General features: G+C 35.5%; 6 protein-coding genes and 2 long non-coding RNA genes across 9 annotated transcripts in view; 3 read left to right on the top strand and 5 right to left on the bottom strand.

The window, feature by feature from the left end:
• LOC109847352 (ubiquitin-conjugating enzyme E2 10) lies at positions 3,924-9,371 on the bottom strand. Of its 2 annotated transcripts, none has more exons than XM_020416586.1 (5): positions 9,263-9,371; positions 9,066-9,145; positions 5,910-6,037; positions 5,415-5,519; positions 3,924-4,316 (listed from the first exon to the last, which is right to left on the bottom strand). In XM_020416586.1, the coding sequence occupies exons 2-5, from the start codon at positions 9,133-9,135 to the stop codon at positions 4,173-4,175; spliced, it is 447 nt and encodes a 148-aa protein (XP_020272175.1). In that variant the 5' UTR covers positions 9,136-9,145; positions 9,263-9,371; the 3' UTR covers positions 3,924-4,172. The 2 variants fall into 2 exon arrangements, with proteins under 2 accessions (XP_020272175.1, XP_020272181.1); XM_020416592.1 differs by having other exon boundaries at positions 9,066-9,156; positions 9,263-9,340.
• LOC109831018 (sphinganine C4-monooxygenase 2-like) lies at positions 11,653-12,898 on the top strand. The gene is made up of 2 exons (XM_020398365.1): positions 11,653-11,932; positions 12,262-12,898. Exons 1-2 carry the CDS (start codon positions 11,711-11,713, stop codon positions 12,817-12,819), a joined length of 780 nt encoding a protein of 259 aa, XP_020253954.1. The 5' UTR covers positions 11,653-11,710; the 3' UTR covers positions 12,820-12,898.
• LOC109847327 (39S ribosomal protein L41-A, mitochondrial-like) lies at positions 17,943-25,371 on the bottom strand. The gene is made up of 3 exons (XM_020416567.1): positions 25,145-25,371; positions 24,988-25,052; positions 17,943-18,262 (listed from the first exon to the last, which is right to left on the bottom strand). The coding sequence occupies exons 1-3, from the start codon at positions 25,287-25,289 to the stop codon at positions 18,185-18,187; spliced, it is 288 nt and encodes a 95-aa protein (XP_020272156.1). The 5' UTR covers positions 25,290-25,371; the 3' UTR covers positions 17,943-18,184.
• Positions 18,882-20,332, top strand: LOC109847336. The gene is made up of 4 exons (XR_002248620.1): positions 18,882-18,924; positions 19,035-19,113; positions 19,273-19,329; positions 20,251-20,332. It is a non-coding gene; the product is annotated as an uncharacterized LOC109847336 (long non-coding RNA).
• LOC109847344 lies at positions 23,013-24,678 on the bottom strand. The gene is made up of 2 exons (XR_002248621.1): positions 23,725-24,678; positions 23,013-23,651 (listed from the first exon to the last, which is right to left on the bottom strand). It is a non-coding gene; the product is annotated as an uncharacterized LOC109847344 (long non-coding RNA).
• Positions 26,659-34,863, top strand: LOC109847319 (V-type proton ATPase subunit E-like). Its single transcript, XM_020416557.1, has 6 exons — positions 26,659-26,823; positions 27,210-27,310; positions 28,159-28,315; positions 28,673-28,869; positions 29,533-29,632; positions 34,542-34,863. The coding sequence occupies exons 1-6, from the start codon at positions 26,722-26,724 to the stop codon at positions 34,575-34,577; spliced, it is 693 nt and encodes a 230-aa protein (XP_020272146.1). The 5' UTR covers positions 26,659-26,721; the 3' UTR covers positions 34,578-34,863.
• LOC109847310 (BTB/POZ domain-containing protein POB1-like) lies at positions 35,681-52,140 on the bottom strand. The gene is made up of 6 exons (XM_020416549.1): positions 51,789-52,140; positions 40,068-40,163; positions 38,988-39,103; positions 38,837-38,900; positions 37,277-37,556; positions 35,681-36,814 (listed from the first exon to the last, which is right to left on the bottom strand). The coding sequence occupies exons 1-6, from the start codon at positions 51,991-51,993 to the stop codon at positions 35,956-35,958; spliced, it is 1,620 nt and encodes a 539-aa protein (XP_020272138.1). The 5' UTR covers positions 51,994-52,140; the 3' UTR covers positions 35,681-35,955.
• Positions 54,868-64,531, bottom strand: part of LOC109847303 (BTB/POZ domain-containing protein POB1-like) — a 9,796-nt gene continuing 132 nt past the window's right edge. Inside the window, 8 exon segments of the mRNA XM_020416541.1 lie at positions 54,868-55,553; positions 55,555-55,921; positions 56,358-56,637; positions 57,472-57,535; positions 57,624-57,739; positions 63,905-64,027; positions 64,279-64,327; positions 64,330-64,531. The exon segment at positions 64,330-64,531 is cut by the window's right edge and continues 132 nt beyond it. Of these exon segments, the coding sequence (XP_020272130.1) occupies positions 55,068-55,553; positions 55,555-55,921; positions 56,358-56,637; positions 57,472-57,535; positions 57,624-57,739; positions 63,905-64,027; positions 64,279-64,327; positions 64,330-64,485 (1,641 nt within the window). The 5' untranslated portion in view covers positions 64,486-64,531 and the 3' untranslated portion in view covers positions 54,868-55,067.

Below are 64,531 nucleotides of genomic sequence, written 5' to 3'. Positions count from 1 at the left end.
GGCGGCGATGAAGAGGAGGACGGCGACGAATCGGTTCGCGACACGTTGGCGTCGAAATCGACTCTCGACGCAACGTTCATCAACGCCGGCAGAGATTGCCTGGATGAACCCCCGCAAACCATTGGAAAGTAAATAATCTAAATAGAGAAAAACCCTACGAAAAAGGGGAAAGGAATCGCGCCAAAATAAATGAGGGCAATAAACAGTTTTTTTTTTTTTTGTGGGGACTAAAATAGAAGGGTTTTGATAAAAATGGGGGGGATTTGAGAGAGAGGAGGAGGCGGCTACGTGTTAGGGCTCAAAAGCCTCCACAGCGCCCACCACACTGCTCAACTCCGCTCCTCTGATTTCGGAAGAGAGAGAAGCTTTTTTTTTTTTTTTTTTGGGTTTTCTTTTTTTTTTTTTTTTTGGGTTTTCTTTCTTCTTCTAGAAAAGGAGAATTTTCTTTTCGGTCCAACTCTTTCCTGCTTATTATACTTTCTTACTATTATGGGGTAGTTGCATATTAGTCCCTTACTTCATTTACAATTGCAAATTAGTCTCTCAAATCTCTATATTTGCTCCGTAACCCCCCAAACGTATATGCCTCTTGCAATTTCATCCCTCTGGTTAAGTAATTTAATTTTTGAGAGGGGATATTCGTCAACTTAACTTAATGAGCTAATTTACACTTTTATATCCTCATTTAAAACCCACTAGCTGGTTTTTAGCGGGTTTAAATCCACGGCCTGCTTATCCTAAAAATCCAAACCCAAAGAGTTTTTTTTTTCCCAACAGTCAAGGGCACCTCCATGTCCCTTTTAGAGTGCTTTTAATGGCAATGTTCTCTCTAAATACAATACCAGCGGGGGTGGCTAGATAATTGCATATTTTGGGTCGACGTCTAACCCAACTATGATTAGAGAAAATAAGAAAAAAGCTGACAGAGGGACGAAGTTGTAATAGAGCTACAAATTTGAGGGACTGATGAGCAAATACCGAGATTTTAGGAACCGGTTTGCAATAATTAAAGATTTAAGGGGCTAATATGCAATTAACCCCACTCTTTGTTAGGGTTTTCAAACGAGTTGAAAGTTGGGAGGGTTGGACGAGGGCTGAAGCGAAGAAAGGTTGATTTGTGAGAACCGAGAAGTGGACCGTGGAATTTTTTACACGGTTGAGTCCGAACTTCTCTTGATGAGCAAGGCAGCCTTTTGCCTGGACTGTAAAACGGGTCGAATCGGGTATTCTAAATAGATTTGGGCTCCGATCCATTCATTATAAGCACAACGAATATGGACCGAATCTTTTTCGGATTATATCGTGCTCAGGTTCATTGTGATCCGTATTTTCCAGGTAGTACGTATTTGGATTGGATCGCATTAGGCAAAATTTTGTTAGGCCTACATCATTCTTTTGGAAAAAATGTTGTTCATAGGACTGAATAAATTAGGGATGGATTTAAAGTCGAACTATATTCTACCTCATTCACGCAGCGCGAAAGTGATAACCTCGGAATCTAAAAGGACGTTCTCTGAATCCACAAAGAACAATCTTCGAATCCACGAAAAACTTCGAATCCACGAAGAAAATATCGAAAGTAGAAATTTTATTGATCAAAAGTTATCCTCTAAGGCTTACAAGACTCTGGTTAAATAGAAAAAAAATACAAGACTACTACTATGACTCAAGTTTTACCAAAAATATAAATAACAAAACTCTTACTAAAAAGACTCCTTAAGATCAGGAAAGTCAATCGGTCAAATCTGAGATCAAATAGGATTCGTTTCCTAATCAAAACACTCTTAAATTATTACTAAAAATAGTAAAAACTGATAAAAACACAGATATCTCTCAAACCTTAAGAAATTTGGCGAAACGAACGGGAGCAAACCAAACCCTTCGGGTAGGTTTGGTCAGCTCCATCTCGTCGAGATAGTCGATTTTCATATATAATTCATCCAATTTCGACTTGCGGTTTGAAAATTATAACAAGTTTTTCCTAACAATTTATTTTCCTCGATCAGGCTCGCGATTGGACTTGCGACTATCCCACTTTGACACAAACATGTCCGTCGCGTGTTCTACATCAATCATATTTTAGGACATAGAAATTGGGAAATTATTTAGTCTAATTATTTTTCTTTTGAATAAATATTTAGTCTCATCCAGTCACCAGGTTCGGTTCCGTGGAAACAGGGGGCAAAAGAATTTCCGATGAATTCTTTGTCAATTAATAAGGGGCATAGCGTATCGAATCAAAACTATTCACTCATTGGTTACTTTCTGAAAAGTGAACGACCAGAAGCGCTCCAAAATATGTCCTTATAGCTCATAAAATAAACTGAATGAAAAATAGAGCATTTATTTAGATTTATTCATGGACATAAAAAAAACTATCCAATAACTGAGTTAATGGTACAATGGAAAATTTCCTAGAAAAATTGTGTCAAGGCCCTAAATTTCAAAACTCAGCGTGTCCCAGACCCTCATACTTTTTGCAATGTACTGCAACCTAGAAAATTTAAAAAAAAATGGCTCAGCCCCTCGAGCTCATGATTAGCCCATATTTGACCTAAAAATCTAATTTTGCTCCTCTTCTCCTTCCTCATCCTCTCCTCCCTCATCCATCTCCGGCAATCCTCCATATTTGAACTGGAGGATCGTCGAGGAGGAAGGAGGGTGAGGAAGGACGAGACGAGGAAGAGGGTCGCTAGTCGATCCCATGTAGAGTCGGCGACGGACTAGAGGATCGACAGGGATGGAGGAAGGAGGATGAGGAAGAGGATGAGGAAGGTGAAGGGGTACAATTGGGTTTTTAGGTCAAATATGGGCAAATCATGAGCTGGAGGGACTAGGCCACATTTTTTTTTAATTTTGAGAGCTGCAACACATTACAAAAAGGGCCGAGACACATTGAGTTTTAAAATTCGGGGCCTTGACACAAATAATGGACAAATTTTCAAAAGAGACCCATTTGTGAACTTAATCCCAAAAAACGATCATATTCAAACAAATTTACAAAAATCGACCTGGTTTCAGCCTCAGCGCTGAAACCAGGTCAGTTTTTATAAATTTTTTTCCGAAACTTCACGGGAGTTGAACTCTTGTAAAGTTTAGTAAACCTGCTAAACTTTACGGGAGTTCAACTCCCGTGAAATTTAGCAGATCTACTAAACTTCACGGGAGTTCAACTCTCGTGAAGTTTCGGAAAAAAATTTTCAAAAACCGACCTGGTTTCAGCGTTAAGACTAAAACCAGGTTGGTTTTTGTAAATTTGTTTGAATAGGGTCGTTTTTTGGGAATAAAAATCAAAATGGGCCTCTTTTGAAAATTTGTCCCACAAACAATTGAAATTTCTTAGTACAGAATAAAAAATAAAGAGGCATGAATACGACTACACGATGCAAAAGTCATTCTCTACTTGGCACATTAATTATCCAGTTGATAAAGACACAGCACCAGATAATGCGGCTGTGAGATGCCAGTTGCCAACTGAAGAAAACTGAGGAATAATAATGCTTCCGTTGCAGGAAATTTTAAATACAGAAGTAATTTGGCACGGACGTTAACAACATCATTCGGTAAAAATGTAGAAGAAAAATCATGAATAAAAATGAAGAAAACTGAGATGCGTTGCCAACATGCTAAAAATGTAGAAGAAAAATGCTTCAATTAAAGGAAATTTTGAATACGCAAGTAATTTGGCACAAATGATAAATAACCTCATGCGTTAAACATTTAACATTAAAGAGATGCTTATTCCAACATAAGAAAGATCATGAATAAAGATGCTTCTTTTACAAGGAAAATTATTTGAACATAGAATCTATTGGCATAGATGACAATAACTTACGCGGTTAATATTGGCATCTCTGTACTTTGTTCAGCAGCACAATTAGTCCATTGAAATGTTCCCAACATTCAGGATGATGATGAAGTACAGTTAGTAAAAGAGACGGGATGAAGTCAATATTCCTAACACACAGAAAACAATCAAAGCAGTAATATGTTTGTCATTCTTTTTCCTCTACAGAGCAACTTGAGGTTTCCCTTCCAAGACTTTTTTTTAAAGAGACAATAACAGATAATTTCATCCTCGAAATAGAACAAATACAGGACAACAGCAACCCATTTAACAAACAAGAGAAAGGAAGGAGAGTAGCCTCAAATCAACCCAGACCCTCATAATTCTAACCCATTGCATACTTCTGGGTCCAGCTCCTTGCAGTAGTTTCATACTTGTTCCTATCTGTCTTGTACATGTGAGCAATCTCGGGAACTAACGGGTCATCCGGGTTTGGATCCGTTAACAAAGAACATATCGAGAGAAGCACCTGGAAATTAACAGAAAAGCCCTTCTGGCCAGGTTAACAAAAAGGGACCAAAAATGCTTGAACTTGAGCAGGTTATAACGGATTATCATTGAATACACAGGTTGTTACATGGTGTTGTTGCTTTTCTCATAGAGGAAGCACATTACATCTATTTCATAGCGATGCTAGTTATCAGCTACCCAATGCAACTCTCCTCCACCATTGCATGGGACAGACAGTGAAGGATAAGTTGAAGGGAAAATTCAATAAGATGACAATAAAACCCACAAGGCTTTATGGATCTGAATGTAGGAGAAGTAAGAAAAAAGATGTGCAAAAGATGGGTGTAGTAGAATGTGAATGTTACAATGAACGACTAGATATATCCTAAGTAGATATATTATATGATATAGGGTAAGAAAGGAACACATCCTTAGGAAGTTAGAGGTTGCTCCTAATAAAGGTAAAGTTAAAGAAACGTTTGAGATGATTTGAGCATAAGCAACAAAGGGTGCGAATATAGCAAATTAGGAGAAGGCTTAAGATTACAGTTAATGAAGAAAGGAGCACAAAAGGTAACACCTAAGAGAACTACGTGAAAAAGGATAAGATAATGATTACTTTAGTGAAGAGGAATTCCCTTGACAGAACAGAGAAGACTAGTAACAGAGAAGACTAGTACCGACCCTGTTAGCCGATCCCTAAAATTTGGGACAGAATGCTTTGTTGTTGTTGAGGTATATGTCCATTTGTTGTGTCAATAAATAGATCAACCACACTATAATCTAACATCCACCAACTTTTAGAGTACTGGTAACTAGACAGATGCTATCCACCTAGCCAAAAACAAAACCTCACACGCCTTCTAACAGCTACATAAACCAGCAATGCAAAGTTAAAAAGAAAAAGGTCCTCCCCATAAATAAGGGCCATCCAAGTGATGCTAATACTAATTTGCATTGTAGAGGGTGGACGTAGAGATGGCACTGGTTTTGGCAAAATTTCTGTTAAAATCCTAGAGCTCCTATTCAAATTTAATCCACAAAGCTACTTAATCTGCAAATGCCAGCTCATTTGACAAAGGGAAGCTGGAATCAAGTGTGAAAGAAATATAGTGACCTTGGATATAGTTAATGCTGGGCTCCACTGCTCCTTCAAGATGTCAAGGCAAATGCTTCCGTTGCTGTTAATATTTGGATGGAAGACCTTTGTCCTGAATGCCACCTGCAAGTGCAAAATTATTTAGCAACCGATAACAATTAATTCCAGAATTATTTCTATTATACTACTGAAATATTCGCTCTTCCAAGTCCTATGGAGTCACCCAGGGGCTGACATGCAGCCTCTAATTCTGTGAGAAAAATATCACTTGTTATTAACACGATTAGAACATTTAAAACTTTCTTTTATGTTTCAAGCCGTAACCAGATCTAGAAGGTATCATCACTTAATTATGGTGTATGTCTCTAGCTGCAACCAGATCTAACCAACACTGATTATGCATGTAAATACATTTCCTACGACAAATATGCAAATATCCAAGCGATGCACTTGAGATTAATTTCATGCAACAAATTATACAATCAACTAGTGCTAGTATAGTCCCAGTAATACCTTCGGTGGTTTAAATGGATAATCTGGAGGGAAATGGATGGTAACTAGGAAGACACCTCCTGCATAAGGACTGTCTGGGGGGCCCATTATAGTTGCTTGCCAATGGAACATGTCTTCAGCCACGGGGCCTGCAAAGACTCACAACTAAGCAGTCATTATCAATCAATACCACAATCATCATCTCCATCTTTTTTTTTCTTTTGTGTGCGGGGTGTGTGTGTTTTCAGATAGTAGTTGATCACTTCACTCGATTTGTGCCTTATCACACATAGAGTACAATAAAACTAGACACGAAAAGATTTGACAACTCTTCAAATTTTCAACAGCTACTTTTTAGTTTCCTAGAATGATAATAACAAAAGGAAGGATAGATGGTGCAGGATTTGAACTAGGGTGAATTAAGGATGTTGATTTCCAAAAGTTTATGTTGTTTAAGTCTGGTGCCCCACTGGGTGAACCAAACAAAGAGGAAGCTAGTCACTCATATTAATTATTACCAAATTTTATAGTTATCAATCAAAATAAATAATATTTTTTTGAATAGTTTGGCATATGCTTAATTTCATTTTAGTATTGTTATTTTTAAAAAAAGGTCATAATAAATTTTCTCCAAGGACTTCTATCAACCTATCCTCAACCATTATTACGTGAAGTAGGCCTAATTGAGCAACAAGTATAATTATTGATAATGTGATCAACCTTCAGATTGTTTTCATTGTTCTTTAATATTTACTATATAGCAGCTGGAAATTCAATGAGGAAACAGTTGTCATTTATAGAGCACTGATAGATGTTGGAGAGCCTATCAATGTTGGAGTTCTGGTAGTTTCACTAATAATGTAGTCTTGGGACAAATAATGTATGTTCCGTATCAAGTTTTAGAGTAATACAAATACAGATATGCATAAAGCTATGCATAATACTGTTGGCTAACCACTTATGTTGCTGTATAGAAAATTATAAATACCCAGGTTAGTACTGACAGATTGAACTTAATAGTTCCAACCTAGTAAAAAAATTTCTCAATTGTTTGACAATAGATCAAAATAACTAAAATACCAAAAAAAGCATGGGTTATAGCTCATAATATAGTTTATTTTAGCCTCCATAGAATTATTTCACAATGGGTCAGAACAACTAAAAATGGCAAAAAAATCATGGATAATAGCTCATAAAATCTTTCATTTGCCCTGCGCGTAATTATTTGCCAATAGGCCGAAAAGACTACAAATATCTAAAAACCGTGGGTTACAGCTTAAGGAATCATGCTTTTTTTGCCTCCACGAAGTTATTTGGTGACTAGTAAAAATGACTAAAATGGTCAAAAATCATGGGTTATAACGTACGAAATCATGATATTTGCCCGTTGTGAAATTATTTGACAATGGCCCAAAATCACTAAAATTTGTGGATTATAACTCAATAAAATAAGAAATTTAACCTCCACAAAATAATTTAGCAACAGCTCATGAAATCTTTAATTACAGGCTCCGCAAAATTATTTGCCAGTTCTTAAAATGACTAAAAATTGCCAAAAACACCTAGGTTATATAGCACACAAAATCTTGAATTTTGGCCTCCGTAAAAATATATGTTAACGGGTCAAAACGACTAAAATGACAAAAAAAATTGTGGGATATAGCTCATAAAATCATGAATTTTGACCTCCTTGAAATTAACAATGTGTTAAAATAACTAAGAATGAGCAAAAATCATGCGTTATAGCTCATGAAATCGCAAATTTATTTTTCATAAAATTATTTACGAACTGGTCAAAACAACTAAAAATGGCCAAAAATCGTGGGTTATAACTCACAAAATCGTGAATTTTGGCCTCCACAAAACTATTGCCAACTGGTCCAAATGGCTAAAAGTGGCAAAAAATCACAAGTTATATAGCGCATGAAATTGCGAATTTAGGCATTCACAAAATTATTTGCCAACAGGTCAAAATAACTAAAAATGGTAAAAATTTATGGCTATAGCTCACGGAATAGTGAATTTCGGCATCAGCAAAATTATTTGTAATCAGGTCGAAACAACTAAAAGTGTCCATAAAATAGTAGGTAAGAGCTCTAAATTTCTTGATTTTTAGCCTCCACAGAATTATTTACCAAATGATTGAAACAAGTAAAAATGACCAAAAATCGTAGGTTATTGCTCACGAAATCTTAAATTTTAGTCCGCAAAATTATTTACTAACCAGTTCAAATGACAAAAAATGGCAAAAAAAAATCATGGGTTATATGCTCATGATATTGTGAATTTTGGTCTCCACAAATGTAATGGCCAATAGGTCAAAACCTGGAAAAACATTATGGGTTATCGCTCATGAAATTGCGGACGCATAATGTTGATTAGGAGTTCAATTGCACCCCTAACAATCAACAAATTACATTTAAAGCCTTCTACAATTAAGATTTTCCTATAGTTTTAAATTTGACTTTGAAATCTTAAGTAATTTGCATTTCAAATTAGTAGCCCATTTGCATTCAACCCCCATTGAAATTCGTAGCCCATTTTCATTTAGGTAAATAGATACTTATCAACCCCACCTTTAATAAAAATTTTCTAGATCCACCACTATGGTGTGCCGCTCATTAACAAAGCCCAATAACAATTTCAAACACTAAATAGCAAAGCCTATTAAGCCAGGTAACAATGAGTTCTTAACTCTAATAAAGCAATCCATGAGTTCTTAACTTTCAATAAAGCAATCCATGATTTTAGTCAAGGTCGATGCAATCTGGAGCCCACTATTTGCATACGTCATCTAGTTCAAGCACAACCTAAGGGATTGTTCATAATTGCCCACTGTCATCATTGACATACTTTGGTTATTTATTACTTTGTTAATTTTTACATATAAACAAAAGTCAAAAGAAATGGTCAAATCAGAAGAAAACATCAAGTAACGCATGCGTGTACTTTTTCCTCCCACCGCGCGGATCTGCAGCGAGTGAGAAGTTATACAAGCGCAAAAATCCAAAAAAAAAATTTTTTTTTGAAGGATTTCTCAATTCACACGATAAAAACCTATAATCGATACAATCAAAAGCAGAATTTTCCTAGATCTACAATCAAAATTTACAGAAAATACTGCAAAAATCAAAATAAAAACCGAACATAAACGAAACGGATCGGATCTGATGATACCTGCGCTGCAGGAAGTTGGCGGATCTTTCTGCAGATCCTTCAACTCCTTCAAGATCCGCTTCGACGCCATCGCCCAAAACCTAATCCCCCTCTCAAAAATTCAACAAAAGCAAAAACAAAAAAAATCAAATCGAACTCCAAAATGAAACCAAATCTAGAGATCGAAAGCGAAATAAAAAGCAGAGGTTGAGGATTACCTCGAAATCGAAGGATCCTCTCTGTAACGCACCAAGATTGAGAAAAAAAAGAAAGTGGAGAGATAGAGAGGACGAGTTTAATATCTCTCTTTTTTTTTAATTTACTTTTATGAATAAAATAATGTTTCGGGAAAAGTAATCGTAAAGGGAGCGTGAGAAAAGCGTGAGTGGACGGGGGACGGCAAAATGAACGGTGGAAATCACAGTAGTGGCGAGCCAAGTTGTTAAATCGACGGATGAGATCCGATCTGATCCTTAACATAATATAGTTTTCTGGGGCGAAATTTGCGAAATAAACCTATTTTGTTAAATACTTAGCAAAACAGATCGTTTTGCTAAATATTTTGAATGGTCTGTTTTGTAAAATATCGATTTTGTAAAACAGATCACTCGGAACATACGAGACTCGTATGATTTAGTAAAATATGTCTATTTTGTAAATTTTTCCTTTTCTGACTTACGGGGCGGGAACGATTGGACGTGAGAAATTAGGAATTTCTTCTTTGGACCTGGATTTAAAGCCCACGGTTTATCACCTTCTCAAGAAAAAGTTCGTGTGAAGCCCACTTGTTGATGTGTAGGTGGAAGTGGGTCTACTTCTGGGGAATATTCTCAAATTATTAAGAGGGTTTTCTGACAATCAGTGTTCTAGTCTAGTTTTGATTGCCCTTGTGTTTGTGTAAAATAACGATTGAGTTGGCCCCGTTCATTTCAAGTTAAAATTTGGGGTATAAAATAGGTTTTTTTACAAACCACCCTATAGGGACCAAATGTAACCTAGTTTAGGATAAAAATCGGGTCAGAATTGATCATGATCTAGTTTTAAGTATTTTGCTTTAAAAGTATCCAGTTATTCCAATCATATCCCTCTATTCCAGTTCCAACCATTAAGATGAAGCCACATAGAATTTGCACTATCACAGTACTAGTTTTAACAATATTGGTTTTGAGATCAGTCCCTCAAGTCATTGGACTCTCTATTAAGAGAAGTAGTTTCCAAATTTGTCCCTCAAAACACTAAAATTGCTATTAGACCCCTAAATTCTTAGAAATAGTCAATTACAATCGATACGCAAGGTTTTAAAGGGTCCAATAGAAACTTCAATAGTTTAATTAAGGAACTAATTTCAAAATATTAAAGATTTAAAAGGCTAGTATCGAAAATCCTGATAGTTAATGCACGTATACCTTTGGAATTGAATTCTAGTGAATTCTCTGGTGCTAACTCTATACTGGGGCAAAAAAACTATATATGTATATATGAATTTCGCAGAATTACTGGTACACATGCTAGTATTAGTTCCATGTTTAGAAGTGTTTAGCTTTCAAATTAAGGCTGTAGCTTTTAGATTACATGTTTTATTGGATAAATAAGTAGCTGCAATATACCAACTTATTTAGTGAGTTAGAGAGAAAGTAGATCAAGTTATTATCGTTAACGTTCAACTTGTATCCCCATTAAAAAGTATCAGTTCCATGATGACGAGCCAAATTGCTCATCCTATATACAACGGCAAGCTTTGTTGGGAGTAATACCTTCACAATCAACTTCACTCTAATATTAATTGTTGGGAATATTAGTCGACTCTAATAAGATTTGCTACTAAATTACTTTAGTATGTTAATCAATTAATTTAAATATATATACTCATAAATTAGCGTAGGGCCCAGAGAGAAACAATTCCACAATGCAAAGCGAGGGAACATAGGAATCCTAGAATAATTACTATCTAAAAGATTCTGAATGTCATCCGGATGATCGCGAAGAATACGAGGTCATCTTTCTTTTGTTACCATGTGAATTGGATGAGTTTCCTTTAGATGCATAAGAGGTCTTTGGTCAACATTATTACGAGATCACTCTCCTAAACCTTATTTGATGGGAATTTATATAAGAAAAATGCCTCACGTACGGCCCCGAAAATGGGACAAATAGAGGACGACAGGTGAGGTGTCCCCTTCTGATTGCATAACAAACTGGTCATGACTAGCTTATTACGTAATATAAGGGGAGACACCTCAAATGTCCCTCCTATCTGTCACATTTTCGGGTCCCGTAGAAGCACCCTTCATATAATTAACCTAATTAATATTAAACAAGTATCCAAAGAAAGTTTCAAGGAACTTGACTGCATCAACGCTCTCATTGTCATATAATTAATACCCGGCATTATGTTTTTATTTTATTATTATTAATGGATCGACGACCTTATAAAATACTCTCGCTTGCCAGCTAACAAGTCAGAAGAGTCAAAGCACAATTTTTTCCCTTTTACACGCTACTTTCCATATTTTAGATTTGCATGATTCATGAATGAATGTACATGACCCATCTTCTATATAAACACTCAAGAGCCCTGGCTTTCTCTCATTCCCCTCTCTGATCTCTCATATATACACAGAAATATATACATACCATTATACCAAAACATTTCGATCGTTCACAGGATGAGCTTTATGCGATCAGATGAGTTCTTGGCGATGATTGTGCCGATCGTAATTTATTGGGTTTATTCAGGATTCTATGAGATTTTGGGAAATTTGGATAAGTATAGACTGCATTCAAGAAGAGATGAAGAGACCAAGAACTTGGTTTCGAAGCGTGAGGTTGTCAAAGGAGTGCTCCTCCAACAAGCTATCCAGGCTACGATAGCTCTAATTTTATTTAAGGTACGTTAACAAATACATTAATTTTAGAAATAATTAGAACCTTAGCTAGCTAGCCCAATTTATTATAATGACAATTGGAAATTCTTTTTACGCAAGCATACGCATGTACGTTGATCTATCCGGAAAAACCAATATGTTACAAATATGTATAATATTCAAGCACAAAAGGTATAATAACATATATAATATATATATCCTAAGATATTTTGGTATACAAGTGATGCTACAAATACAGATAATCACACAAAAAAGATATATATATATATATAACAATCTAGTATATCCTAAAAATTCGTCCCTGACAATATTTCCATCTCTTAATTATTCAGGCAACCGCAGACGACAGTGTTCCTCCCCACAACCCAAGCTCAAGCGCAACTACTTTCACAGTGAACATCGCGGCGCAGTTTTTCGTCGCGATGCTGGTCTTCGATACCTGGCAGTACTTCATCCACCGATACATGCACCTCAACAAGTACTTGTACCGGAGGTTCCACTCGTGGCACCATCGCCTCTCCGCTCCCTACGCTTACGGCGCTCAGTACAACCACCCGGTCGACGGGATCCTCACCGAAACCCTGGCCGGGGCCCTGGCCTTCTTCGTCTCGGGCATGTCGGCGAGAACTTCGGTATTTTTCTTCTCCTTCGCGACTGTCAAAGGGATCGACGACCACTGTGGGATCCTGCTGCCCTGGAATCCTTTCCACTTGGTGTTTGGTAACAACACCGCTTACCACGAAATCCATCATCAGTTGAAGGGGAGCAGGTGCAATTTTGCTCAGCCTTTTTTCGTGATGTGGGATAAGATTTTAGGGACTTATGCTGGGTATGAGATTGAGAGAAGAGAGGGTGGTGGGTTTGAAGCGAAGATTGCAAAAGAGCTGTAATTATGATCGTCGACTTTGTAGTATATATATGCTTCCTCTCTGGAGTTTCTAAGAGAAATTAATTAACGTGTACCATATATATAGTAGTAGATCAATAAGCGTAAGTACGTCACGTGAGGTGAGATTTATTAAATGCCTCGTACTTCTAGTTAGTTGTTATTTTACTTTTTTTGTTACACCGATGAGAATGTGAAATTTGCAGACAACACATCATTTAATGATGTGGATGGATCAACGCAGAAGAAAAAACATATACATTATATATAAGAGAAACTCCCTCTTTCTTTAGTGCGTGTAAGGAAAGATAAATATCTCATACTTTTGAATCGGTACCGTTTGGCAAAGGGTTTGGTGAGGGGTTAAGGAGACTTAACCCCCTTCTTAACCCGCCAATTAAACAAAAAAAAATCTATACAAGAGTTCAAGTGATCAGTTAACCCTCCATAATTAATTTGCCAAAAATAAAAAATATAGAAGGGTTAAGCTAACCCCTCTAGAGGGATTAAAATGAGTTAACCCCTCAAAATAAAGGGTTTACTAATACTTCTATTTAGAAGGATTAAGAGTTAAATGTAGGCTGTCTAAAAATCACAACAGATAGCCAATCCCCATCAAACACCGATGATGGAAGTTACAATCTGACGACTTCCAAAATGTTACAATTTGAAGATTTTTACGTAGAACGATGAATGTTACAATCTGACGACCTTCGTAACAACTGATGAAAGCTCTAATCAACAGCATTCACAATCAACATCAGGAGTTTACAATCTGACGAATCTCATATTTTCAAGGAGCCAAGACGAAGATTACTGAACAATGGTCTTTGCAACGCTCTACAGAAGAAGCTATAAGTCATTAGCTCCTTCTAAAACGCGGAATTCACCCTCGCGTTTCAGTTCTTGAAACGCAAACGACCCCGGCTTTTTCAACCCTCAGCAAACAAAACGCGGGCCGCCCTCGCGTTTTTCAACATTCAGCGGGTGCCCAACTCCGCATCTCCAGTCTAAAACGCGGAGTTAGGGTCCTGAACGCCAACTAGGACGTTTGACTCATTCAAACACGAGTCGAATGGTTTCAGAACCATTTCCCCCACGTTTTGAGGGATTCTCGCCCACGTTGGAGCGGATTTAGGGGGTGGTTATACCCATTAATCTCCAATAAATAGGAGAAAACTCAACTGAGTTCGGGCTCGTTTTTTGGCTCTCGGATCGATCCTCTTTTCAGCAGCAAAGAAGAGATCAAAGGCTGGCTTTTGAGGAGATCAGCTGGAGAGAAATACTTGGCAACAAGGAGATCTTGAGGCATCCTGGAGCAACATCAAATTCACTTGGCTATTAACCGATTTTCGGTTCAAATCAACTCTTTTTCAAGAGTTTAAACTCGCTCTGAGTTATCAACTCGTTCAGAATTTCAAACTTGCCACGCAAGTTCATCACAACGTCAAATCTTGAGGAGAAGATATTGTTCCAGTGAATCAAGACGTTCGGATCGTCAACGGAGAGCAAATTCGATGCGAGCATTCGAGGGAGGCACTTCATCGCCACCGTAAAGAACCCAAAACTAAACAAAGGAGAGAATACAGATCAATTCTCCTCTCTTTTGTAATCAGGAAATTCAATTGTAATTAAGATCAGGAGAATACAAATCAAATTTCTTTCATTTTATTTACTATAAAATTTCCACCAAACATTAACTCTTCTAATTATAAAGAAAATAGTCAAAATCCTTGTTATTCCCAAACACTAAAAATGATCACAATGGCTAAAATAAAACTTATATAATGAGTTAATAATTTAGTCTTTCAGATTATCAAGTTGGTTAACTATGTTAATTCTTTTTTTTTAATCCATCTTCCTTAACCATTTAACAAACGGGGCCGCAAGGAATGAGAATTGGTAAAACCTTTTTTTACCAGCAAGTATTAAAATTGTTGCATAGGGATTTTTTATCTTCAAAAATCTTGAATCCATACTTACCTAAGTGCTTATACGTACCGAGATATGCCAGAAAAATAACAAATAACATTTAACTGACAGAATTGACTAATGCAAGGAGCGGATATTAATTTGGAGGAATTCGATCGATAGATCTAAAACCTTGGTACAACAAAAGAAAGCCCTAGACTAAGTCATGCAATCAATCAATACGTAGCGAGTAAACATCAACATCATTGATCCATTTGGAATGCGCTACGACTTTCGTCACCATGATCCAATATTGTCACTGGATGCTGGTGTACTTTAAATATTGCATTATTTTTGACCCACGTTGAACAAAACATCAAATTAGGTACCGCATATTAATAGTGTAAACATGGAAGGTAGTTGGTCTGCGAATTCCGCAAGCATTTATGTGATCCATGTGTGAACCGATCACATCTTCAACTCTAGTCAACGCGTCTCGATCGTGTTAACCTGTCTATCATGTAAATTGTAATTTGTAGCTTGGTTGAATTGTAATTTTATGTTGCAGCTGCAACTTACGTACAAAGAAGAGGCAACGGGTCCTATGGACCATTAATGACGTTGCTAATAGAACATAGTCAACGACTTAAAAGTCGCATAAGTCTATTGAGAAAGCTATGCAAGATCGAGCGAACACCGACGACGTCGTTGGCATATCTTGTTGACTTTATGAGTATTGCTTTACGAATAAAATAACTTCAAGTGGTAACTCAAGACAACAGATAAGGGTTGACTCAGTCGACGGCTAGCTAATTTTACGCATCGCCTGTACGTAGCTCATCTAAGTCAATTAACCGGCGATACTTAATTTCATACTCGCGTGGCCGGCATGGTTAACTCTCGTTCCTCACCTCAGCTTCGGAGTTTTGGTAATTAAGGTCGGAAGAGACCTTCCGCTAATTCTTGTATGGATACGTACGTGGAGTAACGTTATCGGCATATCTTGGGTGGCCAAAGAATGTTGCAGCTAGCGCATCGGCAGCTTAATACTTGTCAGGAATGGGGATGACTAATTCTCGTATCTGCAGACTATAATGGAGTCCAGAGGACGGCAAGCAAATTAATAATGTCAACTGCCACCGCGGAACTAACAGTTAGCCCATCAATTCTCAGTTATATATTGCTGTAGCTGCTGCGGAAAAATCTAGCTACGACCAAATCTAACTAAACAACAGCATAATTGCGTGCCAGGCAAGTACACACTAGAGCGGACCCAGCACCCGCAAGCTGAAGAAATTCATGCTGGTCGGTTCTCTGTTTGTGTGACCATAAATAAATCTTGTTAATGACTGGTCCGCTAGAATATGAAAAACGACTGTTTTTATCGCACCTGCCCTCATTTCCCTCTTGGCTGATGCGAGGCATTAAAGACCGAGCGAAGGGAGTTCGTGTTTCGTGCAGGGCCGTCTAGTTCGCTGGAGTGTGAGTGCGGTACAAGTGTCAGATGCATGCAACTACTGTTCGTCGTAACTACTCATACATGCAATTGTTCTTGCAGTTGGTTCTGGTTTAGAAAAATTTAATATATTAAGTGTTGTGCAAAATACCCCAATTGTTGGTGAAAAATCGTATCGAGGAACCAAATCAATTGCCGATCAACGAGGACCAAAAGCAACCAAAATCAATGCACAAACAAAACACCAATTTTAACGTGGTTCGGTAATTGCCTACGTCCACGGGGCAAAAAGGGGATGGGGTTTACACTAATAGAGAAGAATAGTACAACTTGAGATTACAAATCACTCGAAAGAACAAACTAATCTCACAAACAAAGCTCTTAATCTCTCCAAATAAACCCTAAACAAATAGCTCAGAAAATACATCTTTTCTGTGCTCCAAATATCCTAAACTCTTGCTTTAAGAAACCCTAGAACGTATATTGGTATTTATACAAACACCAAAACCAAATAAGAACAGGAAACCAAAAAAGGCCCATACCCGCTACGCCGTCGACCGCCAAAAGCTCACGGTCGACCGCGATCAAACGACAGAGAGTCAAAAACCATTACAGGGTATCGCGGTCGACCGTGGTGGTCGACCGCGCTAAGTCCTGAACCAAATCTCAAGTTTGTGCACGTATGCGGTCGACCGACCTTGTGCCGCAGTCGACCGCCAAACTCCAAAACTTGTTCTTCTTCGAAATTCTTCGCGGACCGACCTTGTGCCGCAGTCGACCGCCAAACTCCAAAACTTGTTCTTCTTCGAAATTCTTCGCGGTTTCTTCATTAAGCTGCAGTTGTAGGTGTTTGTTCGGGGTATCACAAGCAATATGCTTACATAAAAATTAAATTTAAAATTTAAAAAAAAACTCTAAAAAGGTCGGCAGGTGGTTGCAAATAATGCACATGTTTTTGTCCATTGGCTCGATGACATGAGAATGTAGCTCCGTGCGGGTCTTACTATATTAATGAGAACTCAAGATAATAAAGTCAGTTGATTGGGCTTCGGTCATAATCAAGGTATGTAGGTGTGATGTAGAATAAAAATTGATCGCCTAATAAGTTCTCTCATGCATGAACCACAAAAATACCAGTCTTATTCACATCTCAGACCACCGGCCAAGTTGTGAAAGAAGGCATCCCCCCCCCCCCCCCCCCCCCCCAAAAAAAAAAAAAAAAAAGAAAAAGAAAAAGAAAAAGGAAAAGGGATTTTTGCTGGCCTTTCTCCTCCTGATTGAGGAAACAGAGGAAAGACAAAAAATGCAAACATTGATTGGGCGAGGCAACCAGAATGCCTTCAATTTACAGCCCTTTGCTCTCTCTGCAATCTCAAATTACATGGGTTATAATATAAATCTTAAACGCCATGGATGAATCAAATTAATTGGCGAGGCAGCCCTGGACAACAGGGTTCTCTGATCAGTCTTTGTTTTTGCTTTTAAATTTAATTATGAGTTAATTATCTCTAAGACCTGGTAAATGTTAGCAGTAGTTTTGGGAAGATAAAAGGAGCTCCCAAGAGCACAGATTTGTGTGAAGTGCCTCCTCATTTTCTAGTTTATCTTAAGGAATGTGTTCGGCATTCTTCAGTTTCTCCAGCTACAGTTTCTCCTGCAAACCACTACAACAGTATTTTAGACCGCGATCGATGTGGAGGAAATGAATGCTTTTCCGTACTAAAGCCTTTGGCTTTAACAATGGTAACTCAGCTTTCATATTAAAAAGAAGGGTGGGAATGCATTGATAAATTCGGAGAAGAATTTTCACCAAACAAGAGGTGACATTGCCACTTCCATTAATTATGCAATTATCAACCATTGACTGAAATAGATGGCCAGATTAAGCACTCAGAAAAGAGAGCTTTTGCAGGTTGCTATTATCTGCAAAATAGAAATTAAATAGATACACCTGAATGACGTCTCCTCACTTAAGTGTAAGCAAAGTTAAACCAAATAGCATTCATTTTTTTGCATCAGCTGACTCAGCGGAGGAGGTGGCAGCTGCATCCCTGGCACATTGAGATACATATGGCTTAAGCTGCATTAAGATAACTCTAAAAGTTAGGAGCGAGTAGAATGCACCAGCTTTATTTACACGGTCAAAAACAATTATGGGTAGTAAACTATAAATAATTGAAATAATAACCCAAATTACTTCTTCATTCTTTTAAAATCATTTTCACAAATTATTTCTAGCCTACCGATTAACATTATAGAAGATATATAAAGCCAGCATTAGGGATGTCAATTTTCGCCCATACCCATTTACCCACCTGACCCGCCTATCATTTGGCCCGCCCAATGCCCACCCATTTAATTAAATGGGTCTAATTGGGCGGGTTCATTTTACATTATTCTAAATGGGCACTAAATGGGCAGTGTTTATTCGCCCGTTTACCCGCCCACCGTATTCCCAAAACCAAAACAAACGATCCCAAATTCCCAATCTCCTCTTTCTCCTCCGCCTCAATCCCAATCTCCTCCGCCTCCTCCTCCGCCGCCGCCTCAACCGCCTCTCGAACCCGAGCCTCCGACCCCAATCCCTCCTCCTCCGCCTCCTCCTCCGCCACATCAATCGCCTCTCGAACCCAGAGCCTCCGATGCCGCCTCAAGTCGCCGCTGAAGTCGCCGCCTCCGCCACCTCAAGTCGCCGCCACCTCAAGTCGCCGCCACTTCCTGCGATAGCAATCTTTCTCTCAGGTGAATCCCAATCTCAAATCTTTCTATAACATTCAGTCAAATCTTTCTCAAATCTCTTAGGTGAAAACGACAAGTCTTTTTTGTTTATTTGGGATTTTTGTTTTCTTCAGGAGACTCCAAAGCTGAAGCTGCACTCTTACTGGAGGAGCTCGTGCTCTCAGCGAGTGAGGATTGTGCTCAATCTCAAAGGTCAGATTTTGATGCTTTAATTCTTTGTAATTTCTATTTTGCTGAAATGGATCCTGGAGGTTTTATTGAATTTGTGTTTGTATTTTGAAGGGCTGGGGTATTCTATTTTGCTGAAATGGATCCTGGAGGTTTTATTGAATTTGTGTTTGTATTTTGAAGGGCTGGGGTATGAGTACAAAGCAGTGAACCTTTTGAAGGGAGAGCAGTTCACTCCAGGTGAGAAACATTTGAGTTTTATTATGAATTTTGGACTAGCTGTTAAATTTCCCAAATTTTTTGGGTGATAATTTATTGATAATTGTCATGTTCTGGGAATTTCTATGATCGGACAATGAAATTTGAGAAAAAAAATATTGGTTGTTGACTCTTATGGTTGGTTTGTCATATGCTCAAAGCAAAAGTGTTCTTCTTGGATTCATGCTTTTAGTATTAGGAAGATCTTCAGTATTTTAGATGTCAAATAGTTAATTAAAATTTTAAAAAGTAGGAAGACAATCAGTAGCATTTTGACTTTTGTTTAGCAATTCCTGAAGTTTACAGTTGATTTGAATGTAACCATATCTATTAAAATAACGAATGCTGAAGGGTCATGCAGCTGCAGATATATTTGAAAAAGGAATATGTGATTTGGAGCCTGTTCTTTTCATGACTCCTCTCCTCTTAGTTGAATATTTATTATATTTCAATGTATCTATCCGTATAATACACACGCACACATGCATGATATGGTATCTTAACCTGTGAAGTAATTGCTAAACTTCTTACTTCTTAAACTCCATGCTCGAGTAAAGTAAAGTGGTTATAGGTTCTAAAGAATCAATTGATCATGGACAAATCCTGCTATGATGTATTTCATTCTAGTTTTGACTATACAGGGGATTAAATGATATACTTCATTTGAAAAGTTCCATCGAGTTTGCTACTTTGTGGAAAAAATTGTTTTGAGACCTGTTAAAATACTTTCTGCATGCAAAGTTTTGAACTTCTGAAAATTCGTTTTTGCTCCTTTATTTAGGCAGCAAGTGTTGTCACTTCTTAATACATATATAGATCTATTTTCATGTTGAGTCAATTTATATTCCACTTTATTCTGTGTTTTCTACCAAAATTGATGTGCTATTAAATTATTTTTTTCAGCGATCATGTCTTTAAATGATCAATTTAGCATCCATGATGATTGTAGTGATGATGAGAGTACTTCTAAACGTAAAAGAAGACATTTGTGAAATAACTCACGACAGGTAAATTTTCCTTAGAGGAGGAACTGTCCTAACAACATACATATCAAGTGCCAACAAAACATGACTGACATTTGTGGCAATTGATGACTAATAATCTAGCTTAGTAACAATTAATGAGTCGATTTGCCAAGGACAACGGATTGTTGTGAGTTACATTTCATTAGGAAATTTGTTTCTAGTGTTCAATGTTTATTTCTTTATACTTGAAAAGTTTTAGACCTTTTCCCCTTTCTAGTGCTCTAGATGCCATTACTTCCTACTCAAATGATTGTAATTATTATCCCTTCTTTAGTTTTCTGTGGAGTAATTTCGCGATAACAGTTTGTTAGGTCTTTTCTTTTTGAGGAGTTCTCCTTCTGTTTTGATTCTTCTCCCTAAAATTCTCTCTGAATTTTCTTTGGGATCTTGAAGAATGGGACTTTGAGGATATTTATTAAATGGGTTTTAAGTAATTATACAAATATACAATTTATCGCTCCCCAAAATCATTTTCATGAGGGTTCTCTCTTGCAAATGCCCAAATGTTAGTGAAAGCTTGGTAGATGATGGACATACATATTCAATAGCTGTTATGTTCAATGCACACAAGTGTACAGTTTTAAGTTGCACAATTGCTTTTATATGCTGTTTGAATTGTAGCAGTTATAGTTTGCTAAAAGCCTGTCAAGGAAACTCTAATTTGCTAAACTAGGCTATTTGTGTGAGGCTTATCTTATCGGCACAAAGCATATGTTTTTCCCCTTTTTTTCTTTTGGAGCATTCTACTGCAGGATGGGAATGGAGATATGGTTCTTTATTTACTTCCTATATTTGTCAATAACCTGTAGTGCTTCCAGAATAAGGGGTCAGTTGGGAGAGCAGACAACTTGTCTTTCACCAATTTATTTTAAGATGAGGAGGGAGAATTTTTTAAAAAAAGATCTTTTTAAAAAATAATCAGCAAAATCGACCACCAATCTATGTTCATCTACATAGATTTCCGAAAGAGCTTGTTAAGATTAGAGAATTCGAACCCGTGTAAGTTCATTTCTTGTTCTTCTTAAAGTTAAATGGCTTGATGGCTAATTTCTGCTGCATTATGTTCCTCTTTAGAAGATATTTACGATTATACATTTGTTAGTAAATGCTCTGAAGAAATCTATATAGATGAACTTGAGTCATAAAAGACAGCATACGGCGTACATGTCTACTTCTGAAGAAAAATTCATTTATTTAAAGATTTTCCAGCAGAAATTAAACTAGAGGGATAGTAGGTTTAAAACAGTAAAACTACAGGGGTCTTTCAGCCATTAACCCCTATAGTACATATGCTTGAGCAATGTTATCTTACAGTTAACAGTTTACATATACTCCTTCCTCTAAAATCTTATTATCAGAGTCAAACTCATCACTCCTTCCTCTAAAATCTTACAGTTAACAGTTTACATATACTCCTTCCTCTAAAATCTTATTATCAGAGTCAAACTCATCACTCCTTTCCTCTCTTTCTTATAACATCAATTAGCTTATCGGTATGCAAAGAGAGGAGCATACCTAGTGCTTGCAGCAAGGAGAGAGGCTGAGCTCAAGGCTGTGGCCAAGGCTGCAAAAAACAATGGAGCTCCTGATGTGCTCGTGATCCCCGTGATCCCCTGTAGTTTTACTGTTTACGCGTAATCATTGAAAGGTTAATATACTTGAGAGTCGAAGATTTTCTGAGTAGCCAGTGACATGATTATCATTTTGATTCTGTTATTCTGAAACCAACAGACATCTTTCATTTAATTTTCATTTTGTTGCCTTGGTCCATTATAACTCATTTGTGCCATGCTGATGACCTCTTGCTATTTTGTAAAGGAGATGTTGGTTCTGTGATGATCCTGTTCTTTTCTTTCTTCTGTCATGATCATGTTCATGCCTGAACATTTGAAAGATGAGAAATAAGTGGACTATGATTGTGCTACTATTTTGTTTATAGACGAACTTACTACTCTTCTAGTTTATCAAGTAATTAAGTAGATTGTCCTTACTAATCGTGATCGTGTTGCTGATAGTTATGATGGCATTTATATCAAGTTATTGATCTTATACAGATCCTTGCATACATTGTGTTTTCTATCTTAATTCATTTAAATATTCTCGCAATTTTGTTGTTATTGATCTTTTGGTTTTTGGTTTGGAAATTTGAGGTTAATTTTGCAAATGTGTGTGGTCTGTACTTTTATCCAGGCTTGTAAATGGTTCAATCATGAACTTGTTTGCCTTTGTTTATCTTTGTTTATGTTCCTATATTTGTTAGTATTTTATCAAAAGCCCCAACAAGTTTGCAAAAGCTCCCAAAACGTTTGCAAAAAGCCCACAATAGTTTACAAAAACCCCCCTAAAAGTTTACAAAAAACACCCCAAAAGTATTATACATATATAGTTATTATAGTTAAATGGGCAAATGGGCTACCCGTTTATTAAATGGGCGGGCAAAAACCCGCCCATTTAAATAATGTTAAATGGGCCATAAATGGGTAAATGGGCAAAACATGCCCGCCCATTTATGGCCCGCCCATTTAAAACCCATACCCATCCATTTAACATCCCTAGCCAGCATAAAACTGATTTATAAATGAAATGTCAAGAAGAAATTAGCGGCAGGCTTGATATACTAATAACTTTATCTCGCAAATATAGACCAGATTTCATCCTTTGTATTGGAATCAATTTTCTAAGGAGGTATATGGCCATCAAGCATCTGCCTTTACCAACTCCTTCGTGTGATTACAAGCGGATAGTCTTTATAAAAATATGAATGTGACATCCTTTACATGGTGAATACAGCAGGAGAGCTTTCATGGCTTTTACCAGAAGTAGTTTTCGAAGGGTTTAAAATGTATGTGGCAATCATACTGTTGCAAAAGCATCTCATTATGCTACCTGCCACCACAGTTTCATTATAAATGTCTCCATCTCATTAGTTCGCCAGCTGTTAGCTATGAATAACAAATCCACATGTAACCCAGATTAATCGAACTGATTCATCTGACAATTACTCTCCCTGACATGATATACGGCTACAGCTAGGCATTTATTTGGCAACATCAGATGATCATTCTAGATTTTCTAATAATCAGAAGTAGCAGTTAACAAGTTAAAAGGTCTGTATACAAGCTATTATAATTACGCTCAAAGAACTCAAATTAGATTAAGCTTTAAGAGAAACTCGGTTAACACCAAGCTCTGAATCAACTGAGTTGACAACTCAAAGGAACGAGCTTTATCCATGATCAAGCCTCTAATGCATCTTTTATCGCCAGCTTGCTCAGATTTCTGCTGCAGAAGATGTACTTTACTTCGAAGATTACAATTAAATAATAGTAATTTCAGACCCACAAAAGGTTACCTTAGTTGAGCCAGTAAACATCTCTCGTCCCTTGAGATATATTAGATGCCTTCACTATTTCTGTGCCTAGGTGCAGTGTATACACGCAACGAACCAATAATTTACTCCTTCAACCTGATTGCTCAACCATTGAATCATCCGTAAACCAGGTGCTCTGCCGTTTTGGCTTATGAGGAGCATATCTTGATATTAGAGCAGAAGAGTTCAAATGGAAGTTCCAATTACCATGTGCGTTTATAGCAGGCAACTATGTGAGGTTGCGTTATAATCAGTGGGTTGAAGTCCACAAAAGCAGTTAGCTACAAAAGGGAGCAATTGGTTCTAGAGATGTATTATGTTCTCATCTAATTTCATTCATTCCTATGAATATGATGCTTTCTTCATATCTCAAAGAGCTTCAAACATTTCATTTTTCATTTATCTTACCTTTTTCAACGGAAAGTGAATAATCAACACTACATACAATGTCTTGTGGGTACATCTCCTCTCGCTAAAATAAAGGACATCTTGTAACATGACTTGTAGCTTCTGCACATCAAAATCTTCTGGGTCATAATTTAAACTATAGGTCGATTACCGAACTCCACCATCAACATAAGCCACTGCATCTCTAATCTATGTGACTATGTCCTATTAACCCTTTCCTCTCCCTTCAAACTCACAACTAGTAACCCTTACAAAAGCACACATTTTCATTGACCAGCACGAACTGTCCTAGAAAAGAACGCTTACTACTTCATTCACCTAACGAAATGAGCAACTTCGTAGATTCATAATAAAACAAAAGGGTTTCTAAACTTGCACAATGAATAAAGATGTGGACAAATTTTCAAAACGGACCCATTTGTGAACTTAACCCCAAAAAACGACCTCATTCAAACAAAATTGCAAAAACCGACCTGGTTTCAACCTCAGCGTTGAAACCAATTCGGTTTTTGAAAAAAAAAATTCCAAAACTTCAAGGGAGTTGAATTCCCGTGAAGTTTAGCAGATCTACTATACTTCACGGCCCGTGAAGTTTCAGATTTTTTTTTTTCAAAAACCGACATGGTTTCAGCGCTGAGGCTGAAACCAGGTCGGTTTTTGCAATTTTTTTGAACGAGGACGTTTTTGGGAATAAAAGTCTAAATGGGCCGGTTTTGAAAATTTGTCCATAAAGATGCAAAACTTCATATCAAAATCATAAAAAATGCAGGAAAAAAATGCAGGCTCTCCAAGTTAATTTCCTTCTCTAATAAATGCTAAAAGTATTTAAAAAATCACCTTAAAATCAGTGAGATCTGGCACGATATATCGAGGCAGTTTCTCATCCTGCAGAACATATCCGCCTACATTCCAAGAATCAATTCACTTGTAATATATTCACTAGAAAGAGAAAAATATGAAAGGATTGAAGAGAAAAAAAAGGAGAGGTTTCGACCTTTTCGAGTGTGGAAACCAGTGGACTTGCAGTTCTTCCCTTTGTAGTAATCTCGAGGAGCTCTCTTCGAAGAGAGAATGCTCAGCGACGAGGTTCTCTTCCTCCTCATCGCGCGCCCTAACCCTAGAATCAAACCCAACGGCATTTTTAACCGACGAAAACGAAACGAAACCCTAGAAACCGCCCTCTAGGGGTTTAAAGCGAGAGAGAAGGGGGGAACGAGGAGCGCGTGATATCCACGTGTTGAATAGAGGATACATGGATCGTTAGCGGGTAAAATCGTAGATATTGCGGTTAAGGTCCGCTTTGGACCCGAACCCATAGAAAATTAAGATGAACCGTGGGGATCTGATTCTGATTTGTGATGTGATTAGTCATTTTATAATTAAATATGAACTTCTTTTTCTCATGTCTGTAGGCTATATGGATGGAGGAGCTGGTATTGATGGATGCTAAATTTTTTTCATAATTAACATGGTGCTGCTATAGTGCTATGGCATTTAACAAAATTGAACTTTTTTTTTGCAAAAAATTATTAACTTGATTCTTTCATAAATCTAAGTGATTTTTTTATCTCATTTTTCAAATCAAGTTTGATTAATGATAAATTCAAAGACAAGATTGTGTACATTGCCTTTGGAAACAAAATGCCAAATATTAATTGAACATGATGGTATGGTTCACATCAACCTTACTTTCTTTTTCACCCTTGCATTTATCTATTGCATCAACCATTATAAAAATATATATATAATAACTACAGCTGAGTCGTTCATGATTGGGTAACGCAGAGAAAAGAGAGGGGTCATCAAACTCTCACCATTTTTTTCTTTGGTTTGTTGCTTCATTTTTTGGGATAACAGGTACAATATAATAAGAGCAAAAAGAACATACATCATCCTTTTAATAAAATTTTAATTTTTTTGCATCGGCATATGCATTGTACTAATAAAATCACTATCACCCACTCTAGAATTGCAGTATTTGGAAATTAGATGATCCAATTTATTGATTTGATTAGCTTGCTCTCTAAGGCCTTGTTTGGTACGCATGAATGGGGTGGAATGGAATGGTCATTCTCACTTCTCATTCATTCTTACCAAACACATCTTTTTTTTTTTAACTTAGAATGTCCATTCACACTTTTCATCAATTCTCATTTATGTGGGAATGAACATTCCCAATGAAATAATAGGAAATGAGCATTCCCACTTAAATGTGAATCAATAATATATATAATTTTAAAATACGTTCATTCCCATTTTATTTTATAAATTACTCCCAAACGTGAGAATGAGAATAATTATTTTATTTTCACATTAATTTTATTCCATTTCATTAATTTTTTTATTTTATTCTTATTTGAGTACATTTCCACGTACTAAACTAGACGTAGATAGGAAAATGATAAGTAGACATTTTTACAGCTATTTCAGATTCACCGCCAGCGTGTCTATTTCCATGAGTTGTCACATTCTCTCTCTATGTATATATAAAGTTGGAATGAAACCCAGGACTCAAGTTTCTCCCTCACGTTCTTCCTCTGATCTCCACCGTCGGATCTCGGATCAGCGAAGATGAACGACGCAGATGTATCGAAGCAGATCGAGCAGATGGTCCGCTTCATTCGGCAGGAGGCCGAGGAGAAAGCCAACGAGATCTCCGTCGCCGCCGACGAGGTTTGATCCCCAAACCCTAGTAGATCTCGACAAATTTTTTCCCCCGATCAAATCTAGGTAGCCTCAGATCCTCGTACGATGAATTTTAGCGATCATAGGGGAAAAAGAGGTAATTTTGATGAAAAATCTCGCCAAATATTGCTTGGATGTGGATCAGTTAACTCTCAGCGTGAGATCTTAATAGAACACCGCTTGAATCTTGAGTTGTCAAGTGCAGTTGCTACGGATCAGTGAAATTTTATTCGGTGGTAAAATCAGCCGGCTGTGATTATCTGAAATTTACTGTTTCTAGTGGTTTAGAACAGGGAATTATTTGAACTTGCTCAGTAGACTTTAGGCGAGTTCACACGGGAAAGCCTTGATATTGTACTTGAATTATCTTGTAGGAATTCAACATCGAGAAGCTGCAACTTGTTGAAGCTGAAAAAAAGAAGATCAAGCAAGAATATGAGCGAAAAGAGAAGCAGGTTGAAATCCGGAGGAAGATGTAAGCCGCTAAACATTTTCTAGTTTTTTTTTTCCTCGCGATTTTGATTGCTTGGTTATTGTATTGTTTTGTACTTCTTTTTAGATTATCAACGCTTCTTGTTTCGGGGAACAATTTTTCACTTCAGCCCCATTACATTTTTTTATTATTGAAATCGACCCTTTTTTTTTATTTACCAAAACCGACCCGATTAGGTGATTAGCAGCCAACCCCGACTATTTAGGAGGGTGTTAAACTCTAATTAGAAGCCTTAAACCCTAAAAATTAATGTCCTAAATAGTCGGGTTTGGTAACCCGACTAATTAGGAAGGTGATTAAGCTGCTAATCACGAAATCGGGTCGGTTTTGGTAAATAAAAAAAAGGGGTCGATTTCAATAATAAAAAATTGGAATGGGGCTGAAGTGAAAAATTGTTCTCTTTCGGGTTACCATTATAGTTTACAGCATCATATTACTCATGTTGGCACGAATATGTTCTTCATTGTTATCATGAAAGCAAAGCAGCTTCTTGTTACCATCTAGTTTCTCTACAGTTTACATTATAGTTGTTTTAAACATAAGTTAAATAAAAAAAAATCTTCAAACAAGAATATGATTGAAATGACATGGAAGAGAGAACTAAAAAAAAAACTAATAATGGCAAAGTGAAGCTCTTCCCATCCGGAAGACAAGCAAGAAGTTGAGCAGTCACAATGTCTCCAATATTTTGTTATGACGATTATGATTTTGTTGGTACAACGCAAGTGACTCCTGCAAAAATTGGCTGTTAGCTTTAGACTTTCTCTGATTGCTACTGCACACTTGCTGTGTGATTTTTCTTCTCTCAGTTTTATGATGCCTTTCTGCAGTGAGTACTCCATGCAACTGAATGCTTCTCGAATCAAAGTTCTCCAGGCTCAGGATGATCTAGTGAACTCCATGAAGGAGGCAGCTGCAAAGGAACTCCTGCATGTCAGCCATCATCACCATACATACAAACATCTTCTGAAAGAACTGATTGTTCAGGTTATTATTCTGTACTTGTCGCGGATGAAAATGTATCTTATGCTTATAAGAAGTTGCAATAATTTTCTTCGTTTTATAGAAAATTTATGAATTACTAATTGACTGAATGTAGAAGATAGAAAATATGAATCTATGCTTTAGTTCTTATAGAAATATGAATAAGAACTTCTAGAAATTTATGTTGTATGAGAATTTCTTTGCTTTCTGATCATTATTAGGAGAAGGAAGCTTGGTTAATATTTCTATCCAAGTGAGGTCGCACTTCTTCACTTATTCTGCATTAATATGTAATTTTTTTATCGCGTCAAGATAGCTCTTTTGATGTAACTATAATACTATATGACCTTATATTTCCAGAGCTTGTTGAGACTGAAAGAGCCTGAAGTGTTATTGCGTTGTCGGGAAAATGATCTCAAACTGGTTAACTCAGTGCTTCATTCAGCAAAGCACGAATATGCAGAAAAAGCAAACGTGTACCCTCCTGAGATTGTGGTGGATAATTATGTATTTCTTCCAGCTGCTCCTAACCATCAGCACTCTCATGGGCCTTTCTGGTAACACCTTCCCTCTAATTGATAATATCCTGACGTACCAAATTTTGAGTGTTCATATCACAACAAGTTTTGCCCTCAATTTTATGTTTGTCTTTTTGAGAATTTTCTTTTTTGTTTTTGCTAGTACCACACTGTTCAAAACTCAGTTCATGTCCCAGCCTAGACCGAACACCTCGACAGTTTGGTGGAAGTTTTGGTGCTCAACTGACACTACAAACTTAGTTTCAGCAAATTAGTTAGCTATGTATCAGAAAACACAAGTTAATAGAGAAAGGGCTAACCTATCTAGGAGATTCTCTCTCTTTCAAACTTTTTTAATCATTGGATCTATATGGTCAGTTAGCTAGAATTAGATGGGGGCATGACAATTGACATCATTGGGCAAAAGTGAACATGATAGTACTTTTTGTAAGAATTCACTATTATAAGCTATAGTTAAGATGTTTGGCCCATTTGGTAAATTACACAAACAATGATTTGATGGTCATGTCTTCTAGCTAGTATCATTCAACTCATTGAAACTTCCATGATCAAGCTACGGATTATATTGAATACCATTTGTTTCATTCATATAAAGATTTCTTTCAGTAACATTCTTTTTCCTGTCATTTTATGGCTAATCAAACCATTCTTTCTTGCTGACTTCTGAACTGGGTAATTCAGCTCTGGAGGTATTGTTATGGCTTCACGAGACGGGAAGATCGTTTGTGAAAACACACTTGATGCAAGGTTGGATGTCGTCTTTCGGAAGAAGCTACCAGAGGTGACTATTTTTTCTTCATGTGGTTGTTTACTGTTCCTTGTGGTCTACGAAAACTCTAATTCTTCCAGGAATAATCAAGGTCCATCCTCCAAAAATTTAAATTATTTCCTACTTTATTAGTCAATCTGTCAATGACCTCTTGCTAATTGCTTACCGTGTATTGATAATGTACCAGAAAATATAATATTTATCCTGCTAATTGCTTACCATGTATTGATAATGTACCAGAAAATATAATATTTATCCTACCTAGTGTATTGATATGAATGATTGCCAAGAAATAGAAAAACAAAAATCCTCTTCTAAAGAAGTTAAGAAAAATATTCCTTTCAAGATTTACATTTGTGAAAATGTTGTCAAGAAATAAAACATTGTAACTTCCCTTTTTGAAAATCTTCTACACACACTTGATGTAACTAGACCTTTGAATCCTTGCTTTTCATGATCTATAACCAGCAATTATTGTCCATTTTCAGTCATGTCGACCCGATGGCAATAAATTGTTGTACTTCATAGTTTACATTTTTCGTGGGTTACCTACGATTTTTGTCAATTTTCAGTCGTTTAGCCAAATGACAATTTGGTTTCCTCAAAACTCATGCCTCATGGCCGTGGGTTATAACCTTACAATTTTTTCCATTTTCATCTTTTACCACCTAATGAGGAATAATTGGCGTATACTTAAAATTTTCAATTTTTATGGGCTTTAGCCCATGATTTTTGTCTATTTTTAATCGTTTGGCCCAATGATAATTAATTGCCCTACTTCAAAATTAGCATTTTCCATAGACTACTCATGATTTTCGTCAATTTTCAGTCATTTAAGCCCAACGAGAAAGAGATTTTCTTTCCTTAAATTTCATGATTTTCATAGATTATAACCCATAATTTTGTCTATTTTCATTTGTTTCCACCAAATGACAAATAATTGACGTTTCAAATTTCTCAATTTTCATGGCTTATAACCAGTGGGTTCTGTTCATTTTATGTCATTTTGAGCCAATAAGAATTCAAGTTTTCTTCAAAATTCACGATATTCAATGGCTATAACCCACAATTAGCCCAGTTTCGTACGTTACCACCGAATACCCAATATTTGGCGCATTTAAAACTTCTCAGTTTTTATGTCCATTTTAGTTGTTTCGATCTAATGATAGTTAACTTTTTTACTAATTGAAATCCACAACTTTTATGGACTGCAACCCACAATTTTGTCCATTTTCATATGTTTCCTCATAATGACAAATATTTGTTGTACTACAAAATTCTCAATTTTAATGGGCTATAACTCATTCTTTATATCCATTTTAAGTAGTTTTGACCTGATAGCAATAATTGCTCTACTTAGAAGTAACAATTTTCTTGCCTTACTACCCATAATTTTTATCAAATTTCAGTCATTTTGGCCCAATTGCAAATAGTTTTATTTCCTCCAAATTCTCGATTTTAATGGTCTTTAATAAAAATTTCTGTCCAGTTCTATATGTTTCTACCTTGGCATTGAGATGTAAACCAAGATTTATGCCTTTTTCAGTCATTTCGACCCTATGGCAATAACTTATCGTACTTTAAACTTTACAATTTTCATGGGGCTATAATTTTTACTCAGTGAGTCTTTTCAGCTTGATGATAATTTTGATTTCTTTCCTAAAAACTCACGATTGTCAATATAATTTGCTAATTTTTCCATTTTCATCAGTTATTATTCAATGACATATAATTGGTCCACTTCAAAATTCTCAATTTTTGTAGGCTATATAATCTACGATTTTTGTCTATTTTTAATCATTTTAACATAATAGGCAATAAATTCGCAACTATCATGGGCTATAAGCCTATCACTCGTGATTTTTATCAATTTTAAGTTGTTTTGGCCTAATGGCCATTATATATTCTTTCCTCAGAATTCATGATTTTCATGAGTTTTAACCCACAATTTTATCAATTTTCATATGTTTCCACCAATGACAAATAATTGGCGTACTTCAAAAATCTTAATTTTCATGGTCTATATAACCCATGATTTTTGTCCATTTTGGGTCGTTTCGAACCAATAAAAATTAAGTTTTCTTTCCTTAAAATTCACGATATTTAAGATCTATAATCCACAATTTGTCCATGTTCGTCTGTTTCAACTGAATGACAAATAAGTTCTTATTTTAAAATTCTCAACTTATATGAGCTATAACACGATTTTTGGTCATTTTCAGTCGTTTCGACCAAATGGTAATTAGGTTTTCTTTCCTTAAAATTAATGATGTTCATAAGCTATATAATCCACAATTTTGTCTACTTTTATATAATTCCACCCAATAACAAATAATTGACATGCTTTGAAATTATCAAATTTCACAACTTATAGCCCATGATTTTTGTCCATTTTCAGACGTTTTGAGCCGATGAGAAATTTTTTTTCTTTCCTCAAAGTTCAGGATATTCAAGGACTATAACCCACAATTAGTCTATTTTCATATGTTTCCTCCCAATGGTAAACAATTGACATACTTAAATATTTCTCAACTTTTATGAACTATAACTCATAATTTTGGTCCATTTTTAATTGTTTCCACCAATTAACAATTAAGTTTTCTTTCTTCAATTCACAATTTTATGAGCTATTCATTGGTGTACTTCTATGTTGCTTCGGTACAAGTGCGGACGCAAACATGGGTGGGGATTCAGGACATGATAAATTTGAAAAAGATAGGATACGAGGACATGACTATATATACATATTGAAATTAATAATTTATATGATTTTTGTATTGTTTTTTCATACACATGTCATGAAACTAAAATCCCTATAGCCTTTTTATTTTTATTTGAATAAATTATAAATCGAAAAACCTCTCGTTTTTTTAACTAGGTACCTAAACGGCCTTTTGAAAGTCAATACTCATAAATAGGTATGGGCTGGGTTGAAACAAGCCCGATCTGAGTCCAATGAGTTGTAGAAATTTGAGATGAAGTGAGATATACATCCAAGAAGTGTACCGCAAATGTTTTAAGCTGATCATGTGTTATATATTTGAGTACACGTATGACTAAATATGTGTTTAAGTGTCCAAGCAGTGTCAAACACGGATATAGGAGCCTAGATGTATGACTAAATGTGTTTTAGTGTCCAAACAGTGTCAAACACGGATACAAGAGCCTAGATGAAGTGTTCGGTAACCTAGGCAAAGTACTTTAAAATCATCAATTTTTATTGGCTATAACCCATAATATTTATCCATTTTTAGTCATTTCGCCCAAATGACAACAAATTTCCATATTTTAAAATTCATAATTTTTATAAGTTATGAACCATGATTTTTGTTTGTTTTCCATCATTTCGACCCAATTGCAATTAGGAATTATTTCTCAAGGTTCATGATTTTCATGGGGTAACCCACAATTTTGTCTGTTTCTACCTATGTCAATTAATTGGCGTACTTCAAAATTCTCAATTTTTATGGGCACCCACGATTTTTGTCCATTTTTAATCCTTTAATCCAATGACAATAAATTGCTCTACTTCAAAATTTACAATTTTCATTTCTTTTCATCCATTGAAAAATAATTTCAATTTTAAAATTCTCAATTTTTTTGGACTACACCCATGATTTTTTTTCATTTTCAGTCATTTAAATGACTCAATGGCAATTAAGTTTTTTCCTTCAAATTAATAATTTTCATAGCCAATAATCCACAATTTTGTTCATTTTCATTTGATTCTACCCAATGACAAACAATTGGTATACTTCAACAATCTCAAATTTTATAGCCTATAGCCCATGATTTTTTTTTCCATTTTGAGTCATTTAGAGCCAATGACAAATTTGTTTTCTTTCCTCAAAGTTCACAATATTCAAGGGCTGTAACCTATACTTAGTTCTTTTTTGTATGTTTCTACCAAATGGCAAATAATTGATGTACTTTAGAATTTTCAGTCGTTTCTAAGCAATAACAATTTAGTTCTTTTCCCCTCAAAATTCTCAAATTTCATGGGATATTTTACTTTAAAACTGTACATTTTGATGTGTGTTGTAACCCATGACTTTTGCTCATTTTTAGTTGTTTCGACATACTGAACAAATTGTCATACTTCAATATCCGCAATTTTCTTGGGCTATAACCCTATGGTTTTGTCTGTTTTCTATCATTTCAACCCAATTGCAATTAATTTTTATTTCCTCAAAATTCATGATTTTCATGGCTATGTAGCATATAATTTTATCCATTTTCGTCTTGTTTCAAATCAATGACAATTAATTCGCATACTTCAAATTCTCAGTTTTCATGGGCTGTAACCTATGATTTTTGCCCAAGTTTAGTCGTTTATGGCAATAAATTGTTGTAATTCAATATTTATAATTTCATGGTCTATAACCCTTGATTTTTGTTAATTTTCAACCGTTTCGGCTCGATTACAATTTGGTTTTGTTTCCTCAATACTCACGGTACCCATGCGCATAACCTACAAGTTTGTCCATTTCATTTGTTGCCACCCAATGGTAAATAATTGGCGTACATCAAAAAATTTCCATTTTTTATGAGCTAACTCACAATTTTTGTTCATTTTTAATTATTTTGACCAAATGTCAATAAGTTGCTCTACTTCAAAACTCGCAACTTTCATAGGGTTATAACTCTTGATTTTTGTCCATTTTCGTCCGTTTCCACCCAATGACAAGTAATCGACATTTCAAAATTCTTAATTTTCACGGCATGTAACCACATCTTTCGTCCATCATTTCGAGCCAATAAGAATTAAGTTTTCTTTGCTTAGTATTCACTATTAAAACACGGGTGATATCTATGGCTGTATAAATTCATATCCAAATGTCATTTAATTTCCCATATAAACATACATGCATCGTCATTAAACTTCTCTCTCAAACATACTTCTTCTTCTCTTATTGCGCAGATCAGGAAAGTGCTTTTTGGTCAGGTAGCCGCCTGATCCATTTGAGCGAGCCCTCAGTGCCGCAACCTGAGTTATTTCAAGATCATTATGATCCCAGTATAATTTCCTTGTCCATTGTTATGTACTTTCAGCGCCATGGGTTTGCTTAAAATTCCTTATTTGTTCATTGGCTCTCTGCGAGCTCATGTACTATCCCAATAAAATTAGATCCGTCTCTCGTTGCGCATCGATCATCATAAGCTATTTGTAGACCACTGCACTACGAATATTTTGGGGGAACTGTTATACGTATGAGAGCAGAGGCAAGTTGGTTTTCATGCTACTTCGCTGTAATTGAAAAAATGTGGGTTTTCATATTATCCTTCAGTGAATGAAAATAATTGCAGGTTACAAACGTTTGGATGGATATATATATATCAAAACAATTAATTACGTCTGAAGAGGCGAAGAAGACGCATCGTTACTGACTTTTGCCGGTGGGGATTCTCTCTAACGCACGTGCTATATTCTCGCAGAGAATGAATGATAATCCAGAATGATACTTGACAACTTCTAACCGTCTCAATTTAACGCCAATCCGAAATAAATTTTAGCAAGCACAAACTAAAATAATTGTAGATAGACCGGCCCGCAAAAAAGTTACAACAGCTTCACGCATTGCCACCATTAATAACTGCTCAAAAGTATAAATTATTTATGAGGGACTAATATCCAAACAAAGATTTATGAGGAACTATTATCTAAATTAAGACTCAAACATTCGGAAGGACAAGTAAATCTGCTTGGAAAAAGGAGTACAAAAGTATTCATTAAATGATTGTTAAGTGTCCACTAAGATCGAAGCAGAACTGACCCGCGTAGGCAAAACATACACATTGAACTCTGGAGGGCCCAAGGAGGCTACTCCTCTAACCTTTAAAAAAAAGGGTTCGAGGCTTACTGTTCATTCTACAGTAAAAATAATGTAGCGTATAAACATCAATTCTTTATGCCCGAGTAACGGTAAAAATACTGTAGCATAGACATCAATTTTTTATGCCCGAGTAAAGTTATTGTTAGTGCTAAAGTATTTTACTGTACATGAATCTTTATAAGCTTATAATACAGTTATCATCCGACGTGACTGTACAAAATTAGGAGCAAGTTAGAAGCACAAGTAAAATATTGTAGCACATGTAAAATATCGTAGCACATGTTCGAAAGACAAGTTAGAAGCTTATAATACAGTAGATCGATCTTGCTATAATAGGGAGAGGGATCCCCTCCCTATCGTCCCATAATCCACCTCGTCTTAAAACAAAAACACACGGCACATTTTACATTTTCACAACAAGCTGAGGAGCTGAGCTGACCAGCCCCACGGAAAAGGCACATCTTCACCGAAAACACGTGTAGTCACAAAAGAGTTGACCGTCTATACCCGCTGCTGTTGCTGCGGCGGCTGCTTAAGGGTCAACTCAGCTCTCAAATGCAAAACGCCATCGATGAAGTAAGGACTATCTTCAGCGATGAACGAAGTCCAGGGAATCGCAAACAAATTCCTATACCCTACAGCCTTCCCTCCTGTAAAAGTATAGCACCCCTTGTACTTGCTCACAAAATCCCCGGCCGGTTTAGTCCTCGCAGCAAACTCATAGTCAACCGTGAATAACACCGAACCCGTTTCTTGCATCCCCAGAAAAAGCCCCAAACAATGAAATGAGCTTTGCTGGTCCAAATTACAATGGGCCGAGAGGAAAAAACCTTGACCGCCTAAATGAAATGCTTGGGAGTAAATTCGGCCTCCGGGGGAAAGATTCGAAAACTCTTCTCGCTTTAAATCGAGATACACGATGCACTGAGGATGAGGCTGCTCGAATTCTACGACTTTTACTGGTCGGTATTTGTAGGCTCGTTCTGTGCATCTACGGGTAGATACTGAGTCTTCTAGGGTTAGGGTAGATACTGACTCTTCTAGGGTTAGACAATGAGGTGTTTCTTCTATGAAGAATAGTGCTTCGAGGGCGAGGTCTGCTTTGGAGGATATTTTGTCGCCTAGGTTGGTGCATGTCAGGACTTTCTTTAGTTTTCGGCAGGTCATGTGTTGGAACCGAATGAGTCGACCGAGGTGGGACCTGAGGATTTTTCTTCTCTCCTCTGCCTTCGGGTAATGAGCACGGGCCCACTTGAGTACGAAGTCGTAGACTGCATCTTCTGATGCTACCTGGAGGTTGTCGCTGCTGAGAATTGCTTCGATGCCAACAAGGGGGAGATTCATTACTTCCTCTTGGAACCTGACGGCAGTTAAAGAAATTGTATTGAGGATATTTCTGTTTACAGGGTGGCATACTAACATAAAAGGGTAAATTTCACAAAGCTCCCCTGACCTTCGAGGGGTTCGTCACGAAACCCCCTAAATTTTACAAGTCATAGGAATACAATGTCCAACAGCAGTTGCTTTAAGTTGACGCTCAACAGTTGCTTTAAGTTGCAAGGAAGCATGCAACCACTTCCAAATAAATTATCCCTATCTACTGAAAATAAGTTCTGTATTCATTTTGGGCAACGGTAGGTAAAAGGGTTGTCTAGACTTTTTCCTCTTGCTGTTTATGAAAATCTTCAATAGCTTAGGGGATTTAGTATATAATTTAGACAGTCAGGGTTTTTATGAAGTCCAAGGGGTTTTCTGAAAATCCCAAAAATTCACGAGGAATTCATGGAATTCACCTTAATATAAAACTCGAGTAAAAACTCACTTAGATAGGTTTCGGTATTTATTGGCAAGGAATTCTCTGGCTGCACTGGTCAATGGCTGTACAGCTGAGGCCATTGAGACACTGGAAGGGAGCTCCAAGTAGAGAAGCGCAGATTCTGTAGTCATGGATAGACTCCTTAATAACTGACTGCAGTGTCTCACACAAGATGCAACCTCAAACTTGTCAGCAGCCGTCAGCACATCCAGCAAGAGGTGAGGTGAGGTGGTTGACAAGTTCCCACTGTTCATAAAATTCAAAAGTTCCATGAGAGCAGCTTCCTCTGTAATATGAAAAGAAAGTAAACAAAGTCAACTTTTCTAAAGAGCATGCTTTAAAACAAATAAGTTCTTTTTGCAGGTTATGCTTACCAGTCAGACTCAGTACTGAACGTTGCAAAAATAGAAAGAAAAGATGAAAGGCCTTTCTCAATTTATTATTTAAGCATACTAGCAAATTGACACATGCATGCACATGAGAAAATATTAAATTTTTATCCAAATATTTTTCTATTATACATACTAATAGTTCGAAAAATGATTTAATTTACGCAATGTTATCATAGAGTTCGATGTAGAAAATCTATCCAAAACTGTTATTTAGTAATTAAATCAGCAAAAAGTGTTAGCCTAATTTTGCTGAAGAGTTTCCTTATAGAGAATAATATAACTGGAGCAAGTGATTAAAGTAAAAAAAGAGAAATGGGGAATATTACAGTTTAACTATGTGAGTTAAATCCTATTCTCCATGTCATGATTTAGAATGTTCTAGAAATAAGAGAGGGTAAAATAATAATAAAGGGGAAAAAACCTCTCTTGCAAAATTGCAATTATAAATGTTAGTTCAAATCATATTCTCATGTCATGATTTTAGGATGTTCTAAAAATAAGAAATAAAATAAAAGAAAGATAATAAAAACCTTGATTTTACCCTCATAATTACAATAGGAAGGAGACGCCCTCCATTCATCTAACTTCCCCATTGAGCATATTATATATTAGTATGGACAAAGGATTGCTGACAAAAAAGCCTTAAAACTTTTAAAAGCAAATTAAAATCGTGAGTTTAACTCATAATTCAACATGAAGTTTCCAGTTTCTTCCTCATTTTCTAGATCATTGTACAGATTTTCCTATCTCAACTATAATCTTGTATATTAATATAATTATATACACAAATGACAAGATACATAAGTTCTAATTTTGATAACAAAAGTCCCCTTAGTTGTCGTACTTTCATGTAGTAAATAAGTAAGTTGCTTCTAGTTGTGTTTACTTTGTTGAAAGATGACTTGCTGCAGAATTGAACCGATGAGCCATGACAGTAGATAAAGCAAGAAAAGAAAAAAAAAGAAACTTGCTTTCAAGATTTTCTTTTTTCATAGATCAACAGAAGAAGCATATCCAGTTAGCATAGAACTACAACAAGTCACATATATATACCCAGCTAGCATAGAACTACGAGTCCGTTTCATATCAACATTTATGGCAGTCACTTCACTACTTCCACACATGAACCTTGGACTGGTAAATTGAGACAAACAGTCCCTCATGTTTAAATTACCTGAAGCAGTGATTCTTAATGTGGCATGCTGTTGGTCAGACTCCCCCATGCCTTCTGAGACAAGCTAAACAAAACCAACAAAACAATGTTTCGACAGTAGCCAGGATGTGAATTAGGAATTACAATATCAGATTCAGATTTTATGTCTTGCCTTATATAAAAAAGGGCTTTTTGCGGCTAATATTGCTGAACCAACGTACATTGGCTTTACTCTTAATGGAGAGCAAACCATAACCGAAGAAGAATCGCTTTGTAAAGGCTCATCACCTGCAAAGCAAAGAGAAACAACCAAAAATGAGAAAATTATGAGAAGAAAAAGAAATTCCAAGTATAATTGCAACTCATCATCATGTCGTAAGGAACAACATATGCCATGCAGGCAATGTTGAGCAATGATTTGGGACAATTAGCGGGAAAGAAACATTGAATTATGTTTTTTGGGAAATTTTTAAAATAAAATATAATAGGAAATACAAAATTACATAAAAAAGAATGCAAACCTAAGGTGGTCAACCCAAAAAAAAGAAAAAAAATATGTACCCAACTCACAATTTGTCAGTGTGAACAAAAGTGACTTGGGTACAAGTGTCATGTTACAACAATGATACGAGGTGTCTGAAACAATCACCTCATAAGGTGTTTGACAGGCAGGCAAGGATACACGTAATTATTCGCAAAAAAAATTCAAAGCATATATTTGTCTACAATTGAGCCTATTTTCGCATATTAATGGATCTTAAAGCTAGAAAAAGTGCAAGGACGTTTAACTCATTCACTTTTACAAAAATAATATACATAATACATAATGTTTAATAATAACCTTTTAAGAACAAAAATGGATTGGTTTGACATAACAATAGGAGGCATGTATAGTTTATTGTATGCATAAAATAAAAATGACAACAACTTGCGCATATTCTTAGGAGAAAAAGATACCAAGTACATTCATAGTAAACATCTGCAAAGATAAAACATGTCATGTTGATGTTGAACAAGAATAGAAGTTAATATCTAAAGAGAAAGTCCTGAAGAAAGTTCGGTTGGAAGATGGATGCTTTATAATTTGATCTTTCATGGTTCGACTAGTGTTTGGAATTAAGTAGACTACCACAGGCCGAAATATTATTAAAACCTCAATAAGGCAAGAAATTTGAAATCCCAACTATGTTATAAATCTAAAACATATGAATTTTGGAGAAAACAATAAGTTCTATCAACTACACATCCACACCTGCTGGAGATTCAATCTTTGCAACAGCTTCCCCATCATGGCTTTCATATGCTACAGCATCATTAGCATCAGGCTGGTCACAGTTTACTATGTTGTCTGCATTGTAGACATCAAATTCAGCAGCTAAATAAAGCATCATATAACCTTAATACACACACCCACACCCACCCACCCATATATATATATATATATGAAAAATTCTTCAAGGACCCAAAATATGGGACCAATAGAGGGGACAAGTGAGGTGTCCCCCTCCTATTGGATAATGAGTTGGCTATCATTAATGATGGCCAACTCATTATCCAATAGGAGGGGAACACCTCACTTGTCCCCCCTATTGGTCCCATATTTTGGGTATTTTCTTTTACAGGATTGATGATGAACAGACACCAGAGGATGCGGAAGATGGTCCACCAGAACTTCTGTTCATACATGGTGGCCACACTAGCAAGATCTCCGATTTCTCTTGGAACCCTTGCGAGGATTGGGTCATCGCCAGCGTCGCTGAAGACAATATCCTTCAGATATGGCAGATGGCTGAGAATATCTACCATGATGATGATGACGTGTTACCAGCAGAAGAACCTCCAAGAGCGACATAATTTTGTCTGCTTTAAATTATATGTAGTTTGTTTATGCCGTCGTAGACGATTGCTGAAGTAATGTGCAGTATCTAGGGTGCGTTTTGTTTCTCTTTTGTTTGTCTATTAGCTTTACCTGTTAACAGAATTGTGGCTTTACAATTTTATTTTATGCAAGTTACTTTCATTGATCTTTGGTGATTCTCTAATGGTGCATAGTTTGAGTGCTTAAAAATAAAAACAAGCAGAGTTTGAGATGGGAGGAGGATAAGGTTGTTCAGTGGGAAATGGCCTTTTGGGTTTATGCTTGGTTACTCTTCTTTGTATCTGTTTTGGGAGAAAATCTTATGTAAACTTAAGTGGATAAGAGCTAGTCATCCGCTAACTTTTTTATTCATTGATGTTGCCTTGGGATCAGTGAAAGACACATGAAGAGTCTTGTGCATCTTTTGATGACACAAATCCAAAAACAATATGAGTGAATAAAAAGTTTGGTGGACAATGCTTCCTATCCACTTAAGTTGACATAAGCTCATTTCTCTCTCTCTCTCTCTCTCTCTATATATATATATATATATATATATATATATATATATACCCTTTAAAAGAGAGAGTACTAGGAAAACTTTTTTCCCCATAAAGCCCTCTAAATTACAAGTGTAATCAGAAAATTGCCTCCTTAACATTCTCATTCAATTGCTTAATAAGAAATTCAATGACATAATAGTAATTTAAAGACTACTTGGGCAAATTAATTATAACTTTTCTTTTTTTGCAGGACTTGCATCTACTGCATTTGTACGTTTCATTTGATTTATCTTAGCAATTAATCTATTCTTCATTAGTAATGTTGTCATATCTATTCTAATCAACCTATTTCTACTCATAGAAACTTTTAATAAATGATTATGCTAATCAATGCTTATCACTAAGTACGTGAGTTTTTCCCCTTCACTACAGTTACAAAGTTATAATATCATGTTAAACCAATAAATGATTATGCTAATCAATGCTTATCACTAAGTACGTGAGTTTTTCCCCTTCACTACAGTTACAAAAAGAAAATACAACTCAAAAGGTTACGTGACACTTATAAATTAGCTCATGATGAGCTCAAATGATCAAATCCAACATATCCTACATCATCATGTAGAAACTAAAATCTAGACTGGAGAAAGAAAGATGAAGAGAAGGAAGAGAACCACCAAAGGTTAGTTTAAAAAACATCCATTAAATTACATATTTTATCATGTTTTTATATAGCATGCTATCGTCCCACAAATATATATACTTGCTTCTTAGAACTATTAATGCTTGAGTAGTGATTAAGTCCTCAAACTGATATGATCTTAGTTATCTTTCAAGAACTTAGGAACTTTGGTAAATTCTTTCAAAATAATCTCTCAATAGAAATAGTTATTTTTTGGTAAGATTTTGCTCTTGCACTGTCATTACCTGTGTGACTACGTTATTCATTTATTAAATAATAGGTAATTTAGATAATTTTAATCTGTGAATTAATAACAACAATGCAAGAACATACTTGTGCATTACCCTTTTTTATATTTATTTACCCAATGCATAGTGCCTAGCATCTACATGTGTGGAAAACGTGCATCATTTACTTTGAAAAATCTACAAACTTACATAAAAGAAGCAATGATTTGTAAGTAGAGTATTCTAGATATTCTGTTTTATTCTATTTCTTTCCATGTGTAGTTATTTCTAGGCATCTAAATTTTGAATCTCTGACAAATGTTCACAAGGCAATAGAGACAAATGACTTTAGTGAAAAACTATTGGAGAGTTAATTCACTAAAAACCCCGAGTTTCAGAATCAAACATACTAGCTAATTATAATTATAACTATAATTATATTTAACTAATGGACACATTATAAGCCTCCTATGTTGCCAAGGAGGTGATCAACCATAGATCAATCAAGCGAATAATCAATAACATTTTAAGACTAAGTTCTATTTCCATGTTGGTACTGTAGACCTGTAAGCTATTTGTTAGTTATTTATTAATTTATTTGCCAAGTAGGTTTTCCCTAAAGTTAGTTTCCTCCATAGTAATTATATTATAATCTAATGATTATTTGGATAAATTATTTGAGTGAAGTTGTGTATAAAATTGCTTAAATAATAGATTTTTCGGTTATTTTGCACCGAGTATAATTGAATTATATCATAAAACTGTAGTGTCATCACTATAATACATTATTATTAGCATTCCAACATCTATTAGCTATGAAAATATTCAAACTTATTCTATGATCAATCACATATGGTGCTATTTGTTTCTATACTGACAGTTGGATTTTGACTTGAGTTTATTTAGTTTTAACTAATTACAAGTAGATTATCTGTGTTGTAGCTTTTAGGGTGCTAATCATAAGCATTAGAATAAGAGTAGCACCAAAATGTGGCAAACTCAAATTAGAGGCAGATTCTCTCTACTATAATTTTAGGGGCACTAATCATAAACATGAGAATAAGAAAAATAACATCTGACAAATTTCACTTGGAAGTTTTAAGACATGTTAAAATTAACTCGGGATATTCTCATATTGCATGACCTCTCTTTTGCTTATCCTTTTGAAGGTTAATATGGTGAACGTTCAAAGCTCTAACGATTTCATTATTATCATTATTCCAGACTATTCTTCCTAGCAGTATGCATCTCTTGAGGACTATCGTTGTTGTTCGATATTGATAGCACACGCGGAAGAGCTTAGCAGGAACCGTCACCTGCACCTTTAATCATAAGCACAATGTCCCATCTAGGAGTTACCACTTACCATGCATATTTGCTCCGCGGTCAAAGAGCTGGACATAGGCTTACCCCAAAATTTTAGGGAATTTTCTTATATTTTGGAAATTTACTGGGGTTTATCTGATAATCGTCCAAACTAAATGGATGTTTTCAGAAATTAGGCCTAAATTGTACAATAAGTGCATGGTGTGATACATAACTAGAAGTTGAAAAGAGCATTAAATGCACAACTATAAGAGAGCAACTGTGAGAGTACAAGTGCAAAAGTTACTGGGGTCTTCTGATATCGTGAAAGCTATGAGGGTTATATGATAATTGTCCAAAGTTAAGAAGGGGTTTCTAAAATTTACCCTATGATTTACTAGGTCAATAATGGGAGTTGAAAAAAACATTAAATGGAAATGTTTAGTTCTCTTCATCTTCTATTTCTTATAAATGACATGTCAGCTATGAAGCACGGATACTCCCCCCATGACCACGAATCCGTGTCTGACACGAATCGGACACGGATTCGTGCACGACACGTGCAAGACACGTGTCGGACACGGTCAAACCGTGTCCGACACGGGTCAACGGGTCAAAAGGGGGGGATACGGTCAACTGGGATAGGGGACACGGCTGAGATACGAAATTTATAAAAAAAAATAACAAAACCCGTAACCGAAACCCAAACCCGTAACCAAAACCCCAAACCCGTAACCAAAAGCCCTAATTTTCACTTCTCACCTCACTCGAGACGCCGCCTCTCCAGCGATCGCAAGTCTCTCGTCGTCGATCTCCTCCACCCGAAGGTCCTCGTCGTTGATCTCCTCCACCCGAAGCTTCTCCTCGTCGATCTCCTCCACCCAAAGCTCGCCGTCGTCGATTAAGTCCACCCGAAGCTCGTCGTCGTCGCTGCTAGGTTCGTCCCGAAGCTCGTCGTCGTCGCTGCTAGGTTCGTCCCGAAGCTCGTCGTCGTCGCTGCTAGGTTCGTCCCGAAGCTCGTCGTCGTCGCTGCTAGGTTCGTCCCGAAGCTCGTCGTCGTCGCTGCTAGGTTCGTCCCGAAGCTCGTCGTCGTCGCTGCTAGGTTCGTCCCGAAGCTCGTCGTCGTCGCTGCTAGGTTCGTCCCGAAGCTCGTCGTCGTCGCTGCTAGGTTCGTCCCGAAGCTCGTCGTCGTCGCTGCTAGGTTCGTCGTCGATCTCTGTCTTATCTTCGTCCCCCTCTCTCGCTGTCTCTCTCTGTCCAGCTTCCGTCCCTCTCTCTCTCTGTCTTATCTCCGTCCCCCCCTCTCTCTGTCTCTCTCTCTTTTAACTTTTTTTTTAAGACTTTTTTTTTTATTGCAGCTTTGTTCGACTGTTTGTGCTACTGTTGATTGGAGAGCAATTGAGCAAGTCACTGACCACTTCATTTGGTATTTTGTTTTTTTCAATTTCAATTTTAATTTTAATTTCAGTTTCAATTATAGTTTTAATTTCTTAACATATGAATATATTTTCCAATTTGTTAGTTAATAATTTGTTAGTCAATAATTATTTGTTAGTCAATAATTTGTTAGTCAATAATTATGTTAGTCAATTAATTATGTTAGTCAATAATTATTTGTGAACTATTTGTGCTACTATTGAGTGTTGATTGGTGAACTATTTGTTAGTCAATAACTATTTGTTAGTCAATAATTATGTTAGTCAATAAATTATTACACAAATGAATTATTTGTTAGGCAATAAATTATTACACAAATGAATTATTACACAAATGAATATACATATTTAATGAATAAATTATGAATATACATATTTGATGAATAAATTATGAATATACATATCTAATTATACATATTTGATTGATCCTTCATCCTTGCTCATTGTTGCTTAACTCTTAAGTATAATCTGTAAAAAGAAAAACAAAGTTAGAGAGCAGCAACTTATCTTTTAGTATAATTAGAAAAGAGTTTAAAATAAAAATTATCATGCTAACTAATAAATTATGAATATGTAAATTTTTAATTGTTAGTCACTTAATTCTTGTTACTTGTTATTTGTTGTTTAATTAGTACTTGTTACTTGTTATTTGTTAGTCACTTAATTCTTGTTACTTGTTATTTGTTGTTTAATTAGTACTTGTTACTTGTTAATCTACTTAACTCTCCGATGTTTAATATTTAATTAATATTTGTTACTTGTTGTTTATAGCAATGGAAGCAGGAGGTAGTTCTTCTGGTGGTGTACAGTCTGCGATTGATGATCACACTCCTTTGTGGAAGTATGTCACAAAGTTGGAGAAGATGGGTAAAGGAGGGGGGAATTGGCAGTGGATGTGTAGTTATTGCAATGAAGTATTTACATCCTCCTACTCAAGGGTCAAAGCCCATCTAATGCGGATTAGTGGGCAAGGAATTAAAATGTGCAAATGTGTTAAGCCGCACAATTTGAGAGACATGCAAACTGATGCGGATCAAGCAGAAGCAAGGGTGAGGGCTTCTATGCCTAGGACAGTGACGCTGCCAGGTTCTTCAGCGTCAAGTGCAGTAGCAGGAAGTCAAAGCATGCCTTCTCGTCTAAGTGAGCCAAAGAGGAGGAGGGGAGTCACCACCGTTGAGTGTTGACATATGCCGCAAGCAATTCAATTGCCGGTTACAAGCCTCCGGGTTATAATTCTTTGAGGACCACTCTTTTGCAACGTGAGAAGGCTCACGTAGAGAGGTTGTTGGAACCCATCAGGTGCACATGGAAACAGAAGGGGGTCTCTATTTGTAGTGATGGCTGGGCAGATGCACAGAGGAGGCCACTGATAAATTTCATTGCGGTCTCAGACAACGGGCCAATGTTCTTGCACTGTGTGAATGCTGAGGGAGAGCAGAAGAATAAATATTTCATTGCAGAGAAGCTTGAAGCTTGCATTAGAGAGGTGGGGCCTCAAAATGTGATCCAAATCATTACTGATAATGCTTCGGCATGCAAGGCCGCAGGGGCAGTTGTGGAGGGCAAATTTCCACATATCTTCTGGACTCCATGTGTTGTTCACACCCTCAATCTTGCCCTTAAGAATATTTGTGCTGCGAAGAATACAGAGGCTAATGCAATTGCTTATGCAGAGTGCAGCTGGATTACAGAGGTATATGATGATGCTTTGATGATTAAGAACTTCATCATGAATCACTCAATGAGGCTGGCTATGTTCAATGAGCATTCGAAGATGAAGCTTCTTTCAATTGCTGATACTCGATTTGCTTCATGGATCATCATGCTAAAGAGGTTCACTGTGATCAAGAGAAGCCTCCAAGATATGGTTCTTAGCGACCGTTGGAGCTCGTACAGAGATGATGATGTGGGAAAAGCACAGTTTGTTAAGGAGAAAGTGCTTGATGATTTGTGGTGGGATAGGGTGGATTATATTATTGCTTTCACTGCTCCTATATATGATATGATTCGGCTCACCGATACCGACAAGCCCAGCCTTCATTTGGTATATGATATGTGGGATACAATGATTGAGAAAGTGAATGTTGTTATTTATAGACATGAGGGCAAAAGAGAAAATGACCCCTCCTCATTTTATGATGTCGTACACAAGATCTTGGTGGATAGATGGAATAAGAGCAACACGCCACTTGAGTGCTTGGCGCACTCTTTGAATCCAAGGTAATAATTTAGATTATGTATCAATTTATTATTTTTGATGTGATAATTTTTATTAATAATATCTAATTCAATATTAAACTTTAATAGATATTATCACGAGACATGGCTCAATGAGAATATCCATCGGCAAGCACCCCATCAGGATGAGGAGATCTCTTCGGAAAGGGCCAAGTGTTTGAGGAGATATTATCCTAATGCCGATGAACGGAGGACGGTTAACTTGGAATTTGCTAGATTCTCGGCTGCTCTTGACACTTTTAGGGATCCAGATTCTCTTACCGATAGAGGATTGATGGATCCAAAATCATGGTGGGCGCTCTATGGATCCTCAACTCCAAATATTCAAGCATTGGCCTTTAAGCTTCTAGGCCAACCCTGCTCATCCTCTTGCTGCGAAAGGAATTGGAGTACATACTCATTCATTCACTCTTTGAAGAGGAACAAGATGACACCGTCAAGGGCAGAAGATCTTGTGTATGTGCATAGCAATCTACGTTTGCTTTCTCGATCATCCCAAGAATATCAAGAAGGAGAATCGAGGCTGTGGGATATTGGTGGAGATGCATTCGACTCATTTCAGGGTGCCGGTATTCTTGATGTCGCCACCTTGTCTCTTGATGAACCCACCATGGAGTCTGTATTGTTTGCTGATGATGAAGGCAATGAAGAAGTCACTGGACTAGCTTCCACTTCATCTTGATGTATTTTTTGTTTACAAACTTGTTATTTTGTGAAACTTGTTATGTTGTGATTTGATGGAATGAGTATGTACTCAAATTCCTTTTTGTTTACAAACTTGTTATTTTGTGATGGATTGTATCCGTGTCCGTGTCGTATCCGTGTCCCGTATCCGTATCCGTGCATCATAGCATGTCAGTGCTCTTGTAAATATTCATTTCATTTATAATGAAAAAGATCAAAGACTAACAAAACATATCAAACATTTGCCGTATCCCGTATCCGTGTCCGTGTCGTATCCGTGTCCCGTATCCGTATCCGTGCATCATAGCATGTCAGTGCTCTTGTAAATATTCATTTCATTTATAATGAAAAAGGTCAAAGACTAACAAAACATATCAAACAAATGAAAGTACCAAAAAAATATAATTAGCTTGAAGCCTAAGGTTGTTGTATAAGATAATAAGATTAGTAAGTTATAAAATCAATGTACTGGTTGCTCAGTGAATAATAAAGCAATTGAGGTATAGCATAGATATGACAACTAATAAGTTTGACCTAATTCGTGCAATTCTACGTCCTTATAATGATTTTATTTTAATGACAATTACATGATATGCTTCTTATTTTGGTTCATGGTGAAAGAATATTAAATATTTTTTAGCATATTCTATTTGATTTAACTGTGACCCTTGAGCATGGTTGTCATGTTAACTTTTGTTGTAGAGTAGATGGTTGAAGATGCAACTCTTTTGTGCTACTTCTTTCTTATTCTTTTTCTAAGATTTATTATACTAATAATTTTTTGTTCTTTCAAAATAAAGAAATTACTCTAGATTTATAAATTTTTTATTGATAAGTGGTTATTTTGATACTTCAATAATTTTATGATAATTTCTGCATGCTTCACCTGGGAATGAGTTTATTTACTTATTTATTTATTTTGGTAGGGAAGAGGGCTAATGTTGCAGTTCTTGCAATGTAAGAGTTCCATGGGCTTCTTCTTATTTATTTTTTTAAAAGAAATTTGAGGAATTAAAATATCACTACTTTATTTTTTAAATTGTATTCATGATAATTTACTAAATGTTAGTTTTACCTTTCACCTCTCATAAAATGTTCACTTTTCTTTTCAATTCTTTTCATTATTCATTAAGGAAATATTATATTGAATCCAAATAATTTACAATAAAATCACAAGTGCTTTAAGTGTTACTTAATTCATCTTTACCAATATCACAATATATCTCCACTAGCTTATACAAGTTATGTGAGATCGTTTAAAGTTTTTATTGAGATATATTCAGTTTACATTATACATGTGTTGATATATTTAAGCATATATTTAGCTGAATCGCCTCAAGCAATCCACAAGTGAGGTGAGGTCTAGACTCTCCCACATGTAAATGGAACTATGGGGTTGGAGAGATGAAAAGTAAACCTTATTAACATTTATCAATTAGAAGGAACTATTTGAAAATAGTTGCCTAAGTTTTATAAATGAACATATTTAGCATAAGTGTTATTTATATAGACAGTACAAGAAAATTTATAGATTTGCTAATACTATAAAGTGCATGCTATATTTTTTTCTTCCATAACTCTTTCAAACCCAAAACATATCAGCTTCCTTGAACCTAAAAGTTTGAAACTCAAAGTTATTTCACATCATAAAAAAATATAAATATTCAAGTATGTCCATGTGCAAAGCACGTGCTTATTATATATATATATATAATATATATATTATATATTATATATATATATATATATATATATATATATATACTATATATATATATATATATGAGAAATATGGGTATGCTGGTACCAAGCAAATTTTGTGCTGGTAGTGAGGTGGCACAATCACATCCACTCATTCAAATGGGGACCACATTCACATGGGTTGAGGAGTGCATGGGGATATGTAACCATTTGAATGAGTGGAGGGGATTGTGCCACCTCACTACCAAGCACAAAACTTTTTGTGCTTGGTACCAAGCATACACATATTTCTCTCTCTCTCTCTCTATATATATAATATATATTATATATATATATATATATATATATAAGATAAATATGTATCATTATCATAGGAGATTTCCTCCTTGTCACCTATGTGACACAATCCTAACCATCCTCATAAAGTAAACACAAATCCCCACCAACTCACGCTCTCTCTCATACTTTATGAGAATGGTTGGATTGTGCCACATAGACGTCAAGGAGAAAATCCCTCCTATGATAATGATACTCATTAATATAATATATATATATATATTATATATATATATATATATAACTATTATACTATATATATACTATATATATATATATCATTTATTCTCATTGAAATAGGGGAAAAAATCAAAGTCTGTATTTTAAGAAGCATGTGTTGAACATCAGAAATACATTCAACTTCTTTATGAAGTTAACTAAGATGATAAAAAGATTAGCGAGCCCAGAAAAGATAACAACAAAAATCTGGCTCCAGCTTAATGTCGCAATTGATGTAGATGATGAAGATATTACTCTAGAATTGCCCAGGATAAAAGATAAAAGCGAAGAAGGATTGATCTAGCTTTAAAAAAATAAAACAGGAGTAAAAAAGACATATTTTTTAATATTTTATAGAATAGTTTAATTGTTATGAGTGAAATTAGGAATCTTTAGAAGTGATTTACATAAACATTTTTAGAACTTTATTATACTTATGTGGATGCTTTTATCATATAAAGTACATTAGAGCTAGCACTAATCTTTAATTTATTATTTTTTATGAAGTCTATCAATGATTAGGAACAAACTCCATACTCTCTTTTGTATCATTTTAGCATATCTTTAATCAATCATCTTACCTTATTGGATTAAAGTATTCAATTTTCTCAAGTAAAGCTTGGTTTTGTGTGGGTCCAAATTAATATGAAAATTCATGTTGGCTTCAGATTATATTTGTTTCATATCAATTCAATTATCAACATAAAAATTTAAATTAGGTGTAGCACATTCAAACAAACATCAAAGAAAATAAATAATCTCAATGTTAAAGTTTAAAGATAAAAGTGAGTAAAAACTATTAAAGTGGAACCAAGAAATAAATTTTAGTTAGGAAATAAGCTAAAAATACTTAATCATGATGTTTAACCACGTAACTCAATATGTCGTCCTTGTTGTAGACATCAAATTCAGCAGATTAATCAAGCATCATATAAACTTAATGTCAAGAAAACAAAATATTTTAATGAATCACAGAGGTGGATCCACCTTGGAAGAAACGATGTCACGTGACACTACTTCCTCCAAGGGGAAACTATTCTTCTCATGTAAAGAATTACACAGATATCTAATCATAACTTGTCATGGTACCAAACATCACCAGTTCAAGTGCTAACATAATCAAGTAAAAAAGAGGTTTTTCCGCAATAAGATTGGCACGCTTTTAATTTTCAGTAAAATAAAATATTTTGCGTGCTACACGGCATGCATTAGAGAACAACACTTGTTATATTATATGTATTTCGAGGAAAGTCTAAAACTGGAAGGATTTAGTATTATCTGCATCTGCATGTGATGAGATGAGAAGAAGTTTATTCTAATTCAAGTGGCTTCAAGTTTGTTTTCTAATATTATACCTTATGGTTTGAAGTTACTAACAACCCCAATTTCTTCAACCCTAACTGTTTAAACTAAATCAATAAAACATATAACGTGTACCAACATATGTATCTCCACTAAGATTTTCAGCCAGGGGCAAGAGAAAATAATAATAATAAAACCCACGCATTTGCAAATAGAGGAACAGTTTAAAAAAAAAAAAAAGGTTCCATGGCTGGTTCCAATTCAATGTGTTGCCCATGTTGTAGGCACCAAAAAGACGGGATTTTAACGGGTGGTCAATCCTGGAATTTTAAGTCAACCCGCTAAAAAATCCCAATTTCTTCAGCCCCAATTAACAATCAAGAAAACATCAGTTATGCCCTGATTGATACCCAATCAACCACATTCCACCGACAAAACCCTAAATCGAGACGCAATTCAATGACCTAGCATAAAAATCGTACCTTGCTTCTTCTTGATGTCCTCCCTCCTCCTCTTCTGATGCCGAGCCCGATCAGCAATACTACTGCACCCTTCACCGTCGGGTTTACTCTCAGCCGCTCCCTCCACGATCTCGATCCTCAGCACGCGACCCGAGAGATTACTGGAGTTGAAGTCGAATTCGGAGTTGCCGCCTCGATCGCTGCCGCTCGAATGCGACAGATCCATGATCGATGATCGCTTCTTGCTGCTGCTGATCGTTGTCGTTATTGAGATCCGAGGGTTTCGATTCCAAACCCTAGCTCATGAAACCCTAAACCCTAGCTCATGTAATAAATAGGGGGAAGTGAACTACAAATATGAAATGGACAAGGGAGAGGCACGTGCTTAACCAAGTTGTCGATTTGATATCCCAAAATTGGTTTTGAAACAAACAAAGTTATCGATTTCTAAAACCTTATATCCCAAAAAAAAGATGGAAACAACAGAGAGGATTTCACAAATCCTAATAAAATATTATTGTTTTATAATTTAGGGATTCAATATCCCAAAAAAAAAGTGAAACAAACAAAGTTATGGATTTTTAAAACCACAAAAAAGCACTTTTTACATCCCAAAACTATCATATCCCAAAAAAAAAAGCAAAACAAACACCCCCTAAGCAGACGTAGGCGTAGCTTGTTTTGGTGAAATGGTCTCCGGAAACACCCGAATTCTCAACAGGTTAAAAACTGGGACCCATAATAGTGGGACCATTGTGAGTTAATAAGTGGGGCCGTTTTTGTTGTATACCTCACTACAGTTTTTGACATTTGTCTGATTCACACCAGCATGTTGGACGCTTGGACCGGTCGCCAGGGGACTGTTTAGTTGCCCGAAAAATTCCAATGAACCACATTATAGAAAGAAAAAAGTTTTGCTAAAGGGATAGGTGAGCGGTCCGTTTCCTAATTTTATAATGCTCCACGTGTCTTCTCTTTTGGTCTCATATTTTTATCTTTGGAGAATTTTCTAAAGAAAAATACCCTCAGGGACCCCAAAATAGGAGATCTTGAGTGGGACAAGTAAGGTGTCGTCTCTCTGTCCCACTCAGGATCCCCTATTTTGGGTTCCAGTAACAACACTTCTTACATAATTAATTAATAGTAGTAATGCGTAAATTTTAAAAAATTTATGATAGCTTATGGTATCAAAATGTAACTTATGGTATTTAATTATCAAAACGGAATACTTTATGGTTGTTTTTTGTACAATCTATCTTAAAAATTTATGGATTTTTAAGAAACTCATTGATGTAGAACACACGGCAGACACGTTTATGTTAAAGTGGGACAGTCGTAAGCCCAAATGCGGGACCGGTCGAAGAAAATAACTTGTTTCGAAGAAACGATCGTAACTTTCAAACTATACGTCGGAATTGGACGAATTATATATGAAAATCGACTATCTCAATGAGACGGAGCCATCCAAACCAACCCCCTTATGGTTTGGTTTGCTTCCTCCGTTTCGTTAAATTCCTTACGGTTTGAGAGATATCTGTATTTTTGTCCGTTTTTTACTAATTTTAGTAATGCTTTAGGAGTCTGTTTTGATTAGGAAACAAATCTGATTTGATCCCAGATTTGACTGGTGGACTTTTCTAGTCATAAGGAGTCTTTTTAGGAGTTTTAATGTTTTAGGAATTCTTTTGCTATTTTTGGTAAGTTAGAGTCCTTGTAGGAGTTTGAGTCCTTGTAAGAGTTTGAGTCCTTGTAAAAGTCTTGTTTCTTTTCTATTTAAGTAGGGTCTTGTAAGCCCTAGAGGCATAACTCTTGATTAATAAAAATTTGTTTTTCTTCAATATTTACTTCGTGGATTCGAAGCTTTTCGTGGATTCGAAATTTGTCCTTGGTGGATTCCGAGGCTACAACTTTCCGCGCTGCGTCACTCGTGTACTTTGGATTGAGCCAAAATTAGCTTTATCCTGAAAGGAACTCAAACAATAGAGCCTTTTGATCCACGAAAATATACTATTTACACAAGGAATGGTCATGTTTCTAGCAAATAATGAATTATATATAGAGAATCTCATATTTCCAAGATGGTCGTCAGTAAAAATTCATGCGTTGTTTCCACCTTGCAAGCCAATGGTTAAATTGAGACTTCTCATTTGATGCCCGCCGTGGATGTTATCGTCTCAACTTCATTATTTTCATATTAATTGTTCTTCTTTTTCCACCTCGTATTCTTCTGGGTTATCAATTTCAAAAGGAATATTTTCCAATTCGGTTTTAATTAATAAAGTTGAGTGGGCTTTTATTGGGTAATAAGAAAGACTTAATTCTCAGCATCGCCTCTTCAATAAATTAACCAAATGATCTCTCACTGCACCTGCACCTGCTGTAACCGAAGGAAATCTTGAGTTTTGAACGTGGGATGTTACAACAGGTCCTAGCATTAGTTGAAAACTTTTAGTCGTCATGTGACATTTTTTCTTAGCTTCCCCCCTTCGGTTTGCTACAAAGACGCGAGGCCTCGCTTGTTGAAGGGTTGCGTAGTAGAAGATGCTGGGCTAGTTTGGCGACTTACCCACTAACTTAGTTGGATAAGTCTGCCAACTTGGATAAGAGTCTAAATTATGTTTGGCAAAAACCTGCACAAACCTTGGACTGGTTTTTTTTCACTTAAAAAAAGGTCCTTATCTAGATTATATTTATATATGAACCGCCCCTAACTTTCAATCCTAGTCTGCTTAGCGTCAAGTAGCCAAGGTTCAAAAAGCTGATATATGCCCCTTGCCCCTTTGCTTAAAAGGAAGTACGAAACTCCCTTTTTTTTTTTTTTTTTTTTTTTGGTATCATGGCTTAGGAAGCGATAAAAACGGTCGGAGTAGATGTTTATATGCCAAAGAAGTTTGAGGGGACTCGCTTCAACAATCACAGGAGAAGTTTACGTACACAGACTCCCCTCTTGATTTGAGACCACGAGGATATATATTTAGGATGAAAAAACTAGTTACAAGCTTACAGTGTCGTCTTAATCCGAGGCAATTTTTCATGCAGCTCTCATTGAATCCCTTAATTAGCAAATATCTTCGGGACGCTCATGTTTGAGTATCACAACTGAAACCAATCAATCCAGATAAAGAGTAGATTGATCACGTTACGTCATCATAGTGCATCCATTAATTAACGTCGCCTTTATTATTATAAAAAAAACCCGGCACATTTTACATTTTTACAACAAGCTGAGGAGCTAACCAACCCCTCAAAATAAGGCACATCTTCACCGAAAACACATGCAGTCACGAAAGAGTTGACCGTCTATACCCGCTGCTGTTGCTGCTGCTGTTGCTGCGGCTGCTGCTTAAGAATCAACTCAGCTCTCAAATGCAAAACGCCATCGATGAAGTAAGGACTATCTTCAGCGATGAACGAAGTCCAGGGAATCGCAAACAAATTCCTATACCCTACGGCCTTCCCTCCTGTAAAAGTATAGCACCCCTTGTACTTGCTCACAAAATCCCCGGTTGGTTTAGTCCTCGCAGCAAACTCATAGTCAACCGTGAATAACACCGAACCCTTTTCTTGCATCCCCAGAAAAAGCCCCAAACAGTGAAATGAGCTTTGCTGGTCCAAATTACAATGGGCCGAGAGGAAAAAGCCTTGACCGCCTAAATGAAATGCTTGGGAGTAAATTCGGCCACCGGGGAAAAGATTCGAAAACTCTTCTCGCTTTAAATCGAGATACACGATGCACTGAGGATGAGGCTGCTCGAATTCTATGACTTTTACTGGCCGGTATTCGGTATTTATAGGCTCGTTCTATGTATCTACGGGTAGATATTGAGTCTTCTAGGGTAAGGGCTCTTTGACGATGAGGTGTTTCCGCTTTGAAGAATAACGCTTCGAGGACTGCTTTGGAGGAGATTTCCTCGTCTAGGTCGGTGCATGTTAGGACTTTCTTCAGTTTTCGGCAGGTCATGTGGGGGAATCGAATGAGTCGGCCAAGGCGGGACCCGAGGATTTCTTTTCGCTCCTCAGACTTAGGGTAATGGGTGCGGGCCCACTTGAGTGCAAAGTCGTATACTGCATCTTCTGATGCTACCTGGAGGTTGTCGCTGCTTAGGATTGCTTCAATGCCAACGAAAGGGAGATTCATTACTTCATCTTGGAATCTGATGGTCAAAAAAATTGTGTTTAGAGGGTGACATGCTAATATAAAGGGTAAACTTTCGCAAAACTCCCCTGAGCTGGGAGATTTTTACAAAACCCTCCAAACTTCATAAATCATAGGAAACCACTTGAACTTGCCTGAAAGATAGCTCCGTGTTTGACAACTTTTGGACAATTATAACCCTATCCCCTATATATAATTTCCCTATATCCTTTTCGACGAAGTGTAGGTAAAAATTTTTTAAATGGCTATTTAGACTTTTTATTCTACCAGTTGACGGTGTTTATGAGAATCTCCAATAGTTGAGGGAGTTTAGAATAATATTAAAGTACAGAGAGGCTTTCTATGTATTAATAATTTAATATAGTTCAGAGAGTTTTCCGCAAAATCCCAAAAAATCATGTGTAATGAAATTAAACTTTGATTTCAAAACTCACTTAGACAAGTCTCGGTATTTGTTGGCGAGGAATTCTCTAGCTGCATCAGTCAACGGCTGTACAGCTGAGGCCATTGAGACACTGGAAGGGAGCTCCAAGTAGAGAAGTGCAGATTCTGTAGTCATAGATAGACTCCTTAGTAACTGACTGCAGTGTCTCATACAAGAAGCAACCTCAAATTTGTCAGCAGCCATCAGCACATCCAGCAAGAGGAGAGGCGAGTTTGTTGACAACTTTCCGCTGTACATAAAACTCAAAAGTTCCATGAGAGCAGCTTCCTCTGTTAATATTTTAAAAAAAGTAAATGAGGTTAATTTATCTTAAGGTCATGCTTTCAAACAAACAACAGAATTTTCTTGTGCAGGTCATGCTTACTAGTTTCTAGGGAAAGTTGCAAAAATAAAAAGAAAAGATGAGAGATCTACATCATCTCACTAATCTTTCAAGCATATAAAGGATTGCTGACAAAAAAAAAATCCAATTTTTAAAGGTAAATTGAAATCTCAAGCTAAACTCATAATTCAACATGAAGTTTCCAGTCTCTTCTTCATTATCTGCATCATTATACAGATCTCCCTCCATCAACTCTAATCTTATATTGAGGATTACTGACAAAACAATGACATGATTCAATATGGAAGTCTAGACCATTGTATAGATTTCCCTCTTATCAACTATAATCTTATATATTATACAAATAACAAGACATTAACATTCTAATGTAGATACCAAGATGCCAAGCAGTTGATGTGGTTTCACGTAGGAAAACAGTAAGCTGTATTTTAATGCACGATGTGTGGTGTTTACTCTGTTGCTAAAAAGATGATTTGCTGCAGAAATGAAATGATAAGCCATGATGGTAGATAAAGAAAATAGAGAGAAAAAAAGGAAAGTTAGTGGAAGAATCATGCTCTCAAGATTTTTATAAGTTAACAGAAAAAGCATATCCAGCTAGCATAGAACTACAAGAAGTCATCACATCTATACCCTGCTAGCATAAAACTACAGCGAGTCATTTCATATCAACATTTTTAGCAGATACTACGCTACTTCAATGCCATGAATCTTAAATTAGCGGTAAATTAATAAAAGGAGTTGCCCAAGTTTAAATTACCTGAAGCGCAGATTCTTAAGGTGGCATGCCGTTGGTCAGATTCTCGCATGCCATTCGAGAAAAGCTAACAAAACCATCAAAACAATGTTTTATCAGTATACCAATGATGTTAACTAGGCAATACAATGTTGAGTACAGAGTTTATGGCTTGCCTTATAGAAAAAGGGGCTTTTTGCAGCTAATATTGCTGAACTGATGTATATTGACTTTACTCTCAACGGAGAGCAATCCATACCCCAACAAGAATCACTTTGTAAAGGCTCATCACCTGCAAAGCAAAGAGAAAAAACCACCACACTGAGAAACTAACGGCAAAAAAAAGAAAAAAGAAGTTCCAAATGAGATTGCAAATTCGTGATAGAAGGAAAATAGAAGTCTATGCAACTTATTGTCATGCAATCAGGAAACAACAAAAAACATGCAGGAAACATGGCACAATGATTTGGAACAATTAACAGGAAAGAAATCTTAGGCTTTTCAGGTGAAAAAAAAAAAAAAAAAAAATAGGCAATACAAATATAAGTAAACCAAAAGAATGCAAACCCAAGGGATCAACCCAAAGTAATCATATCTAGCCAACTCATCAATTTGTCAATATGTAGACAACGGCGGCTTAGGTACAAGCATCATATTACAACAATGATACAAGGTGCCTAAAAAAAATCACCTCACGAAGTATTCGACAAGAGGGAAAGTATGTACATATGTATTAGTGAATATAATTCAAATTATAATTTTTTGTCCACATTTGAGTCTGTTTTCTCACATATAATATACATAATACAGTGAGTTTATTAATAATAGTTAATCATAAAATTCATTGAGTTTATGTATAATAGGAGGCATACATGCTTTATTGTAGATATAAAACAAAAAACACAATGTACTCATATTCTTAGGCGAACAAGGCACCAAATTTATGCATAATAAACATCACAAACAAAAACATGTTGTGCTGATGTTCAACAAGAATAGAAGTTAGGATTAATCACATTCCAGTATCCTGTGGTATGATGTAACTACATAGGTCACCCTAGGGTTTGCATATTTACACGGAGGTGTTATTTGTTTCAGATTGTTGATTTGGAGTCGGACAATTGTCCATGAATCCGACATTCTTGGATTGGGACCGGGACTCCAATTTTATGGTTAGAGCCCCGGACTTTTGGATTAGATTTTGATTTTGGTGAGTAGAATTCTTAAGGCTTTGCTTGGATACCATTTTGTTTTTCTTGTTGTGTTTTTGTGAAAAAACACCATGGTGTTGTGCTTTTCCCTTAAAGTGTTTTCAAAACACCATGTTGAGTGTTTTTGTTAATATTAGTTTGACCTATTACAACACTAGTATTAAACATATTATTAATATATTCTACATTAATTATAATAAAACATATTATAAATAAAATATTATAATATTTAGTATACATTATAATATTTATTATAAGTATTAGTATAGTAATAATATAATATTGTATAATGTATTATAATATTATATTGTACTTTAATGAGTTATATTATGTTATAATTATTATTATATTATAATCATTACATATTATTTTCAAATACTTATATATTAATTATTTTGGTATATCAATTTGTTATTGTTATATATTATATAATATTTTTAAAATAATATTATTTTATTATTTCTATAATATTATACCATTATTAATATAATATTATACCATTATTAATAGAATATAGTATTATTAATAATGTTAATATTATTTTATTACTACTACATTATTAATAAATTTATAATATATTACAAATATTTTAATATTACATAATATATTATAATTTCTAATATGTTAGAGTTTATTAATAATACTTTAAATTTATGATATAAATCAATATTATTATATTATGAATATATAATTTTTACATTAACATTTGTTAGTAGTAAGTTATTTTTGTATTAAAAATTATTTTACTTTATAATATATTAATATTTTTATATTATACTTTAATGAGTTATGTTATTTTATAATTATTATTATATTATAAATATTACATATTACGTTCAAATAATTATATACTTAATTATTTTGGTATATCAATTTGTTATTGTTATATATTATATAATATTTTTATAGTTTCTAATATATTAGAGTTTATTAATAATACTATAATAATTCATTATATAAATCAATATTATTACATTATGAATATATTATTTTTACATTATTATATTATTTTATAAGATATTTTAATTATAATATATTTATATTATTTAATAAATATTACTAATATATTTGATTAATTATAAGATAATATCGTATACTATAATAAGTATGTTGATAATAACTATATATTAATTATATTTAATATATTATGTTAGATATTATATTAACACATTCTCAAACTCAAAACCAAAACACCAAACTTAAAACACGTAAAAGGTGTTTTGAAATTTGAGGATGGTTTAGCTCAAAAAACATCATGGTTTCCAAACGCATGATGTTTTATTTTTGGTAAAAACACCATGAAAATAAGTAAAACACCATGATATCCAAACGGAGCCTTAGAATATTGGTTTGGATTCATGGACTTTTGCTTTGGATTCATAGACTGATCGTCGGATTCTACGACTAAATTTTAGGTTCGTGAATTAATTGCATTAAGAGTTTCAAATTAAATTATTATGTTGAGTAATAATCATTAACAAAAAAATAAACATTAATTTAAAAAACCATTATCATTTCGATTAACGGATTTCAACAACAAAAGTGAATGCATCTTGTAATCCATTTCAACAGTTCAAACCAAATGTATGTAATCATTATTATCGAGGCGCTCTAGGGCGCGGGGCGCTGCGGGCTGGGACAATTGCGACCCGCACCAGAGGCGGGGCGCTGCACGCGAGGCGCGTGCGTGCGCTTGACACCTGCGCCATGTAATAGACATTTTCTTCTGTTTTTTTAATAATTTACATATTACATATTTACATCATGTAATAGACTCTTTCTTGCTAGTTGCTAATCCATTCTCCATATTTACATCATGTAATAGACTCTTTCTTGCTAGTTGCTAATCCATTCTCCATCTTTTCATGTTTAACCTATAAAAAGAAAACAGTAATTAGTGCTAATCCATTCTCCATCTTTTCATGTTTAACCTATAAAAAGAAAACAGTAATTAGTAATTTAGTATATTTGTTTGCTAATTGTAACTTTCTTCTCTAATTAGCATGCTAACTAAAACATTATGAATATGTAAATATGTAATTGTTACCTCCATTCTCCATCTTTTCATGCTAACTAGAAAATAGCAATTAAGAATAGTAACTAGAAAATTATGAACAGTCATGTTTTTTTAATCACTTAATTGTTACTTAAAATACATATATCATATTTTAAATAAAAATACATATTTCTTATTTGTTACTTGCTTGTTTTATTTTATAGACTTTTGCTTATGTTGGAGATTATCTTGCATTGTGATTTGTGAAAACTTATGAACTTCTCTATGTTTTGCTTATGTTGGAGATTATCTTGCATTGTGATTTGTGAAAACTTATGAACTTCTCTATGTTATGCATGTTAATTAAGACTCTAAAACTTATGAACTTCTCTATGTTATGCATGTTAATTAAGACTCTTTCGTGATTTAGTAGGTAAAATTATATTTCTTGATCTTTTTATGCGATAATTTATAAACATGTTACTTATATGCTTCTTTATCCTATGTTGAAAAATATTAGTTTGAGTTGTGCGCCTCAATTCAGTAAGGCACGCGCATCGTTGTGCGTCTTGCGCATGGTGCGCATAAGAGGCTTTTGCGCCCCGCATTACGCCTTGCGCCTCGATAACAATGTATGTAATATAGTATTAAATGTCTAAAATATTTATATATTAAGAAATGTTAAATAATAAACATATCTAAGTTAATGTTAAATATTAAATATATTAAGTGATTAAATAGTATTAAATATATTTCATTTTAAATGAATTAAATAAATTTATAGAAGTTGATTTAAAATATTTTAAAATGAATACTTTCAATGTTAATATAAAATAACTTAGAAATATGGAATATTGTAAAATTAAATATAGTTAATTTGAAATATATTAAATATTTAAGTAAGAAGTAAAGAGAAGAGGAGAGAGGAAATCCACATAGTAGCATCATAATCCATCAATTTTAACATGGATTTTCTCTTGAAAATTTCTCATTAGAAACTATAGAGTTGGAATGGAGTGTGGATTTTAAAATACTAGTCCTAATAACGATTCTAGACAACCAATAACATATTAAATTCAAATCCAAATCCTAGTCCTAAACCAATAGCATGTTAAATTCAAATCCAAATCCTAGTCTTAACCAATAACACATTAAATTCAAATCTGAATCCTAGTCCTAAACCAATAACACATTTACTTTAAATTTAAATTCTAGTCTGAAACGAATAACACCATAAATTAAAATCCAATAAAAAGTCTGAGTCCAAATCAACAATCTTCAACCAATAAACACCCCCCCCCCAACGGAGCTTAGCATTGCATATGCAAAGACAAAAAATGCCCTTTCATGACAATACATTTCCTCATTGTTTTGGTGGGATTTAACTCCAAAAGTTGCTAACAAGGAATGCGGGGACCAATCAAAGTTCAATGCAATTGAAACAAGTTGAACAAATTAAGAAACAGATCATTTTATAAAGGATTACTTAGATAACCCTCAAATGTTCAATAATTCTATATTAGTCCCCCAAATCTTTGAAATTGCTCATTAGTCTCTCAAACCCTAAGGGTCTTAAAGTTCGCTCCTCAACGACAAAATACCCCTCATTCCTCCCAAAATCCATCTAGTCCCCAAAAAAGGGCTATTAGCACTTTGATACCCTAAAGTTTATGAAAAAAAACTTTAATACCCCAAAGTTTTTTTTTTTGACACTTTGGGACCCCAAAGCTTACACTTACACCTCGTTTAAATTTAATATCTTAAAGTTTTTCCTTACACTTTGACACGATAAAGTTCATACCTTTAACTTTCATACCCTAAGTTTTCACTTCTAACACTTTAATATCCCAAAGTTTGAGTATCGAATTTAAAAAAATGAGTAAATTTTGAGGTAACAAATTTGAAAATTGTGGAAACATTGGGATATGAAAGCTAATGTGTAAAATTTAGGGTAGCAAAATATCACAAAAAAAACTTTGGATATCAAAATTAAAAGGTTATAAACTTTAGGATATCAAATTGCAATAACCCTTAGAAAACAATTGGGGTGCCAAGTTACAAGACCTCCTAGAATTTGTGCAACTTTGCAAGCATAGTTGCAAACAATAATTACTAATCTTTTTTTTTAATGAAATCAACTACTGGTAGGTATGTATTTTGTAACTGTGTGATCCTGTGATGTTGTCATTATTCATTAATGTTAATTTCTTTAAATTGTGTTCTAACTGCAATCATATTACATTTTTCAAATTTACTAGTAAAGTGCACATGCATTGCATGTGGATAGTTACCGTGATATTTATTAGAAGTAATCATCAATACTAATATAAATTTATTAAACTAATAATTTAATATAAACTAATATCAATAAATAATAGCTCAATAAAAACAAATACCAATAAATCATAAATTTATTTGAACTAATTTCAATAGTAGTATTCAGTTATTAAGCTAATAAAAAATATTTATTAAAAGGTGAGCAATATTATTATCAATTCACAAGCTCTCATATCAAAATGATGATATGTATGAGCAATTTTAAATATGTGAGGGAATACAATATAGAATTACGGAAGATTCGAGGGACAAATATATAAATAAACCTTATATAAAATTACTCCCCCACAATTTCAACGGACACGTGAAACCACTGGCTGGAAAACTTCATATCAATATAAAAAAAGACAAGTAAAAAGAAAGAAAAAACAGTGTTAACTTGTTGTCAGTATTACCATTGTACTAGATACATAGACCCCAATGTCACTGGTGTGATTTACAACCCATCGCAGGGTATATGAATATAACAAGGGCATTTTAGGAATTCCCGTATTGTGTTAGTTGACAAGTCAAGAAAAAAACAGTGTTAATTTGGGCAGCGGTGAATAAAGTTAGCAACCTCGATGTTATTTGTGTTGATACAAAGACCTCCGCGTCACCCGTGTAATTACATTATACCACAAAGTATCAAAATGCAATTAATCCTAGAAGTTAACATCTAAAGAGAAAGTCCTGCTGTGAAATATAAACTTCAGTTAGAAGATGGGGAAACAGTCACATTAGCATGAAATATGCTCTATTATAAGGTCTAAGATGACACGCTCAGTTAGTTTTTGCAATTGAGTAGACTACTAAATGCATAATACAGTTAACACCCCCATAGGGAAAATAATTGAAAATTCTAGCCATATTGTAAATCTAAAACATATGAATTTGATGAAAACAATGAGTTCAATCAACCAAACAACCACACCTGTTGGAGATTCAATCATTGCAACAGCTTCCCCATCATGGCTTTCATATGCCACAGCGTCATCAGCATCAGGTTGGTCACAGTTCACTATGTTGTCCGAGTTGTAGACATCAAATTCAGAAGCTAAAAACGCCATATAAACTTAATCAGCTAAAAAAAAACCAAAAGATACAACGTGTACCAACAGACAAATCTTCATCCTAGGTTTTCAGCCAAGGTTTCCTCTTAAAAGGCCACTAAAAACCCCCCAAATTCTTCAGCCCTAATTTGCCAAAATAAGCAATAAAACATCAATTGCGCTCTAACTGATGGCATCACCACGTCTCACCGTCAAAAAACCCCAAATCGATACTCAATTCAAGAACCAGGCATACCTTGCTCCTTCTTGATGTCCTCTCTCCTCCTCTTCCGCATGCCGAGCCCTAATCGGCGAACTACTGATCTTCACATCGCGCACCTTGGCTCTCGGCCGCTCCCTCCACGATCTCGATCCTCAGCACGCGATCCGAGAAATTACTGGAGTTGAACGCGAATTCGAAGTTGTCGCCATGGTCGCCGCCGCTCGAATGCGACAGATCCATGCCCGATGACCGCTTCTTGCTCCTGCTGCTGATCGTTGTCGTTACT

This window comes from Asparagus officinalis, chromosome 1, assembly GCF_001876935.1.
Source record: "Asparagus officinalis chromosome 1, Aspof.V1, whole genome shotgun sequence".
In the NCBI taxonomy this organism is placed as follows: domain Eukaryota; kingdom Viridiplantae; phylum Streptophyta; class Magnoliopsida; order Asparagales; family Asparagaceae; genus Asparagus; species Asparagus officinalis.
Note: the sequence above shows the minus strand (reverse complement) of the source record. Positions and strands in the feature narration are given on the sequence as shown.

Bases quoted from the DNA above. Each gene is read 5' to 3' on its own strand.
- LOC109847352 (XM_020416586.1), bottom strand. From the start codon at position 9,135: ATGGCGTCGAAGCGGATCTTGAAGGAGTTGAAGGATCTGCAGAAAGAT. The intron at 5,520-5,909 runs GTATTACTGGGA...TTGCACTTGCAG, and splicing joins ATCCATTTAAACCACCGAAG to GTGGCATTCAGGACAAAGGT. The intron at 4,317-5,414 runs GTCACTATATTT...GTTAATTTCCAG, and splicing joins CAGCATTAACTATATCCAAG to GTGCTTCTCTCGATATGTTC.
- LOC109847319 (XM_020416557.1), top strand. From the start codon at position 26,722: ATGAACGACGCAGATGTATCGAAGCAGATCGAGCAGATGGTCCGCTTC. The intron at 27,311-28,158 runs GTAAGCCGCTAA...GCCTTTCTGCAG, and splicing joins GTTGAAATCCGGAGGAAGAT to TGAGTACTCCATGCAACTGA. The intron at 29,633-34,541 runs GTGACTATTTTT...CTTATTGCGCAG, and splicing joins TTCGGAAGAAGCTACCAGAG to ATCAGGAAAGTGCTTTTTGG.
- LOC109847327 (XM_020416567.1), bottom strand. From the start codon at position 25,289: ATGCCGTTGGGTTTGATTCTAGGGTTAGGGCGCGCGATGAGGAGGAAG. The intron at 25,053-25,144 runs GTCGAAACCTCT...CTTGGAATGTAG, and splicing joins TGGTTTCCACACTCGAAAAG to GCGGATATGTTCTGCAGGAT. The intron at 18,263-24,987 runs GTGATTTTTTAA...ATCTTAATGCAG, and splicing joins CAGATCTCACTGATTTTAAG to CTTAAGCCATATGTATCTCA.
- LOC109847310 (XM_020416549.1), bottom strand. From the start codon at position 51,993: ATGGATCTGTCGCATTCGAGCGGCAGCGATCGAGGCGGCAACTCCGAA. The intron at 40,164-51,788 runs GTACGATTTTTA...TCTACAATGCAG, and splicing joins GGACATCAAGAAGAAGCAAG to ACAACATAGTAAACTGTGAC. The intron at 39,104-40,067 runs GTGTGGATGTGT...TTTGCTTTGCAG, and splicing joins AAAGATTGAATCTCCAGCAG to GTGATGAGCCTTTACAAAGC.
- LOC109831018 (XM_020398365.1), top strand. From the start codon at position 11,711: ATGAGCTTTATGCGATCAGATGAGTTCTTGGCGATGATTGTGCCGATC. The intron at 11,933-12,261 runs GTACGTTAACAA...TTAATTATTCAG, and splicing joins TAGCTCTAATTTTATTTAAG to GCAACCGCAGACGACAGTGT.